The sequence below is a fragment of the Erpetoichthys calabaricus genome, chromosome 18 (assembly GCF_900747795.2).
Source record: "Erpetoichthys calabaricus chromosome 18, fErpCal1.3, whole genome shotgun sequence".
NCBI lineage: Eukaryota > Metazoa > Chordata > Cladistia > Polypteriformes > Polypteridae > Erpetoichthys > Erpetoichthys calabaricus.
Genome location: NC_041411.2, coordinates 5409844 through 5481932, shown reverse-complemented (window position 1 = coordinate 5481932; position 72089 = coordinate 5409844). Strand labels below are relative to the sequence as shown.

At 43.5% G+C, this 72089-nt stretch overlaps 3 protein-coding genes and 1 long non-coding RNA gene across 14 annotated transcripts in view; 1 reads left to right on the top strand and 3 right to left on the bottom strand.

Moving 5' to 3' along the window:
• Nucleotides 1-3386, bottom strand: part of tmem116 (transmembrane protein 116) — a 175960-nt gene extending 172574 nt beyond the window's left edge. For 4 of the 10 annotated variants that reach the window (XM_051921231.1, XM_051921228.1, XM_051921229.1 and 1 more), the window contains exon 1: nt 3069-3386. In XM_051921231.1, the coding sequence (XP_051777191.1) occupies nt 3069-3143 (75 nt within the window). In that variant the 5' untranslated portion in view covers nt 3144-3386. The remainder of the gene's footprint in view (nt 1-3068) is intronic. The other 6 variants (XM_051921224.1, XM_051921222.1, XM_051921225.1 and 3 more) reach the window with 4 other exon arrangements.
• Nucleotides 3387-16764: 13378 nt separating this feature from the next.
• On the bottom strand, nt 16765-37620 carry LOC114669155 (uncharacterized). 2 transcript variants are annotated; one of them, XR_007933880.1, is made up of 4 exons: nt 34910-37620; nt 30390-30557; nt 27561-27710; nt 16765-19747 (listed from the first exon to the last, which is right to left on the bottom strand). It is a non-coding gene; the product is annotated as an uncharacterized LOC114669155 (long non-coding RNA). The 2 variants fall into 2 exon arrangements; XR_007933879.1 differs by lacking the exon at nt 16765-19747 and adding an exon at nt 25371-25679.
• Nucleotides 37621-37719: 99 nt separating this feature from the next.
• Nucleotides 37720-54632, top strand: LOC114669154 (endoplasmic reticulum resident protein 29-like). The gene is made up of 3 exons (XM_028825294.2): nt 37720-37944; nt 47194-47332; nt 53706-54632. Exons 1-3 carry the CDS (start codon nt 37810-37812, stop codon nt 54206-54208), a joined length of 777 nt encoding a protein of 258 aa, XP_028681127.2. The 5' UTR covers nt 37720-37809; the 3' UTR covers nt 54209-54632.
• A 4674-nt stretch (nt 54633-59306) lies between these two features.
• Nucleotides 59307-72089, bottom strand: part of naa25 (N-alpha-acetyltransferase 25, NatB auxiliary subunit) — a 61088-nt gene continuing 48305 nt past the window's right edge. Inside the window, exons 22-24 of the mRNA XM_028825279.2 lie at nt 71877-71987; nt 69071-69217; nt 59307-61016 (exon numbers count right to left, since the gene is read on the bottom strand). Coding sequence (XP_028681112.1) covers nt 60894-61016; nt 69071-69217; nt 71877-71987 — 381 coding nt within the window. The 3' untranslated portion in view covers nt 59307-60893. The remainder of the gene's footprint in view (nt 61017-69070; nt 69218-71876; nt 71988-72089) is intronic.

Below are 72089 nucleotides of genomic sequence, written 5' to 3'. Positions count from 1 at the left end.
CTCGCTCTCTCACAAGTGGCCTTGGATAAAAGGCGTCGGACAAATAATCCGCGACAATAATGTGGACAACACGGAAATCTTTAATTGTGTAGTGCAGGACACCAAGAGACCTGAGCCGGGGTTACTCGCTTTTTAGAATCTTGGGCCCTTTTGAATTTTACAAATTAATTATCATCTATGTATTTATTGTTATGATTATACATAGTAATTAATATTACTCATTATTATTAATCATGTTTACAATAATTTGTTTTGTTACAAATGTCCCCCTGGATACAAAAAAAAGTTCTATCTAAACTCATAATAAACTATTTGGTGCGTTCAATTTATGTATTAAATTTAAGTTACCTGAACTCTCTAGTTCCCTTGCCTTAAATGTGCAGGCCGTCACCCTAACACAATCCACTTATGGTTAAGAAAACAATTTGATTAGTTGATCTCAATAGACGCATAATCCATCTCCGGGACTGCTGTCATTGCACACTCATTTTATGTTCATCTGACTCAAAATTCGTACTTTTCTATTCTTCAAAATGAGTTACTTTAATAAAAAAAAAATACCGCGGCCCTATTCAGGACTAAGAGAGTTGGAAGAAGACTGAAAACTTAAAATTAATCAGGTTTGATGTGCAGGACCATCCCAGATTTACATAAAGCCCCGCCCCTTTAATTGAAGCTTGGCGGGCTCTCCGCACGTTAGAATATCTGGATAGAAAGTTAAAGACTTTTAGTTCTTTCGTTTGTTTTCCCCCGAATGCCATAGATTTTGCGTGGCTATGATAACCGATTTAGGAGACTTTTTTGGACACACATTGCCCACCCTACCACCTTTTTCTTTTTTCCAAGTACAATATAATTAATGGTTGGCACCCTGCCCAGGATTGTTTCCTGCCTTGTGCCCTGTGTTGGCTGGGATTGGCTCCAGCAGACCCCCGTGACCCTGTGTTCGGATTCTGCGGGTTGGAAAATGGATGGATGGATTACATGCAAACCGCAATCAGCCGAAACTGAATTTAATAATAATAATTATAATAATGATAAACTACAAGCTTATGAAGCCTTTTGTGTTCTGTGTATTTATTAAATCGCACCACTGTCGACAAGTTTTATGCTTATGTAGTGAAATAAGGTTTCACTCGATTGGGTCGATTTGGATCGACTTTAGAAAAATATGAATCCTCAACTAAAAAAAAAAAATTAATAATCGTATGGAATTTAAGGTTAATCCCTGCAACCCTAACGCTACTTTAATTGTATTTAAAGACATTCATTTAATGTACCCTCACTGTGTTATGTATTCTGAAAACAAAGCGAACGCGTCAGCTTAAAAAGAACCGTTTATTTTCAGATTAAAAATAATAATACATTTATATAGCGCCTTTCCCATAGTCCGAAAAACTATTAATCTCAAGGGAATTTAAATGCATACAGCATCTTAAAAACATAAAAAGATACAGACTCACAGGACAACTAATACAGCCAAAAAGAAAGAAAGAATTGAGTTAACTTCATGGATTTTTTTTTGTTTGAGTGTATCTAAAGGTCTTTTGTGAAATCTGCCCGTGGATGGGTCTTTAAAACGGTGCACCCCCCCCCCATCATGTTTCACATTAGACCACCGCTTCAAATTGTTTTAGCAAAAGTTTTACAGGAAGACAAAAATTTTTCGATTTTTCTCGACATTATAACCGTCATGTTAGATACTGTGTTTATTATCGCCGCCCGCACAGTTTTTGTTAAGCAGATTTTCATGTCGCATAACGCGTAAAACTCAAAAGAAAACTGATTATTCAGTGAAGGTGTGAATATCTGAGAGTGAGACCTGCTCCTTTAGCTGTCAGGCTCGTATTACTTTATGCTTACTTAACATTTAATAAAATCAACCTTTTTTTTTTTTTATAATCGAGCATCCTATTGAGCTACGGGGACAACTACCACATCTGACCTGGCAGACCCGAACACAAACGGGAAAGCGATCATTTGAAAGGCGCTATATGTAAAATTCACCAACCGTGAAGGCACTTGGGTCGCTATGTCGAATTCTAAAAGCGTCCTTCATCCTCCAGTAGAAGGCTAAATCCGGGCAGATTATTATAGATTGTTTGGTTAGACAAAGCTGAACCATCGTACTGCTGCCTAGCGAATCGCAAATGTATAATCCCGAAAAAGAGTTATTTTTAACACGGTCTGAAATCTCAGTTATGCAGATAAAATGAACACCCCAGGCTAGCTAAACATGAAGTTAAATTAATACAGATGTTCTGTTTGTATCGCCCCCGGTGTTTTTCAAGGTAAAAGGAGCTCGCAGGTACGCCATGCCGGCTTCGCGACACTCCTGTCTAATCTCCGCATCGGCAGAAGCTCTGACGTCTGGCGTGGAATTACAAACAACAGGCAGGGCACGCGATGGGCACATTCGCTTATAGAAATATATGCATAAAAAAAATATTGGCATGCACGAGGAAAGCACTAGAAAGAGTCTGGTAAGCAGGGCGGCTCAGTCGATCTGTCCAGAATGTCCGTTCACTAAACGGTCAGCCGTCCTGCTGCTGCTTTACACACCGACCTCCTTTTTTAACATCGAAAGTAACAAACAGGTAACAAGCGGTAAAGAAGCACAGATAAATCCGCCCGTTTCTGTCGTTTATAGTGCCAAGATGGCACAAATGGGGCACCTTTCTCAAGGTTCAATATAGGAAACAGACTTAAATCGTCCATCTTCTCACTCACGAAGTATCGAACAGTGGCGAGAAGCCGATAGGTCATCAAAACCAGGACGGGACACCAGCCTAATGGGGGCTATGCCGTTTGGAGTCCCGCTGCCTTGTAAAAGAGCTGACTGCGGTGTCACGTGCGGGCACTCGACTCGCGAGGGGCAGGCGGGCGACCACATTCGTCCATATTTAGTAAGTGGGTATGAGACGACTAAGTCCAACACTGGACTGCACACACGTCCACGTGTAAGTAAGCAGATGGCTGCGGGTCTTCACATCTGAATATTCACAAAGCTACTAGGCATACAGAATTAAAAAAAAAAAACACCATCGTCACCACATGCAGGTACCTACCTCGGACCAGTCAGATTCCGGACCCGTCAAGTTCTCCATTTGCACGGAGATAAAGTTTTCCATTGAAAACGTCATTCTACCCAAACCGATAATCCGGGGTGTGAGAAAGAAAAATAAAATAAATAAAAGTAGCCTTGTCCCGTTGAACAACGCCGCGACCGTTTGCGCCCTTCGCGCTCCGCTGCGACCCGCTTTGTGACGAGCAAAGCCGCTCGGCCGCCTTCTTTATCTATCGGCGCGCCTCTCCCGCGCCCCCTAGTGGGCTGACCGGACTCAGGTGTGACTCAGCGCGCGCTCGCTCGCCTTCTCCGCCACCTGCCCGCGCTCAGGTGACACTGGGACTTTGGGGACAGGCTTTTTTATCAGGAAGTCGCCGCTTTTATTTATTTTTTTTCTCATAAAAGCTGGGAGGAGTTCGGCCACTTGAAGCCGCTGCTATATTTAGCTTAATGGTGAATTAAGATATTGTGAGGATAATCAGAGTAGGCAAGGAAAACACTCATTAGTGTTAAAAGATCATATCTTATATTAAGATGGTGTATGTTACTTTAAGTAATGCTGCAGTTTGATTATTATGGGATGCTGATATAAGCTATGGAAAAAAAAGATGTCAGAATGGTTTAATTGGCCCTAGTGTGTGCTTGGTGTGTTTGTGTGTGTCCTGCGGTGGGTTGGTACCCTGCCTGGGATTGGTTCCTACCTTGTGCCCTGTGTTGGCTGGGATTGGCTCCAGCAGACCCCCGTGACCTTGTGTTCGGATTCAGCGGGTTGGGAAATGGATGGTTGGATGGAATGGTTTAAGAAGCCACGTGAGTGAGACTGATACAATTCAGAATACCTAATTCATGCATTAAGATAATATCAAACTGATACAAAGAATGTCTGCTATTAAAATAAACGTAAACATGAAAGTGGATTATTGGTATATACAGCTACAGCGGCTACTAAAACAGCAGCAACGATTCTTTTATTACCCGTTTTGCTTTCCTATTAGAAATAATTTAGAAATAGCGGGAAGTTTCGGCAGCTGAATTTCAAACACTTGCTGAACTCAAGCGAAATGAGAAACAAACAAACACGCAGGCTGCAGGTTCAAGTTCAAGAACATCGCCACGCGCACAGATTACAGTGAGGGGTCTGCATTGGGGGGAGACCCGCCGCTACTCGTGGAGGATCATGGGCCTAGGGAGCCCCCCAACTCAACCCAAACGCAGCTGGCATGCATGTAGCAGGACCTGGCCCGGCACACCAGTGCGGCACACGACCGGGGGGAGGAAACCCGCGCCCTGAGATACAAAGCCGCGGGAGTACCGGACGCGCAGAGGCGGCTCGGGCGGCCCCGTGAAACAAAAACAAAAATAATGAAAAAAAAAAATCCAACGGCTATAATTTTAAGGGAATATAAAACATTACGTTTTCAGAATCAGGCGTGTCAGTATTAACATTCTCCAACTGACGGGGACTGCAGTCGGTGTCATGAAACAGATTCATGACTACACACTTTGGTGGCTGTTGGATTAATTTGGCTATTAGGAAAAAACTTAATTCATAAGGAATGACAAGTATCAGCTCTTCTGTATTATCAGCAATTTAGAAACCGAGTAACAGCATTAACACTGTGAAAAAAATTAAATCTTGGAACGCCTTGGGATTCTTGGGAGCTAGAAGAAGTGGCCGGGGAGAGGGAAGTCTGGGCATCTCTGCTGAAGCTGCTGCCCCCCGCGACCCGATCTCAGATAAGCGGAAGAGGAGGATGGAAAATAAATCTAGCATGTGTGAGAAATAATAACAAAAAATAGCTAACTATACACAAAATAATCATTACTTTGATTAATAAAAACGGGTTTTACCCTCTGCGTTGGGCTGGCGCCCTGCCCGTGGTTTGTTTCCTGCCTTGCGCCCTGTGTTGGCTGGGATTGGCTCCAGCAGACCCCCGTGACCATGTAGTTAGGATATAGCGGGTTGGATGATGGGTCTTACCCTTTTTATTGATTATTTAATTCTAATTCAATATACATAATTAAGAATAATGTTAACTTATTATTTTTCTTACAATGTAAACATTTTTTATAACTTATTCTAAGTAAAAAAAAACTATACTGTGAATTGAACACATTTAAGTTAAGTTAAATTTAATGACGCTGCACTTTCTTCATCCATCCATCCGCTGAATCCGAACACAGGGTCACGGGGGTCTGCTGGAGCCAATCCCAGCCAACACAGGGCACAAGGCAGGAACCAATCCCGGGCAGGGTGCCAACCCACACACAAACACACCAAGCACACACCAGGGCCAATTTAGAATCGCCAATCCACTTAACCAGCATGTCTTTGGACTGTGGGAGGAAACCCACGCAGACACGGGGAGAACATGCAAACTCCACGCAGGGAGGACCCGGGAAGCGAACCTCAGGTACCCAGGTCTCCCAACTGCGAGGCAGCAGCACTACCCACTGTGCCACCGTGCCGCCCCACTGCACTTTCTCTCACATCGATTACTTGGTCTTTACAACAACGCATTCAGCTGTAAGAGCTGTTTTACTACGACTGTGTAAGTATAAAGCATATTAATCACGTAATGAATAACTAGTATTTCATTTCGTTAAGTTACAGACGTAAGCAGTTGTTGTTTTCACGAAACCTTTCCCTTCATATGGGAAACACGCGCTTTTTAACAGCCTCCCTTGTTGGTTTGCTTTATAAAGCAATCACATTTCTCGGATAGTTACGTGTGTTCATACTTTTTTTATCATTTAAAACTTTAATTTTCCACAGAAAAAGAAAATGACACTTTGAGACAAGTTTGAGAACGCTATGGCGTTTGTCCTAAACTACGACTTGTACACAACATAAAGATATTTGCCTAACCGTCACATTATTATTTGACCTCTTATTTAATTAGTGTTCTGCATAGGTAATGAATTTTCTGGTTAATTTTTAACACTGTGATTTATTTAGCGATGCAATAAAAAAAAACTTGTGATTTCCTACGTCCTCTTTGACTTGAGGATTTTCGCTGTCGCATACTGAGAAGTAATGGAAAAGGCGGCCATTCATTTAACGGGATATGTTGGCGTAAATGCAGGACGTGTCTGAAGAGCGGCATCTGCCTCAGGACTTCACTCTTTCACTCTCTACGTTTCCTTCCCGTTTACCTCTCATTCCTGGGACTTTACTTGTTTGAGATTTACTTTTTGTGTAAGTTTAAAAAAAAATTGCATTGACATTTGAATGTCAGTAATTCCGTAAAAATTATCCTCAGACATTTAATTCAATTTTCCTTTGAAAATACAACTCCCTTGTTGTCTCTGTGTATGTCCAAATAAATAAAGATCTATGGAATTTTAGCATTTATTTGTTATACAATCATTACTATCCAGCGTTGCACTATTACTCATTTTTTTGAATGTAGAGAAAAGCCAAGCAAAATGACACCTTTTATTGGCTAACTAGAAAGATAGATAGATAGATAGATAGATAGATAGATAGATAGATAGATAGATAGATAGATAGATAGATAGATAGATAGATACTTTATTAATCCCAATGGGAAATTTACAATATGCAAGCTTTCGAGGCAACTCAGGCCCCTTCTTCAGGCAAGATGTAAACAAATGAAAATCGGAGTAAAGTAAAACCATTTTTACCACTGCCTATATTTAATCAAACTCATTTATTTTTGGTAAATTTGAGTAAATTAATAAATGAAGTTTACTCAATAGTGCAGTATATTAAATCTACTCAAAAATATTGCTTGTAATTTGTTGCCTTATTTTTTTTTTTAATACTGTACTTTTAACACATTATTTTTTACAGTGCATATTAAGACCCCTGCGGTGGGTTGGCACCCTGCCCAGGATTGGCTCCTGCCTTGCGCCCTGTGTTGGCTGGGATTGGCTTCGGCAGACCCCCGTGACCCTGTGTTCGGATTCAGCGGGTTGGAAAATGGATGGATGGATATTAAGACCCCCACAGGGTGTCACAAGCATATTATTTACACTCTATGAACATCACATATAAAAATAAAACAAGCCAGGGTGGTGGTCTCTCTCTCTCTCTTTCTTTCTTGAAGGTTTAGGCCCGCTGTCACTCCGTCACCTCGGGGGGCGTCGATATGACATACATCGCATAAGCGTGACAAGTGCTTGGAAAAGCGCAACGTCCGGCTGACACAGAAAACTGGCGGCATTCCGTTTCTTTTTCTCTCGATTCTCGCCAAACCCCCCAAGGCGCTCACCCAGATGGCAGACGGAGTTACAGAGACAGACACTTATGTTTCATATACTTAGGATTACCTTTCTTCGCCGTAACTTTTTCCGCATGGGAATTCGTTGGCCTTTTCAGACTCTCGAAGTGAAAAACATTTACAGTAACGGCAGCGACACTCACTTCCATCGGTCTGTTTCTATACTTCTTTTTAAAACCAATTAACATGAGATCGTATACGTCGTTTCGCTATGCTCCGTACCTTTAAACTGAGAGGAATGCGCAGCTGTAAGTCGTTAATTGCCGGCATTTAGACCGGAGGGTCGTCTCCTATTGATCCTTATTATCTCGGGCACACCGTAAGGGACCGTATTTGTCCCCGGGGTGGGATTGCACTTTTTTACAGAAGCTATTTAAATAAATAAATACTTAGATAAATTCAAACATATAGAAACACGCTATAGTCTGAGCTCACACCAGAATGACTAAAAAGGAAAGATTCTGATTGGGTAGTCCCAGTTAAGCCCCACCCCCAGTCGCGTTTCTTGACACACGTCAGTCCTCACTTTTAGTGTGTGATGGAGAGGATGCGCAGCCCTGTTCAGAATGGCGCAGTTTTGTCTTCATTCTCTCCTACCAGTGTGTCCTAAAACCGAGCCTGCCCCTTTACTTTTTACCCTTTTTATAACATTATACATAGTTATTGTCTGTTTTTCACCTGCATTATTATCATTCTTTAATTTAATATTATTTATTGTATCAGTATGCTGCTGCTGAAGAATGTGAATTTCCCATTGGGATTAATAAAGTATCTATCTATCTATCTACTTTGCCCGTGAATTCGGTGGGATGGTCGGTCTCGAAGTGAGTGCAGCACATTGGCCACCAGTGACTTGTAAAATGTGTGAAGGATTTCAATACCACATGACAGTAACTCAGTCTCCTATGAAACGAGCCTGCTGTGCCCTGGCTTCTTATGAGACCAGTCCAACCTGTCACTGGTGCGGACCCCCTGCTTCTTATAACAGTCGACCACCTCGACGCACAATCCATGCAGTGACCGGCTTCTCACATTTGATGTGTCTTTGTCTTATTCAAAGAGCTCCCCATGTAACCTTGAAGCAAGTATGTCCAGTTAAACGTCCAGCTGTCTTATCGGGTTTTATACGTTTGTGCCTTTGACTGATCCTGGAACTTCTGCATCCGACAGCCGAGGCCCAAACACGGACATTTTGCCAATATCTTTCAACATTAAATGGCAGCTTTGAAAAACATCTGAGTCACATCATGTGCATTCCACCTGCACGCCTTATAGAACAAACACTTTCCCCACATACTGTATCTAAGAATGTAAAAGTACACACAGTTTGACGTTTGTGATCATTTTACATAAAGAGAAGAAATCAGCCAATGACGGGGAAAACAAAAAAGCAAATACTGTAAAAAAATATATATATATCAACCAGTGTTTTGATTTTTATTGCCATGATCAGCAGCTACTTCCATTAGTCCAGCTGACCACCAACTTTAGGACTCAGTTTCACATTTTTGCCTACAGGTTATTCAACCTGACTTACTGGAGCATCCAGTCCTGTGTGTTATCATCATGTCATGTGCTTTTCTGTCTTATCACACTGCTGTCATCAACCAGTTAGCACATTTAAACACCTCTCAATAAGCCAATTATAAACAACGCCATCTGTTGGAATGACAAAAGCAATGCATATGTCTTTGTTATATGCCATTTAGTATGGGATTTGTAAAAAGCAGTCTTAATGTTTATGATGCCCCATCTGTTGCAATGACAAATACAATGCATTTTATTAGTAAATATTTTTATGATACGTCATCTGTCGGAAAAATAAATGAAATTAATGTCTATACTATACTATATGCCATTTGCTATGGGATCTATAAGCAGTGTTAATGTTTGTGATGTGCCATCTGTTGGAATGTCAATTGCAAAGCATTTTATTATTTCAGATGTTTGTGATGCACCATCTGTTGGATTGATAAATGCATTGCTTATGTTTGTGTTCTGTGTCTTTTAGTATGTGATTTGTAAAAAGCTGTCTTAATGTTTGTGATGCCCATCTATTAGAATGACCAAATGCTAAGCATTTTATTACTAGAAGTGTTTGTAATGCGTCATCTGTCAGAATGACAAATTAAATGAATGTCTCTGCTATATGCCTTTTGGTATGGGATCTGTAATAGCAGTGTTAATGTTTATAATCCACCATCTGTTGGAAAGACAAATGAAAGGCATACATTGCTGTTATATGCCATTTAGGGATTTGTAAAAGTAGAGCTAATGTCTGTGTTGTGCCATCTGTTGGAGTGACAAATTCGTCTCTGTTCTGTGCCATTTAGTATGGGATTTGGAAGAAGCAGTCTTAATGTCTGTGATACCCCATCTGTTGGAATTTCAAATGCAGAGGATTTTATTATTATAAATGTTTGTGATGCGCCATCTGTTGGAATGACAAAAGCAATGCATAGTGTCTCTTTTATATGCCATTTTGGATGGGAACCATAAGAGCAGTATTAATGTTTGTGATGCCCCATCTGTTGGAATTTCAAATGCAAAGGATTTTATTATTATAAATGTTTGTGATGCACCATCTGTTGGAATGACAAATGAAAAGCATATATTTTTGTTACATGCCATTTGGTATGGGATTTGTAAAAGCAGTGCCAATGTTTGTGATGCGCCATCTGTTTGAATGACAGGGATGCGGCAACCAGACAGACCCAGAGACAATTGTCCTTTTATTAGGGTGGATTATGGTTTATATTATTTTTGTTTCAGTAACGTCTTACTAGTACCTCTTTTTATCAACGAGGGATATTCAAAACATTTCTGCACTTTTATTTAACTCTATTTATTAAGAATTTCAAAAACAAATGACATCACTTTTCTACACAGTCACCTTCGTTTGCGATGAAACGTTCCCAGCGTGATACTAACATTTTAATACCCAATTACTACTCTACCCGTGTACACCGTTCCCAATGAAAATATGAAAGTGCGGAAACTTTTTGAACGTCCCTTGTATATTCATATAAAAACGGTAAATGCTACAGTAATTTTGTTATATGAAACACACTGAGCTAATTTCAATGTACAAACTGTGCTATGTAACATCATTTGTTATTACTGCGTAGTAAACGGAGTATGACAGAGCCTGTGCTGCCTTTGCTACTCACCTCCATGTGAAGAATACTCCGTCAGTGGGGCCACCATCAACCGAAGGGTTCTACAGATTATTCACGGGTTTTAAATCACACGAGCAAGGCTGTGTCTGGGAAGAAAGAAATGATGTCCATGTCCTTGCACGCTTGCCACAATCCTGACATTTACTCTTCAAACATTTAATGAAGACGCAGTGCAAGTAAATGAGCGTTCACAGTAAGCTGAAGAAACAGCAGACTAGTGTTGGTTCAAACTAATTGGGGTCCGCCCTCAAGTGGGCGGGGCATGCAACATGTCTCATTAAGGCGGCTCCCGAGAAAGGCGCAGATGTCTTCTTCACTACGGGCTGTGCTGTGGAGTCCGTCCGTCCTCAAGTGAAGTTTGACAGCCTGTCTTGGTAGCCCTAAAATGGCTACCGGCACGCAGCTACCTAGCAGACACGGCCTCGGAGCGGCAGAACGTATCCAGAAGGACTCCAACTATCCTGCAGCGGGCCACCTGTAGAGCCACAACAAGCCTCACAGACACCTTTAATCTGCTGAGAATAAGAGTGCTGAAGATGACTGGAATGGCGGTACTGAGGCTATCAGCCAACAAAGCACACTTTACTAAACTGTAGAATTCATCCGCTGCACCAATTATCCGACTCTGCCGTGATGCGTCTATTCAGGTCACGTTATTGTGTCAGAACTTGTTAAATTTAGTACTTCAACATCCCGTTTTTTGCACTGCGTTATCTTTCAATGTCACTTAGTGGACCGCCAATCCAAGAGCTGTCCGTTATCTGGCGCAGTTTACTGAACGCTCTTCTTTTAGTTCACGTGCTCGGCCCTTTATTGTCATCCCTGACGCTCAGAAGTGTCACTTTAGGGCTCGACTCTACACTGCTGCACGGATTACAACACCTCATTTGCCAACACCGGTCACTTTATCCTATCGCCTCACTCTGCCAGGTGGGTAAAGCCCCCCGAAACAAGCAGGAGCCAAAGGAGGCTGCAGGAGAGGCCTGGCAGAGAAGATCCTCAGCACCCGGTGAAGTCTCTGAATCACGGACCTCATGTGACCAAGTGCTAAATATGGCGGCTTCAACAGACCTGCCATTACTGTGGTGCCCTGGAATGTGGGGGGCCGACTCAAAAAAGTGTTGTGTGACCAAAACGTATGCAAATCCCTTTCAATGAAAGTCTGCAATGCGCCCTTTAACCGCGTCTGAACTGTTTGATTTCTAATGTTAAATTGAGGAGCTGAGGGGGAAATCAAAGAGAAATGCGTCTTTGTCACCAACAATATGGAGGGCATCGTGCGTATGACAATAAAGCTTTGATTGGACGTCTTTTGACGGCCAAAGGTTAGAGACGGCGTGAATTACAGCCTTTTACACCATCCCTGCAAACCTTGGCATCTACAGTAGGGTTGCTGGCTCCCACAGCACTTGTGCTGGGTTTGTGTGTTTATGAGATACATCAGAAAAGAGGTAGAAGAAGAAGAAGAATAGAAGAAGATCTCAAAATTGTAGCAAGTGAATACAACTAAAACTTTGCTGAACAAGAGAACAGCCAAACCAGTGAATCGTCATGTCTCTCTGACAAAGCAGAATGGCTTTTATTTTGGAAGAACAGAGCAGAGGACACGAGACGGGTCCAGCAGCAGACCTCTGTGCGTCAGCAGCCAATCAGATTGCAGGTTTTTGTCACGTGGTCGGGTACCTACCGACCTTAATCTTCGAAACCAGGTGATATCACCGACACGTATAACATAAAGAGACAACCTCCTCAATGGAGTGGAGCTCTGGAGGTCCGCAGCTAGACTCTACTGGAGTACACACTGGGGTCGGAAACCAAAGAGACAAACTGAAATGTCACCAAGCCAGAAATGTGAGACAGGAATGATCATCGTAAACCGGAACTGAAGTCAGAAAACCATCAACAATGCGCTCGTGAAGTCTTTTAGTTTTATCCAAAAGCATGGAGACCCCAAAGGAAACAGAAATGACCTCTTCAAAGGGTCGTGCTGATGATGTCACGCAAGCACAATCGGGGGGAGGTGGAGGCGGGGCACCTGGGAGGTTGCCTTGGCGACAGCCGATGCCCATCAATATTCAACATGGCGCCGCAACAAGACACTGAAACTTAGTCACGAATCATGATGGCATAAAATAAAAGCCTTCATCAAATTCCTCGACCTCAGAACAGCCCTAAAGAAGTCACAAAAACTCCTCAATAAACGGGAATAAAACGAATAACACGTACGGAAATGAAATTACATTATTTTATGCTTCTTACTGCTTTTGTTTAGTTGCAGATGTCACATCTTTGTTATTTTTTATCGATTTCATACAGTATGTGGTTAGCTGTCTCTTAAACTGCTCCATGTTCTTTGTGAGTGGGGCATCTTGTCAATCTCAGGTTGGGATCCGCCCCCAGCCCTATAAAGGCGATGGACACAGGCAGGGAATCATTGTGACTGATGCTGAGAGGATTTCTGTTTATGGCCGGGTTGTCTGGTGTGTTTTGGTGGGATTACATCAGGGATCGGCTCTGAGCCCTTTGTTATTTGCAATGGTGATGGACAGGTGGACAGACGAGATAAGACAGGAGTCCCCGTGGACTGTGATGTTTGCTGATGACTTTGTGATCTGCAGGTTGAGGAGACCCTGGAGAGGTGGAGATATGAGAGGAGAGGAATGAAGGTCAGTAGGACCACCAAGACAGAATACATGTGTGTGAATGAGAGGGAGGCCAGTAGAATGGTGAGGATGAGGAGAGTTGGCAAAGGTGGAGGAGTTTAAATACTTGGGATCAACAGTACAGAGTAATGGGGATTGTGCAAGAGAGGTGAAAAGAAGAGTGCAGGCAGGGTGGAATGAGTGGAGAAGAGTGTCAGGAGTGATTTGTGACAGACGGATATCAGCAAGAGTGAAAGGGAGGGTCTACAGGACAATAGTGAGTCCAGCTATGTTATATGGGTTGGAGACGGTGAGAGGAGCTGTGGTATTGTATGAAGAAATTGGGAGTGGCAGAGAAGTACATAAGAGTTGTACAGGATATGTACGAGGGAAGTGTGACCGTGGTGAGGTCTGCGGTAGGAGTGGCGAAGGGTGGGATTACATCAGGGATCGGCTCTGAGGCCTTTCTTATTGTCAATGGTGATGAACAGGTTGACAGATGAGATCAGACAGAAGTCCACGCGCACTGTAATATTTGCTGATGACATTGTGATCTGTAGCGAGAATAGAGAGCAGGTTGAGGAGACCCTGGAGAGGTGGAGATATGAGACAAGAGGAGAGGAATGAAGGTCAGTAGGACCACCACGACAGAATACATGTGTGTAAATGAGAGGGAGGTCAGTGGAATGGTGAGGATGAGGGAGTAGAGTTGGTGAAGGTGGATAAGTTTAAATACTTGGGATCAACAGTACAGAGTAATGGGGATTGTGGAAGAGAAGTGAAGAAGAGAGTGCAGGCAGGGTGGAGAAGAGTGTCAGGAGTGATTTGTGACAGACGGGTATCAGCAAGAGTGAAAGGGAAGGTCTACAGGACAGTAGTGAGACCAGTGATGTTATACGGGCTGGAGACGGTGGCACAGGAGACAGAGCTGGAGGTGGCAGAGTTAATGATGCTAAGGATGAGGATGGACAGGATTAGAAATGAGGACATTAGAGGGTCAGCTCAAGTTGGACGGTTGGGAGAGAGAGATAAGATTGCGTTGGTTTGGACATGTGCAGAGGAGAGATGAGGGGTATAAAGAGTGAAGGGTACTAAGGATAGAGCTGATAGGCAAGAGGAGGAGAGGAAGGCCTAAGAGAAGGTTTATGGATGTGGTGAGAGAGGACATGCAGGTGATGGGTGTAACAGAACAAGATGACAACAACAACAACAACAACATTTATTTATATAGCACATTTTCATACAAAAAGTAGCTCAAAGTGCTTTACATAATGAAGAAAAGAAGAATAAAAGACAAATAAGAAATTAAAATAAGACAACCTTAGTTAACATAAGAAGGAGTAAGGTCCGATGGCCAGAGTGGACAGAAAAAACAAAAAAAAAACTCCAGAAGGCTGGAGAAAAAAATAAAATCTGTAGGGGTTCCAGGCCACGAGACCGCCCAGTCCCCTTTGGGCATTCTACCTAACATAAATGAAATAGTCCTCTTTGTAGTTAGGGTTCTCACGGAGTCACTTGATGCTGATGGTTATACAGACTTCTGGCTTTTAATCCATCCATCATTGTTGGAACATCATGGTGCTTTGGGTAGATGGTGGTGGCACAAGCCACCACCAATAGGACACCGGAAAAGGAAACAGAAGAGAGAGTAGGGGTTAGTACAGATTTTGAATGGTTATTATAATGAATTGGATATACAGAGTGTCAGGATTAAATTACAGTGAAGTTATGAGAAGGCCATGTTAAAGTAATGTGTTTTCAGTAGTTTTTTAAAGTGCTCCACTGTATTAGCCTGGCGAATTCCTACTGGCAGGCTATTCCAGATTTTAGGTGCATAACAGCAGAAGGCCGCCTCACCACTTCTTTTAAGTTTTGCTCTTGGAATTCTAAGGAGACACTCAGTTGAGGATCTGAGGTTGCGATTTGGAATATAAGGTGTCAGACATTCCGATATATAAGACGGGGCGAGATTATTTAAAGCTTTAAAAACCATAAGCAGAATTTTAAAGTCAATTCTGAATGACACAGGTAACCAGTGTAGTGACATCAAAACTGGAGAAATGTGTTCGGATTTTCTTTTCCTGGTAAGGATTCTAGCAGCTGCATTCTGCACTAACTGCAAACGATTGATGTCTTTTTTGGGTAGTCCTGAGAGGAGTGCATTACAGTAATCTAGTCGACTAAAGACAAACGCATGAACTAATTTCTCTGCATCTTTCGATGATATAAGAGGTCTAACTTTTGCTATGTTCCTTAGGTGAAAAAATGCTGTCCTAGTGATTTTATTAATATGCGATTTAAAATTCAGATTACAATCAACGGTTACCCCTAAGCTTTTTACCTCCGATTTGACTTTTAATCCTAATGCATCCAGTTTATTTCTAATAGCCTCACTGTATCCATTATTGCCAATCACTAAGATTTCGGTTTTTTTCTTTATTTAATTTGAGAAAGTTACTATTCATCCATTCTGAGATACAGGTTAGACATTGTGTTAGCGAATCAAGAGATTTAGGGTCATCAGGTGCTATTGATACATACAGCTGTGTGTCATCAGCATAGCTGTGGTAGCTCACGTTATGTCCCGAGATAATCTGACCTAATGGAAGCATGTAGATTGAGAAGAGCAGCGGACCCAGGATAGAGCCTTGTGGAACACCATATAGAATATCATGTGTCTTTGAGTTATAATTACCACAACTAACAAAGAATTTTCTCCCTGCCAGGTAGGATTCAAACCAGTTTAAGACACTGCCAGAGAGGCCCACCCATTGACTAAGGCGATTCTTAAGAATATTATGATCAATAGTGTCAAATGCGGCACTCAAATCTAAGAGGATGAGAACAGATAAATGGCCTCTGTCTGCATTTACCCGCAAGTCATTTACTACTTTAACGAGTGCAGTTTCTGTGCTGTGATTTGTTCTAAAACCTGACTGAAATTTATCAAGAATAGCATGTTTATTGAGGTGCTCATTTAACTGCATAATGACTGCCTTCTCTAGAATTTTACTTAAGAAAGGCAGGTTAGAGATGGGTCTATAATTTTCAAGAGAAGAGGGGTCGAGATTATTTTTCTTAAGTAGGGGTTTAACTACCGCAGTCTTAAGACAGTCTGGGAAGACCCCCGTATCTAATGACGAATTTACTATGTCAAGAACATTATCAATAAGCACACCCGATACTTCTTTGAAAAAATTTGTTGGTATTGGGTCAAGGGCACAGGTGGATGGTTTCATTTGAGAAATTATTTTATGCAAATCAGGTAAATCTATCCTAGTGAAAGACTCTAATTTATTTATTATGGAGTACTGGGGTTTCGGGGGATCCTTAGTGTTGGGGAGATATACTATGTTATTTCTAATATCATTAATTTTTTGATTGAAAAATACAGCGATAGCCTCACAGGTTTTACTGGAAGTACTTAGGAGGCATTCCTTTGAGTTACCTGGGTTTAACAGATGATCAATTGTCGAAAATAAGACTCTGGGATTACTAGCATTGTTATTTATAAGCTTAGAGAAATAGCAGCGCCTCTCAAGACGGACTGTGTTATTGTATTCTGTTATTTTAACTTTTAATATCTCATAGTCAATAGTTAGTTTAGTCTTCCTCCATTTACGCTCAGCTCTACGGCATGTTCTCTTTAAATCAGACACTCTTTGGGTCTTCCAAGGTATAACAATGCTAGAAGATTTTTTAACTGTCTTTTCAGGTGCAACTATGTCAACAGCAGCCCTCACTTTAGTATTAAATCTTTCCACCTTACTATTTACATTCTCCTCGCTATTATAGTTGGCACTATAAACGGACTGATTGGTTAGAATGTTTGTAAGTTTTAAAGTTGCTGATGAGTCAAAGAAGCGTTTTTTAACAATATGCTTCTCATGAGTGTTTTCTATCATTATTTCTATATTAAAAAGTAGAAGAAAATGGTCTGAAAGACCCGTATCAATGACCTGCTTTATATCAACTTTTAGTCCTTTAGTAATTACTAAGTCTAACGTATGACCTGCTTTATGTGTAGGCTGATTAACGAGCTGTCTCAAATCAAAAGAGTCCAGGAGGTTCATAAATTCTTTTACTTTTTGGTCACATTGATTATCTACATGAAAATTAAAGTCGCCGACTATTAAGAGTGCGTCATAGTTCGTAATTAAGATTGACATCAAGTCAGAGAATTCCTCAAAGAAAGACGCGTTGAATGACGAGGACAGAAAGGTATGGAAGAAGATGATCCGCTGTGGCAACCCCTAATGGGAGCAGCCAAAAGAAGAAGATTGCTCTTGCAATAATAATAGGGTTTAGATTTACTACATTGTGCTCACTGTGGATTCCCTTTACAGAAACTCCTTTTAATGCCTTCCTCTTTGCTCTGTGGAACATTTTGGGTGTTTTGAAAATCAATCTTTTTTTTTTTTTCCTCATAATGATAATTTTACTGCTCCCTGTCCACACAAACCCGAGGTTTAAGGTGACCCCTCCCTTGGTGGGATATTCAAGACATTAAAGGATGTCTCTTTTAGGCTCTCACAGCCTAAGCCCATTTTGAGTAGGGAATTGGCCCAACAGGGTGAGGTTTATTCCAGGCTGGCATTGGCCTGGCCTGGCCTCGTCAGTGAAGCCTTTCTGGCACATTAATGAGGACTCAAACCCTTTTTGTATTTGCTGAGGCTGCAGAATATGGAGAGGAACACAACCTTAAAAGCACGTCGAGACCTCAGACAAAGCAGTTCTCCTTACCTGCGGACACATTCACGTTGTCTTCTCTGCCAGCCAGGGTCCTTCATCCCAAACACTAAGCACAACATGAATATCTGTGTTAAAGGATGCAAATGGCAGGTGGCCACCTGGAAGCTTCGTTGACAGCTGCAGGCGATCTGGCCTCTAAGAAGTCAAAATAAAATACGGACAACTATATTTAACAAGATGAGGGCACTTGAACTGAGTATTTCTCAACATAAGTAATAAAAAGTAACACTTGGAAGTATTTTATTACACAAATCGGCAATAAGGAGCACATTTTCAACTCCAGTCACTCTTGTACAGTGCGTTTTCAGTTAGAACTGCAGTCATCAAACAGTTAGGACGGCTCTGACATATCGTCAGGCTAGAATTGTTGACGGCGTGAGGAAGGGTGGCTACAGGTGACATTAAAGGTGACAACGAGGACTTCAGGACTAGTAAGAACACACCGTCTGCCAGAACTCGGCCCCCGACTTTCAAAGCGGATTGCGCCCGCAAGCTACTGGCAGAACACAACCCGCTTCAGCGGCCGACAAGGCCCAAGTCCCGAATAAGAGAGAAGGCCGCACTTCAATGTCTTATCTGCTGCCAACTCAACCACTTCAAGTAAACTCTGACTGATGGGGTGAAGATAAGGGAGTAAAACCACACCATTTAATAAACAAACCAACAGTGTAAGCCTAATATGAATATGTGATTTAAATCACAAGCCTCCGCATTCAAAACATAAAAATACGTGCACAGGAAACGGACTCCATTGATGCAGGGCCGGTCACAATCCGTTTTCACCCTCCAACTAAGATATGCAAGCACTTTAAATAATAATGAAATGATTAACAATAATGACGTAATAATCTAATAAATTACATTCAGAATGTGATGAGGTGGGCGCAGAATTAACTCATGAATCCACTCACAGCAGGCCCCACTCAAATGAAGGAAAGCACAAAAGGAAAAATGAAATGACGTACTCTGCCACTGCCGGATATAAACCCGCATCATGGCGACTGCTGTGGGGAAAACACATTTTAAAATCTTTAAACACAGGCCCCATTGTTTTGTTCCAAACAATAATGCAATTTTTAACAATAACAAGATAAAAATCATTCATTTCCTTGCATACCCCAACAGCACGGTGCAGTGTTCTTGTTTCTTCCTGTAATAATTGCTTTCTTGAACTTCCTGATTCAGTTTCATGAAATATGACTGACAGACTATTATCTGGTAATTGAGGGGGCTGTTTCACCTTTCAAATGACACCACCACTTTCTATGTTACCCAATTTGTGTATTTCAGATTTACATATTGATTTTTTGTCCGGCTTACTTGCCTGAACTTACCATGACTTTCAAACCTGAACGTACGTTAAGATCAAGATGCCGGTCTGCTTATAACTCTAAAAAGATTAATAAAATAACAATGGGAGGTCGAGCTTTTAGGTACCGGACCCCTAAACTGTGGACTGATCTGCCTGCCACTATAAGAGATGCTCCTTCGGTCTCAGCTTTCAAAGACTCACCACTTCAGTTTAGCACACCCTGACTAGAGCTGCTGATTCACTGTGCAGACTGCATCTCTGTTGTCAGTCATCAGCACTAAAACAGAAGTAACATGAGAGTTATAACTTGTTACTCACCCTCCCCTATTCGGTTTCTCTTCTCGGTACTCAAATGTGCCACTTGGTGCCACGGCCCACCTGCCAGGTTGTTCTGCCTGCCTAAGGTAAAGTCATCCCTGATGGAGGATCGCAGGAATCGTCCGGTAGAGGGGTCCTTTCATCGGATTGGCTGTTTCAGCTGTGGAATGGCCAATAGGGGGAGGCAGCTTGATGGCCGACGTCTCCAGGACTCTGAACAAATCCAATTCCTATTATGGGATATCATCTCCTGTTAACGTCTGCTCTGTACTTGTAATATTTCTATTGTATTGAGGATGACTTGTGTTCTCTTCTGTGTATTGTGTTGTATTGACCCCCTTTTTTTAACACCAAACCTACTTGGAAAGGGGTCTCTCATTGAACTGACTTTCTCAAGGCCTCTTCCATTTTTTATCCCTAAAAGGGTTTTTCCTTTGTCTTCTTAGAGAGTCGAGGCTGGGGGTCTGTCAAGAGGCTGGGCCTGATAAAGCCGATTGTGGCACAGATAGATAGATAGATAGATAGATAGATAGATAGATAGATAGATAGATAGATAGATAGATAGATAGATAGATAGATAGATAGATAGATAGATAGATAGATAGATAGATAGATAGATAGATAGATAGATAGATAGATAGATAGATAGATAGATAGATAGATAGATAGATAGATAGATAGATAGATAGATAGATAGATAGATACTTTATTAAATTCACATACTCAAGCAGCAGCATACTGATAATAACAATATTAAATTAAAGAGTGATAACAATGCAGGTATACAGACAGACACTAACTTTGTATAATGTTAATGTTTACCCCCCCCCCGGGTGGAATTGAAGAGTCGCATAGTGTGGTGGAGGAACGATCTCCTCAGTCTGTCAGTGGAGCAGGACAGTGACAGCAGTCTGTCGCTGAAGCTGCTCCTCTGTCTGGAGATGATCCTGTTTAGTGGATGCAGTGGATTCTCCATGATTGACAGGAGTCTGCTCAGCGCCCGTCGCTCTGCCATGGATGTTAAACTGTCCAGCTCCATGCCTACAATAGAGACGGCCTTCCTCACCAGTTTGTCCAGGCGTGAGGCGTCCCTCTTCTTTATGCTGCCTCCCCAGCACACCACCACGTAGAAGAGGGCGCTCACCACAACCGTCTGATAGAACATCCCAGATGGGAGACCCCCGGCACCTGGAAAGACTTCCTAACCAGATATGCTTTGAGGATCCTCCCTGGCCGGTATAAAAGAAGAGGACAGGGAATGACCGTCTCTGAGGGGTGTTTATTCCCCGCAGGCGTTAGACGGCAACAGCCTTCCACATCGGCGCCCATTCAGGAGTTGTAGTCCGGCAGCCCAACCCTGCTGGGCTCCGTGAGTGCCGCTAGGGCAGGGGTCACCAACTCCAGTCCTGGAGGACCACCGTGGCTACAGGTTTTCATTATAATCCTTTTATGAGACTCAGAATCAGAATATCTTTATTGTCATTGTAACAAATACAACGAAATTAGGTGCAGTCCCTGCGGCGCCAAAATATAAATAAATATAATTACAAAAGGATAAGAAAAAATAAGGTAGAACACAAACATTCAACATAAGGAGTGCCCTGTTTGTACTGCTAATTAACTTCTTGTGAATTCACTTAAATTGAAATCCTTTTATAAGATTTCTTCCTCGTTCCTCTGAATTGCTTTATTCCTTTCCTTAAATGGCACCCAAACAGAAATGAAATGTGAAGTGAGGGAGAACTCAACAGAAGACCAGCTAAGTCAGGGCCTCAAACTCCAACAGGCTGCTTAATGAGCTGCTGAGTCTTGACATTAATTAAACTTATTCTTTAAAGTTCCATAGAGCAGAGCGTAAATGGAGGAAAACTAAACTAACTATCCACTATGAAATATTAAAGGTTAAAATAACAGAATACAATAACATAGTCCGTCTTGAGAGGCGCTGCTATTTCTCTAAGATTATAAATAACAATGCTAGTAATCCCAGAGTCTTATTCTCGACGATTGATCGTCTGCTAAACCCAGGTAACTCAACGGAATGCCTCCAAAGTACTTCCAGTAAAACCTGTGAGACTATTGCTGTATTTTTCAATCAAAAAATTAGAAATAACATAGTATATCTGGGGCTGCACGGTGGCGCAGTGGGTAGCGCTGCTGCCTCGCAGTTGGGAGATCTGGGGACCTGGGTTCGATTCCCGGGTCCTCCCTGCGTGGAGTTTGCATGTTCTCCCCGTGTCTGCGTGGGTTTCCTCCGGGCGCTCCGGTTTCTTCCCACAGTCCAAAGACATGCAGGTTAGGTGGATTGGCGATTCTAGATTGGCCCTAGTGTGTGCTTGGTGTGTTTGTGTGTGTCCTGCGGTGGGTTGGCACCCTGCCCAGGATTGTTTCCTGCCTTGTGCCCTGTGTTGGCTGGTATTGGCTCCAGCAGACCCCCGTGACCCTGTGTTCGGATTCAGCGGGTTGGAAAATGGATGGATGGATAGTATATCTGCCCAACACTGAGGATCCTCTTAAACCCCAGTACTCTGTTACAAACAAATTAAATTCTTTCACCAGGATAGATTTACCTGATTTACATAAAATAATTTCTCAACTGAAACCCTCCACCTGCGTCCTTGACCCAATACCAACAAGTTTTTTCAAAGAAGTATCAGGCGTGCTAATTGATAATATTCTTGACATAGTAAATTCGTCATTAGATACGGGGGTCTTCCCAGACTTTAAGACTGCTGTAGTTAAACCCCTGCTGAAGAAAAATAATCTCGACCCCTCTGTTTTTGAAAATTTTAGACCCATCTCTAACCTGCCTTTCTTAAGTAAAATTCTAGAGAAGGCAGTCGTTATGCAGCTAAATGACCACCTCAATAAGCATGCTATTCTCGATAAATTTCAGTCAGGTTTTAGAACAAATCACAGCACAGAAACTGCACTCGTTAAAGTAGTAAATAACTTGCGGGTAAATGCAGACAGAGGCCATTTATCTGTTCTCATCCTTCTAGATCTGAGTGCCGCATTTGACACCATTGATCACAATATTCTTAGAAATCACCTTAGTCAATGGGTGGGCCTCTCTGGCAGTGTCTTAAATTGGTTTGAATCCTACCTGGCAGGGAGAAAATTCTTTGTTAGTTGTGGTAATTATAACTCAAAGACACATGATATCCTATATGGTGTTCCACAAGGCTCTATCCTGGGTCCGCTGCTCTTCTCAATCTACATGCTTCTGTTAGGTCAGATTATCTCAGGGCACAACGTGAGTTACCACAGCTATGCTGATGACACACAGCTGTATTTATCAATAGCACCGGATGACCCCGATTCTCTTGATTCACTAACACAATGTCTTACTTGTATTTCTGAATGGACAAATAGTAATTTTCTCAAGCTAAATAAAGAGAAAACTGAAATTTTAGTGATTGGCAATAATGGATACAATAAGGTTATCAGAAATAAACTCAATGCATTAGGATTAAAAGTCAAAACGGAGGTAAAAAGCTTAGGGGTAACCGTTGACTGTAATCTGAATTTTAAATCGCATATTCATCAGACCACTAGGACAGCATTTTTTTACTTAAGAAACCTAGCAAAAGTTATACCTCTTATATCACTGAAAGATGCTGAGAAATTAGTTCACGTGTTTGTTTTCAGTCGACTAGATTACTGTAACGCACTCCTCTCAGGGCCACCCAAAAAAGACATCAATCGTTTGCAACGAGTGCAGAATGCAGCTGCTAGAATCCTAACCAGGAAAAGAAAATCCGAACACATTTCTCCAGTTTTGATGTCACTACACTGGTTACCTGTGTCATTCAGGATTGACTTTACAATTCTGCTTATGGTTTATAAAGCCTTAAATAATCTCGCCCCATCTTATATATTGGAATATCTGACACCTTATATTCCAAATCGTAACATCAGATCCTCAACTGAGTGTCTCCTTAGAATTCCAAGAGCAAAACTTAAAAGAAGTGATGAGGTGGCCTTCTGCTGTTATGCACCTAAGATCTGGAATAGCCTGCCAGTAGGAATTCGCCAGGCTGATACAGTGGAGCACTTTAAAAAACTGCTGAAAACACATTACTGTAACATGGCCTTCTCATAACTCCACTGTAATTTAATCCTGATACTCTGTACTGTATATCCAATTCACTATAATAACTATTCATGGTGGCTCTAAAATCTGTACTAACTCTTACTCTCTCTTCTGTTTCTTTTTCCGGTTTCTTTGTGGTGGTGGCTTGCACCACCACCATCTACTCAAAGCACCATGATGTTCCTACAGTGATGGATTAAAACCCAGAAGTCTGCATGACCATCAGCATCAGGTTCTTCCGTGAGAACCTTAAATACAAAGAGGACTATTTCATTTTTGTTAGGTAGAATGCCCAGAGGGGACTGGGTGGTCTCATGGCCTGGAACCCCTGCAGATTTTATTTTTTTCTCCAGCTTTCTGGAGTTTTTTTTTGGTTTTTTCTGTCCACCCTGGCCATCGGACCTTACTCCTTTTCTATGTTAACTGATGTTGTCTTATTTTAATTTCTTATTTTGTCTTTTATTTTTCTTTTCTTCATTATGTAAACACTTTGAGCTACTTTTTTTGTATGAAAATGTTCTATATAAATAAATATTGTTGTTTAATTTCATGGCTTGTTCCTACTCTCGTGCTGCATTAGCAGACATTTCCAAAATTGTCGATTTTCTCTTTTCTAAGAGCAGGTCATCATTCCTGAGACAGTCATCTTTCTTCATTTTCAGATATTGTATGATGGACGCCAGTTGTTTTTGGCTCATTTTGTATCTCATTATTGTTTGGCTGCTAATTAAGGAAAAAGAAACAATGAAGGGGTCTGAGTCTTCAAGAGCGAGTCAATGAAAATGAGTTCAAAAGAAGTTAATTAGCAGCAAAAACAAGTCACTGATTAAGAAAAGGGTTTGAATGAAAACCTGCAGCCACGGTGGTCCACCAGGCCCGGAGTTGGCGACCCCTGCGCTAGGGGGTGCTGAAGGGATTTGTGCGCCCCAATTTATGGGACTGCCATATGACCTGTAAGTGCTTCTATCGGGGCAGTAGCCCTGGCACCAGAAGTACTCCTGGGTCCTCAAGGGACTGCACCCCCTTATCCGGATGACTTGGAGCTGGGAGGAAGGCAGGCAACACTCGACTGGAGGAGGGCAGTGCGGTGGTGAGAGGAGAGGGTAATTGGTGAAGAGAGAGAACCTGTGCTTGTGTCACTTTTGGAGGTATTGTGCTGAATAAACCATCCATTATTTGAACCCGGGACCGTGTTCGTGTGATTGTGTTTGGGGCTCGCTGATCCATCACAATGCTTATCTGAATACAGTAAAACCAAAAAAAAAAATTGAAATCTTGTTTTCTGTATTCACTGTACAACTGGATACAGTTGTAAATATTTCCTACCATTTTTGTTCTGGCTGTTCCTGAGCGACTGGAAGCTTATCCTATGGAAATGAGAATAACATTCAAAGTGCAATTTTGGGGTAAAAAAAAACGTTACTGAATTCTGCAGCTTCCTTTGCTCCAACATATTTGTACAACGTAACTAATTCTGATGTAAAAATTCTGATAGAGAAATGTCTGACCTTTACTTTGAGGGCTAGAACATGAATTCTAACAGAACAAAACAGCAAAGTTGTGTCCACGGCCATCAAAGTAGCAGAAAACAAACACAACTGAGGCCGGAGTTTAAAGGGTTAATAAAAGGGACCACAAAACAAACTCCTTCCAAACAGGAAGTGGCAGGAAATCGTAACAAAAAGAAAACGAAGAACACCAATCACAACTCGCGTATGGAAATGCAGTCGTGTGTATCGCACATGTCCTGTGGGCTTTTGTTTTTCACGTCTTGACGTTGTTTTGTCATTCATTTCATATGTGGTTACATTATTTGTGCCCGGTCTCTTTAAAGGCTTAGCCAGCAGAATCCCCCAAGCCTGACCTCACAATCTCCACTCAGGCAGTGTTTACTTGAACAACATTGTTCTTTAGCTGCGACTCACTTGCCGTATCTTTGGGGTTTCAGGCTTGGAGTGAAGCTGCAGCTGTCAGCTGTGAGATGGCTGATAAGGTGCAGTGCCGCTCCCCTCCACCAGATGTGCTCCGATCAAGTATCCGACTGCTTTATGATATTCACAGTGGACCTGAAATATCAAAGCCCTCCCATTAGACACAACAGACTGTGTATGAACATTCAGTGCTTGTGTGCGCCAAAACACCAAAGCCCTACGTCAGACAAAAATGAATTGCTTGGATTCAAGGTCTGTTCACGCCAGCTTTAGCAGTGATGACTGCAAGCCAATGTGTCAGTCGGTCAGGGGTCTGTGAAGAAATGAAGACCGGAACCCCCCCACCCCAATTCTTCATCACAGTCACATTTGAGGGTTTTCAAGTGTCAGGCTCCTGATCTAAATGAGATCTGAACTAGGCCATTGTCCATCACACATCCAGTCAAGAGACACCAGTGGGGCCGCCACAGCTATACAACTTCACGGTGCCGCACTGGGGCTTTAGCCAGGGGACAGCTTTCTTCGTGTTTTTTACCGATTTTGTGTTCGTGTGAGTGGGGTTACTGTAATGTGAATGAAAAAAAATGGTGCCATTTACAGCTTGATAAATACAACTTACAATCTGTGTGTTTAACTTTGGGGGTGTTTTACTTCTGATTATTTCGCTAGATGTATCTTTACGTGAATAAACTGTGTGCCATCGGACCTTACTTTTATTCTATGTTAATTAGTGTTCCCTAATTCTATTTTCTGTCTCTGCGGTGGGTTGGCACCCTGCCCGGGATTGGTTCCTGCCTTGTGCCCTGTGTTGGTTGGGATTGGCTCCAGCAGACCCCCGTGACCCTGTGTTCGGATTCAGTGGGTTGGAAAATGGATGGATGGATAATTCTATTTTCTTATTTATTTTGTCTTTTTTTTCTTTCTTCATTATGTAAAGTACTTTGAGCTCCATCACTTGTATGAAAATGTGCTCTAGAAAGAAATGTTGTTGTGTGCCCAGAGCTCATACAGGTGAGCTCACATTACCTCTTCTATATACTGTATATATATCTATATCTCTCTCTCTCGAGAGAGAGAAATATCTATATCTATATATAATATACATGTGTGGCATGCAACTGGGGGTGGCACCCAGCTGGGATGCCCAGGAAGACAGGAAGAGGGCTCGTGCCTCCTCCAGACCACGAGGGGGCGACCGCCCGGGTTCCTTTGGGGGCCATGGGTACAGAGCTGGGAAGTTCAACCCTGTAGGGGCCCGTGGTCACCACCAGGGGGCGCCCCAGTGCCTGGCGAGCCCCTGGACCTCAGCACTTCCGCCACACCCAGAAGTGCTGTGTGGAAGAAGGCTTCCGGGAGCACAGCTGGCACTTCCGCCACACAGGGGACTGTCCGCGGAGGAGTGTCGGGAAGCACTTGGAGCCCATCCGGACGTGTATAAAAGGGGCTGCCTCCCTACAAAGGATGACTGGAGTCGGGTGGAAGTGGACAAGAGTCGTGTTGGAGAGGAGTGGAGGCGGCCTGAAGGAAGCAGGCACTGGAAGAAGAGGCCTGGACTTTGGGGGATTTTGTGCTGGAGGCACTGGGTTCGTGCATTAAGAACTATAAATATTGGATAGAATAAACGTGTGTTGAGAGAAAATATGATGTCCGTCTGTCTGTGTCCGGGCTGCTTCTCACAACATGTTACGGCCAAAACCCGAAATCGGTCAAAGCGAGAAGTGGCCATCTAAATCAGGAAATGGCCAATGTTGCTGTAAATTGACTGGCCAATGTCCAATCTTTTCCTCGATTTCGGGATTTGGCCGGACAGTTTGCAAAATGGCATGGGATGATTGACCAAAGTCAGAAGAAAAAAGGCATGAGCAGCGATTTTGTTGCGCACTTAGTAGTGCAATTGCATCGAGTGTAGCCTTGGCGGCTCTTGTTCAGAAAGCGGACGCCACTTGGTTGTTTCACAATACTTAAGAAAAGAAAATAAACAAAAGTAATGATTGGAATAAGGAGTCTGGGTGTTACCTTGCTTACGATGTCCTGTTGTTGACTGACATTTAGCAATGACTGATGAGAGTGGCAAAGAGGGTAAGGCTTTGGACTTCAAAACCAGCGATCAGGGGTTTAAATCCTGCTGCTGACACTTGGCGGCTGTGAGCAAATCACTTCACCTGCCTGTTAAACAAAAGAAATGACAGCAATTGTATGTTTAATCTTGTAAGTCACCTTGGGTAGAGACATCGGTCAAGCAAGAATAAAAATGGTGAGCTGCACTCAGTCAGGCTAAGTTCTTTCAGGGGTATGAACGTGAGAGCACACAGCCATATCCAGAAGTCAGCAAAGGCTTGGCCACTGTTAGAATATTTGTGCAGCCCTTTTTAACTATTTGAGGGCTGAATATTTTTTCCAAAAATCAATGGTTCCACTCAGAAATCAACATAATACATCTGTTGCTGCATGCTTTGGCTGCCAGTTTGCCAAGACTGTGCGGCAGGCTTGCTACCAGGCTCTCTTCACGTGGCTGGGACAGCAGCATCGGTCACGGTTGCAGTGCATTACAATCTGGTTTCTACCTCTTTTCATTGTTAGTACCACGACTAGCTGGGGACCGATCAGCTGAAGCTGGAACCTCACATTCGTTTTCGATTACTTGTATCAAATACTGAGTCCGACAAGAAATAGTCCAGTTCAGAGATAATAGGCAAGACATCGTCCACAGAGTATTTTGCTTTACGCATTCGCTTTGCTCTCTCGCCATTATGTCAGTGCCATTTTTGCCGTTGTGTGTACCTTTCTACTCACGAGAGTGCAAGGAATCTCGGTGAAGCCAATGAATCTAACTTTTCTTCTAGCAACGAGAGTCCAACTAAAACGTAATGGTTGGTTTTGTCACAGTTTACAGTTGATTACCATCGTCAACTCCTCCTTTTGACAAAAGTCGACATCAGACCTGAAAGAGTTCAGGCAGCTGACCTTGGGAGCGGAGCAGCACATGTGCTAGAAATTAACATACTGATTAAAGAAATAAGCTCATCCTCTACTAGGACAAGTTTGATAAAACGTCTTTGAGTTGGTGATCAGGCAGGGGGAAGCTACTACATCTGTGTCTGTAATTATCTGTACAGCAAATTCTTGAAGAGGGAGCATACATCACAGCAGTCTGTCACAGAATGGTCAGAATAATGAGGGCAGACTGAATTTACATAGCAGTGTCAATCAATGCATACATTCACTCTGATTGGCTGTTTGTTGGTTTACACCCAAATGACTTACTCAAGTCTGTTCTACCACACTCTTGCTCTTCTCATACCTCTTAGGTTCAGTTATTAGCCTTGAAATCTCCGTGTATGTGACAACTGTCCAGTTTTATTGTTTACAGGACATCTGTATCTATCTATCTATCTATCTATCTGCTGATCTCCTAGTCATACTTTTGGTGTACTACATCGAGCTTCTCCTGCTTCATCCTCGTCTTCGTTGTTCATTTGACCTTTACCTGGTGTCCTGTTACGTCAGAACAGGTTTATACTTCTAAGGTAGATGTATGAAAGCGTACCAAAATGCTTAACTATTGTTACGTCGAAATTATTTTCCAGCGCATGTCCGTGAATCCACGGCAGGAGTGCAGCTCTTGAAGCGAAGGAATTCTGATGTGTATGCGGCCCTTTCCGGGGGAGTGAATCCCGATTTGAGAATGGCACGACCGCTGGCCCCTGCTAAGGTTACTCCTCTCTGTGAAGTCAATGTGCAGAGTGTTGGGTTTGGCGCACTGTGGACCTGTAAACTGAGGCGAATAATTTTAGCATGTCCAGAATTAACTTGTTCACCCATATAAAATGAATGAAAAGTGCCTCACTTCAACACCTTTCCACCATTAAAGTTTGTCACACATATATGCGCCTCGGAGAATGTGTTTCCCTGCCAAGCCAGAGGTTGGCGCTGTCCTCTCTCTTTTCTCCTGCTGCAGACCAGCAGAAGAACCTAATGATGCAATTTCCGCATCACCAGACGTCGCAGACCGATGAAGTCATTTCCAGTTCCATCCTCCTCTTCCCGTTTTTCAGCTATATATATGCCCGCCATGTTTCATAACCTAGTCAGTTCTGTTTTGGACTCCTGTGTGTAAAGACCCTTGCTTGCAATTTTACCAAACTCTTCCAAGTATGCGAGGACCATTTCCCCAAACTTTTCTGTATGTTTCTGCCTCTCTAAAGGTTCTGTAAGAGCCTAATCAAGTCCTATCTATCACTCTTGCTGACTCCGTCATGTCAGGGTCTTGCTGTTCTTCACCTATGACACACGTATTGGCAGACGTAGCCTGACGTGACTCTACAGAATCACCTGGCGCTCACTGCGGATTTCTCTGAAGCAAACCATTTGGACTCGGGTGAAGCAAAGCTTTCCCAAATGAAGACATCACCGCCGCTCAACATTGGCCCACGGCGGTCATGATGTTTGTTATGACGGAGATTCTGTAGAAACCCTGAGATTTACTCAGATGAACTACAAGTATATCCCTTGTGCTCTAATTAGGGGTTTCTGCTTTGCTACTCCACCGCAGAGGCCATTTTTACAGGGTCCTTAATGTCACGGGTACATTTCTTACTTGCATGTGCTCATCAACACGTCACACGTTGCCACTTTTTAGCACCATAATTATATTAATTGTAAGAACAGGTTTTTGAAATGGCCAACTCAACCTTACCATGAGATCAAAAGACTAAAACGTTGTCTGAAGTTAAGGTGTAGTAGAATTACTGAAAGATTATGGTAAGACGTAACGTTCACGTAAGTATTCGGTTTATGATTCAACATTATTACTTCTTTCTTGCTCCTAAGTCGAAGTGTGCTTACCATGAAGAGCTGGGATTAAATTAGCTGCAGTGGCAAAGGTCTTCAGAGGTACACAGATGCTCTTCGCCGGTTCTTTGAGACTTACAGCCATTATTCTTGAGGGGATTTCACCGGAGAGGTTTCTCATTAGAAGAGTGACTCCATCTGGTAAACATGGCCTGGATTGCCCTGTGGAGAGTGGCCAGAATGTTACATACTGTATGACTCTGTGATCTTTTCAAGATGGAGAGACAGCTTGAATTCATCCTCTTCCCGAGGATTTTCCGGTAAGACTCCCGTGCCGACATCTGAATGTGGCTGGAAAGGGCGCAAGTTAGCCAGATTTATAAGGGTCAGGGCTTCACGACGTCAAGCTTTATTTTAAACCACGGAAATTAAGCAGGCATTTCATGCCTGCCTTTAGCGGGAGTGAGTTGACTGTGGGGAAACAAAGCAATGCAAAACAAATAAATGAAAGCCGACACTCAGCACTGGTGTCATTTTTTATTCCTTACTCAGACACTCCTCTATGTGCAACTAAAAATTGAGCAAATCCATAAAGCAAACAGTCTGTGTGGTGTTACAGCGTCCAGGGAAGGTACTTTAACCTCTGAGGCTCTTTTTATATTGGTGGCCATGTTAATGCTGGAAATGCCTAAACTGTTAGGTTTGATTTGCAAATACGTCCTGCAAAACTTACCTATTCAATATCCACTCAGCACAGATAAGCTCAAATGCAAAGCAAGAACAGCTCGACACTGGCCAAGGCTAGCTACCTCAACTTCTATACCTTACCAGGGGCTAGAAGCCGCTCCACTCACATAGCATCACTGTGAGGATTTTCTTACATGTCGGTATGTCTTCAGATTTCTTTCCCTGAAAGGGCTACACTGCAGAATACTCTACTAAAAGCCAGGAACCACTACTCCTGTTGGGTTTGTGTATCCCAGTGGCTACCCAAACACACAGAAGCCAAGGGTTAAGTGCAGTTAGTTTCATTAACAGTCGCTGCTAAATGTCAGTAAACAACAGGACAGCGTTAGCAAAGCAACACGCAAACTGCTTCAATCACTGCTGAAACCAGGAGCACGTTAGGTGTGAAAACATACGACCTGAGCGACTCAAATCAGGGTCACACCGCAGGCTTCACATCAGGGTTGCTGCCGTTTCTTGTGTTCTTGTGAGATGTGAAGCTTGGGAGCGGAGGGCCAGCCTGTCAGTAGGACCAAGTGCTCTTCTGTTCGGCTGTTTCCTTCTCTCCTCCTCAAGCTTCTTTTATACTGTCATGCTGACTGCCTTAAGCAAGATCAAAAAAACAAAAATGGGAAAAGTGGTATGTTCCCAAGTGCAGCATGGAGGCGCAGTGGGTAACGCTTCCACGTTAGGAGACGTGGGTTTCGCTTCCTGGGTCCTCCCTAGCGTGGAGTTTGCATGTTCTCCCCGTGTCTGCGTGGGTTTCCTCCCACAGTCCAAAGACATGCAGGTTAGGTGCATTGGCCATCCTAAATTGTGCTTGGTGTGTTTGTGTGTGCCCTGCGGTGGGCTGGCGCCCTGTGCTGGCTGGGATTGGCTCCAGCAGACCCCCCGTGACCCTGTAGTTAGGATATAGCAGGTTGGATAATGGATGGATGGATATGTTCCCATGGTCTGGGTGAGTGTTAACTAAGTTACTTTCAAAATATGTTCAGTTTAGAGTCACAAACCTCCATTTCACACATTCTTACAAGCATACACACACTGGTTAGTTTATCTAAGCTTAAACATATTAATTCTAACAAACAACGCCACTCTTTTCATAATTTTAAACTTATTTTCCCAGAATTCCTGTCAGTGTCTATTTTGCCTACGCCCCAGAATCTTATCTGGTTCTAATTTTGACACTCTTGGAAAAATGACCTCATGAATATTAAGGAGCTCATTTGTACCTCTCTGCTATTTCAGCCACAGGACAGTTCCCATATGAGTCTGAGTGTGATAGATAGATAGATAGATAGATAGATAGATAGATAGATAGATAGATAGATAGATAGATAGATAGATAGATAGATAGATAGATAGATAGATAGATAGATAGATAGATAGATAGAATATAATTCTAAAATAAAACACACAAATAAAATCTTAGAAGTTGCGTTCAGCATACTGCTAAAGCCCAATTCTCCAACAGCACTCCACCATTGCTATTTCACACATCTGGATTGAATTCACTACGAAGAAACAATGCAATGCACAACAAACAAATGAAAGAAGCACTCAACGCTGATATCATTTGTTTCTGCTCAGACTCACCCCTCTGCGTTTGAGCAAATTCATTAAAGAAGCAGGCCGCACGTGAGGAAGGTGTTTTTGTTCGTCACTGCATACTTGGCGGCCTACTAGATTCCTGTGCAGTACTAAGCCCCACACTGACTGTGACTGAGTTACAGAGAAACACAAAAGTTAATTCAGGACAGCAAGGCCATTTGTACCGTTGGCTGACTCTGCATTGGACTCCAAGTGTTCAGTTAATAAATACACAGAAGTGGTCAAAAGCAGTTGTTAGGTTTTCTGAGTGCTAAGAAATCTCTAACTGAAGAGGCGTGTGAGGACGTCAAGATGATGTCCACTCTGACAAGAAAACTTCATGTGGAGGTAAAATGGCATGCTGGGAAAGTGAAAAGACAGCAAGGCACAAATGTCAAATGGTTAAAAAACGATTGGTTCAGGTGATATTTAGCGGGTGGTCAATGTTGTCCTGCCTGGTAAGGACGTCCATTAATGTAAAGCCAATGCTATAAAAGAGAAGTGGACACCGAATGGTGATTCCTGCTCACAGCAGACACACAGCATAAACCTGTGAATTAATCAAAGCCAATGCTCGCCCGTAGCACACTATCGACACACAGTGTCATGTGACAGTTTGAGTGACATCAACACGGACCTCATTTCACACTTTGAGTTATATTTGTTTAAAAACTGTGAGGCAATTTAAAGACAATCTTTAAAAATTGACCTGACTGACTGTGTGGGGTTCTACCCCAAGTGCTGTCTGTAGGCCCCCCCCACATATATAAATATATATACTGTGACAGATAGGGGGCACTATCGCTCCCTTAAACCCTCGGATCAGACTTTATTATAATAAATAAGTGCACAAAGCACCCTCCTCTCCACAATACTCATACACAATAACAATAATCCAACACTAAACAATCCTCCAATCTCCCAGACGCTTAGCCACCCTGCCTCCCAACTCAGCTCGTCCGTCTGGGATTTCCCACAGTCTTTTATAGTCCTCGACCCGGAAGTGCTTCTGAGCCCTCAGTCCATGTGATTATCCAGCACTTCCAGGTCAGGTAAAAACTTCTCTTTTCTTCTTCAGCCCGGAAGTATATCATTTCTTCTGTTCCCGTGACTTGGAAATACTTCTGGGCTATATGGAAAATATAAATCCCTGGGCCTCCCTGCAGCGACTCCTGGCGGCCCCCATGGTATCCAGCAGGGCTGTGCATTAAAACTCCACTGTCCATGAGGTCCTGCTGGAATTCAGGGGGACAACCTCCATGTTGCAGGGAGGGCTCCATCTGGCGGCCTGGGGGTACTGGCCGGGATGAATGGCCGGCCAAATCCCACAATACACACGGTAAATATTCATGTTGATATATTTCCATAGTACCTGCTATGGAAAATGAAGGGGGACAACCGTCCAGCTCTACCCAGGGCACCTAAAGAGCTTTGACCAGCAAGGCCCACTAGGAAAAGTCCAAAACATTTAGAGCTTCCTGGATTCCTCAATCCTGGGTCGTTCTCCATGTGGAGTTTGCACGTTCTACTAGTGTCGTGTCTGGTATTTCCTACCACATCCCCAAAATGTGTAAGTTAGGCTCACTTGGCAACTCTAAATGAATGCTGTGTGCACGAGGGGCGACTCCTGCTTGGCACCAAGAACTGCTGAGACAGGCGCCGGCCGTCCGCAAGTCTGAATCGGAGGAGATGTGTTTGACAACGGCACCGCATGGATAAAATCTCCTATCTGTAAATGTCGACATCCAACATCTTTTTATAGCGGCCTTCCACTTTCTAAATGCCTACGAGTACTGGCAGATGAAGTGACTGAATCTGGAGCCCTGCAAGTCACTGCCTGAATGCCTTATTCATGGGGTCCTTCCATCCATCTCCTAACCTGTGCATGCACTTTTGGGCAGCAAGACACCGGTGCCCCAATACTCAAACTGATATAAGCTGTTAGGTTCTGTAGGCGAGGAACTGTAAAGCTCTTCACTTGTGATGATCAATTTTGGACCCCTTGTCCTGCTAACACTCAAAAACTGTGCCCCTCAGACTGACGTTTACTCACTTTAGGGGAAAAAGTGTCTGCTACACTGGCGGACCTTCATTTTTGAGGCCCTTAAGCTTGAAATGCGTCACACACACATGGCAGCCAACAAGCCCAGAGGTGAGAGAAACTTCACGAGACAACGGATTTCTATCGGGTTTTAACGCCTCTCTCCTTCCCCCCCCCCCATCAGAAATCACGAAGAAAAACAAACAAACTCACTCACCGAGTCTTCCGGATTCCCACATTGGCTCCTCTTCCGATTCATCATGTCCGCCTCCGAGTCCCAAAGACGACGTCATTTCCACATACGGCACATCCGGTCGCACCCTGATGACATCACTTCCGGTCTCACAGTTATGACGTCATTTCCACCAACACTTCCGTCCGGTTGCCATTTTGTACAAATTCCACCTTCCACTGTCATTTACTACTAAATGTTATGCTTTTGATCGTTTTTTTTTTTTGCAACTTTTTCATTGAAGATCGCTGGACATTATACGGGGACTGCTCCCTAACTTTTATTATTATCTTACAACGGTTACATTGGGGTTGTTCCTCAACAGATGACCATAAATTAAAAAAAAATTAACTTCTACATCGCAGATTTTGTTTAAAGCTTCTGTATTGGATTATCTCTCATGTCAAAGTTAAAGATGTGAATGAAACTTCACTACACCCAGGACTTCTTTTGTGACGGTGTGCCAGCCCCTTGTGGCATCGACTAGTACATATTAAATGATTGTATAATTAATTGTTAACCGTCCCTGTGTGTTTTATGTTAACTGGTTCTGGTACGCCCAACATTCATCTCTATTGCTTAATGGTGTTGTATGAGCCAAGTTCTGTTATTAACGTTTCTATGTTCAGTTAAGGGTGGCACGGTGGCGCAGTGGGTAGCGCTGCTGTCTCGCAGTTAGGAGACCTGGGTTCGCTTCCCGGGTCCTCCCTGCGTGGAGTTTGCATGTTCTCCCCGTGTCTGCGTGGGTTTCCTCTGGGTGCTCCGGTTTCCTCCCACAGTCCAAAGACATGCAGGTTAGGTGAATTGGCGATTCTAAATTGGCCCTTGTGTGTGCTTGGTGTGTGTGTGTGTGTGTGTCCTGCGGTGGGTTGGCACCCTGCCCGGGATTGGTTCCCTGCCTTGTGCCCTGTGTTGGCTGGGATTGGCTCCAGCAGACCCCCGTGACCCTGTGTTCGGATTCAGCGGGTTGGAAAATGGATGGATGGATGGTTCTGGTACGCCCAACTTTCATCTCTATTGCTTAATGGTGTTGTATGAGCCAAGTTCTGTTATTAACGTTTCTATGTTCAGTTAAGGGTGGCACGGTGGTGCAGTGGGTAGCGCTGCTGCCTCGCAGTAAGGAGACCCGTCGAGGTTCGCTTCCCGGGTTCTCCCCGTGGGTTTCCTCCCACGGTCCAGACATGCAGGTTAGGCGCATTGGCGATTCTAAACTGGCCCTAGTGTGTGCTTGGTGTGTGTGTCCTGCGGTGGGTTGGCGCCCTGCCCGGGATTGGTTCCTGCCTTGTGCCCTGTGTTGGCTGGGATTGGCTCCAGCAGACCCCCGTGACCCTGTGTTCGGATTCAGCAGGTTGGAAAATGGATGGATGGATGTTCAGTTAATTTTGAAATTATGTTAAATTTATTTTTGTAGCTCAAAATTACTTTATATATAAAGAATAGGGCTTGATAATTAGTCAATTATAATGGAGTATTGCAACTTTAAGAAGGGGTGCTGGGTAGTGGGAGTTATAGCAAGTTATTGTAAGTTTATGCGTGGATTAAAAGGACGGTGGAAACAAACTAGTTTTCTTACCATGTCTGTCTTGAGTTTCATTTTGACTGAGGAAATAGAACGTGGAAAATAATGGAGTGGATTAATGTGAAATGCCAAGGCCTGGACTCGCGCAAGTTCCTGCTGAAGCCACGCGTTGTTTCGCACCTTCACGCCTTGTTGGGTCTTATTTTGGTTTTATTAAACCGCTATCCCTGCTTAATAATAAGGTGACCAGAATTTTTTTTGAGCCAATCCGGGGACATGATGGGCTAGAATCTACAGATCACGAGTAGGGACTCTAAACTCTACAGAGTACAAAGCGAAAGCTTATCACGTGATTTCTCGCCAACGTTACAGGACGCGGTAAAGCATAACCTCCGTCAAAACACCGCGCACGCGCGCCGAGTTCACATTATCGCGGTGATGAGGTACATTCAAAAAAGTGAACCAGCTGAAACCGGGGACATGTTTCTGAGTGGGGACAGTTGTCCGAAAAAGGGGACGGATGGTCTCCTTATTAATAATTCCTTGGTGACATTACTGTTGTTTATGTTACAGTGCTGCCACAGTCGAAGTGTAACAGAAACTTTATTTTAAAAGCAATGTGAATTTCCCATTGGGATTAATAAAGTATCTATCTATCTATCTCTATGCCTTATAGCTTTCACGTTAAGAGGAGGGGGCTTTGAATCCTCCGGGATTAGGGGTCCCAATTAAGCTCCATCGTTTCATTGTTGAACAAGTACATGTAAATACACATCTCAAAGGCTGCACTGGGTGCAAGACGAGAACCACCGTCCGGCCACCCGCATGGCACACAGTTACACCGGCCATCTTAGCATTGCCAGCCCATCGGTTTTGGGATGTACATGGAAGACTGGAACATCCACCGTAGCCTTACGACGTAGAGAAGCTTAAGCTTGTGCTCAACTTGGTCATAAAAAGGTTACATTTACAAAACACGCACGCGAGAAAAGCGAAATGTGCGTTATGTTGACTCTGTGGGACGAACATCTTCACCCAGGCATTTACATTTATTTTTTTTTAATAAGTCGTTTGAAAATTGCACTTTAGAGATACTTAAACATTAAAAGACACACACTTACAACTACTGCAACAAAGCATTATCATATTTTTAACTCGTTTAGTTGACCTGTTACCTCTAAAAACACGCCAATCGCTCAAGGCACAACGTCCACTTCGAGAAGCGTCTGCCTGACTGTGGTCGGCCACGCGCATTACCCACAGTTCTCCGGGCGGCGGCCGCCAATGCTTCCGAGCTCGCGCAAGAACCTCGCGCCAAGTCGCGCATCCTCTTCGATGTGACAGCCAGTCTGCTCCACGCACAAACATGAATGCCGCACGCGTCCTCTCCTTCGGGATTTACGGTGTAATCGCCGTAGTCATCGCTTTCATCTCCTTGCCTCACACCTGTGCCCTGCACACTAAAGGTGCCCTCCCTCTGGACTCAATAACTTTCCAAAAGGTAACGGTGCTTTTTGCTACTTTTGTAGGTTGTGAGACGGTAACCGTTAAGTCAGCAGCTGTCATCCGCACTACTAGGAAGAGCCCCGGCAGACACAATCGTTTGAAGATGTGTAGCGTGATCCGCTTTTGTTATTCGTTTTGCTGGCGTTGTGCTAGATGTTTATATTATTATATACTTTCACGTAATCCGCGTTGATTTTTTAATGTGTTTTGTGATTCCAGTATCATGTTACTGTGTTTTATCGACGCCTTCCTTATTTTCCTCTAAATAACGTTTCAGAACCCCGTCAAGAGCCCGCGGTTTACAAAGCGTTGATCGTCACAGTGAAATCAGAAAATAAAGGGCAAAAACGTTAAAGTCCTACAGTGAATATGCAACTTGGTAATAGATTTTAAGGCTTGTGGTTTTTAACATTTCTTATTTCCTTTATTGCTTTCCGACTTTCCGCCTCAACCAATAATACGACGAAGCGTATTTACGGAGTGTGGACTAGCCAATCGCGCGAGACCATGTGGCGCTGGAAGGCGCCAGTGCGCAGACTCGACTTTCATTCATTGCACCTGCCGCCCGTTCGCTCGCGGTTTCAGAATCGGATAAAGTGGCTGCTCACACTTAAAATCGTTCATTGAGCTTTGTACTTCGGTGTCGTTTAATAATCTAATCCCGAGGTACTCACATTCAGACCCAGAGACCCCATATAAACTAACTCGTTATGTAGTTTAGATAAATTTGAGTAATCGCAAGGAGAAATATAAAGCAACAGAAACATGAAAAAATAAAGATACAGACTCATAGTATAAATAATACAATCAATCACTAAATAAGTATTAAACAGAAAAAATATAAAGCAACAGAAACATGAAAAAATAAAGATACAGACTCACAGTATAAATAATACAATCAATCACTAAATAAGTATTAAACAGAAATAGCAAAATTATACAAGTGAGCTTTAAGAGTATAAAGCATTTAGTCTGGGCATATAAATAATACAATCAATCACTAAATAAGTATTAAACAGAAATAGCAAAATTATACAAGTGAGCTTTAAGAGTATAAAGCATTTAGTCTGGGCATATAAATAATACAATCAATCACTAAATAAGTATTAAACAGAAATAGCAAAATTATACAAGTGAGCTTTAAGAGTATAAAGCATTTAGTCTGGGCCATCACAAGGAAGCCATTATAATTACTGTACATGAAAGCAGCGGTCAGAAAAGGCCCTACGATGCACTTTTTAAACATACCATGGTGGAATGAGCCTGTGGATAAAAGTGGTCCAGGGCAGCAGGTACTGGAGGAAATTTTTGATAGTGGTGCTCAATTTCACTACTATCCCCTTTTTCCAAAACCCCTTCCAGTGTGTCCATGGTTGGCCTAATAATGGAGCAGATATTCCTGGTAAGGTGGTTGAGGTCATTTTACGTCTTTTGAACTCCAGTTGCATCCCCAGCAGACCACAGCATAAAACAACACATTGGTTACTATGGACGGGTAAAGCATTTCTAGAAGCTGGCTGCGCATTAAGCTCTGGCCCCTCTTGTGCGACATGGCTGTGTTGTGTCACTCCCCAGGTAGCCGTTGCTCCGCACCACACTCTTCTCTCTGCCTAAATGGCGACTGGTTGCAGAGGCCCTGTGGCACATTGGACGTCCTCTACCAGCTCTATGGTTTTGCTGACGTTGAGCCTTAAATGTTTCGCCTTGCCCAACATGCCCCTCCTGTACTCCATTATTAATGCAGCCTGCGATGGAGGACTCATCTTGATATTCACCTGAGGTGGCAAGCGCTGGTATGATACTGGAAGTCCTTTGTGTGGAAAGTGAACAGGCAGGAAGACAGAAGAATTCCCTGAGGTGCGGCACCCAAGCGACACACACCCTAAATTTCTTACCCTGTTTTCTGGTAGCTGGGTAGTCCATGATTTAGAAGAGCATGGGGGGGCTTCTAGATACCCAGCCTTGAGCTTTTTACCCAGACAATGAGACAAAATGGCATTAAAGACACTGGGAAAATCCCACTTTCTCTGGTTTTGTATCCAACCAGACATTACAAACTGGTTATGCTCTTATTTTTTTTTTTGAATGGAGCAAGAATTTGTGTTTTTTCCTTTTAAATATTTTAAAGTTATGCTTATATAGACAATAAACGTACTAATAACGAACACACAAGTGAAGTAGTTGCATCTTTCAGAGCCATTTGCTCCGGCGTCTGCTCTGCTCATCTATCTGTGCTCAGATACCATTAAGAAAGCAAACTTCACAGAAAAAATGATTTAAAACAATAACAATAAAGATGTAGAAAATATACAAGTATGTCTTCTTATGCCACTACAAAGAAAAACAAAAACACAATGAAGGTTATGTCCATGATAAAAAAAAGAGAGCAACTGCGTCTTTTGCCTTCTTTCCATTCCAGCGTGGTGATAATTTAATATCTGCAGATGTCCACTAATGCAGCCCTGCTACACTCACTCCTATCTGGTGCTGCTCAACTGATAAGCTAATTAAACATGGAGATGAATTAAAGGTAACAACGCCTGACCGCTTGAGAAACTGGTTGGTATAAAAACCCGCAGCCACGGGGGTCTCCCAGCACTGACCTTATCAAACGAGACATCATTTCAGTCTCTCGCGTCTAGAGGTCTGATTTCCGCAGCAGTTGGCATTGATGGTCACCGTGTGCCACTGCTCTAGTAGTACATGGTCTGCTGTGTTTTGAAATTCTAGCTGGCAACAAACTCGTGAAGGTGGCACAGTGAGGAGCCCAGCACGGGATCTGCCCATGCAGAGTATGCGCCTCTGGTCTCCCTCTTCGGGTAAGTCAGTGAATGAGGCCTGTGGTGGACTAGCACCTTCTCCAGGGGTTGGTCCTCCATGACCCTCTTCCTGCCTCGTGCCCAATTTTTTCTAAGATACACCCCAGTCCCTGCAAGGGATCAATAAGGTTTACAAAAGAAAAGTGACAAAGTTGATTAAAAACCGACAACCCACCACCGTAAAACTCATTATTTCAGTCTTAACACCACAGGAGGACACAAAGCAGCAATCCCATAAATGGCTGCTGCCTGGGTTTGAATTTCCATCCATTGATACCTGAGTAGCCCTATGGGGAAGAGGAGTTGTTCACACATTCCAACATTGGGTGGGAGCTGGAGCGGTTTTATTTTTTAACTAGTTCCGGAGAGGGGGTGGCACGGTGGTACAGGGTAATGCTGCGGCCTCACAGTAAGGACAAAAGGGTTCACATCTCAGGTCCTCATTGCATGCATGGAGTCTGAACGTTCTGGGCTTCCTCCCCCAATCCAAAGACATGCAGGTTTGGTAGACTGGCGCTGCTAAACTGGCCCCTCCGGTGTGACTGGTTATGTGTGTTTATGAGAGTTTGTCCTCTGATGGGCTGTCGTCCTGTCCTATCCAGGATTGGTTTCTGCTTTACTCCCTGTGCCAGCTGAGATAGACCCCCCCCACCACCCTGTTCAGGATGAAGTGCACTACAAAATGACTGATTATCATAAGGTTGAATCCCCATAACAGTTTTAACTGGAAAATATCAGAAGCATTTGTTGAATGTCCCTTGCAAAAATAAAGTGAGAGACCACACTTCCCATTCAACTGTATGCATCCTAGAGGCTGTGGATTGAAGGGGTCTCAGGTGTGTCTGGCATTGACCGTATAGCTTGACTTGCTGCTGTCAGAAAATTTCAGAAAGCAACACACCACTGCACTTCAAAACAGGTCATCCACCTGCAGCTACGCGTGGTCAGGCCCGGCAGGCCACCTAAAGTTCTCACTTAATCCATCTATGAAAAGCTCAGGTTGCTCCTCGAAGAGATGTTGGGGAGACCAATAGCGGGCACCTACTCTGTGGTGTAGTGACAGGGACACTGTGTCGTAAAAATGAGTCCGTCCTTGAAATGAGATGTAAAACCGAGGTCCTGATTCTTCTGTGGTCATAGAAGATCATCAGGTGTTGGGCGAGTCCCCATGTCCTGACCAAATTGCCCATCATGGCCCCCTAATCATCCCCTGTCTCAAATTGGCTAAAGTTCACCAGCTAATAGCTCTAACTGACCATCTGTCTCTCACCACCTAACTGTTAATGTGTGGTGAGCATACTGGAGCAAAAAATGGCTGCCATCTCATCATCCAGTTGGATGCTGCTGGACGAAGTGTCCCCCTCTGTCTATGTATAGCGCCTTGAGTGGCTAAACAACCGCTACCGGCAATGTATAGAATGCCTGTTGTTTTTGGGCAAAGTATGAAATATCAGAATTATTTTAATATTATATATACTTTCCCTAGGCATTATATAGAATGACAAATGCTATTTAGGCAAAGTCATGAAAAGGCTTTTATTGAAAAGACGTATATGAAAATGAAAGAAATACTCATTAAGGTATAGGAAAACGAGAAAATAAAATATGGGCCTACTTGTTGCAACAAGGAATGAGTTTTATTTTAAATTGCACTTGTCTCTCTCACAAAAAAGAAAAACTTGAAGAGAGTCATGAAAAGGCCTTCATTAAAAATACATAAATGAAAAGAAAATACAGAACTTTATTACTGAAAAAAAAAAAAATAATAATGCCTTGCCACATGACATTAGAAACGTCGTCATTAGCGGGAGTATTTTATACTTCGCTGGTTTGTCTTTTGGCATTGCATAGAATGCAGGGCCGGATTTTCCTATAGGCTAACTAGGCTTCAGCCTAGGGCCTCAAGATCAAGAGGGGCCTACATTCAAATTGTTAGCAAAATTAAAATTACACTATTCTAAAAACAGTGAACACTAAAACACTGAACCGAAAATAAGGAGAAATTCTACGCATATGACTAATAAACAAACATAAAAAATGTATTGGTTAAGATCAACGCGTATTACGTATTTTATTATCTCTCATGTAATTTACAAACTTAAAAATGGAAGGTGAAAGGGCCTCATAAGTGGAATAGCCTAGGGCCTCTTTTCATATAAATCCGGCCCTGATAGAATGCCTAGGAAATGTGTGCCATATTAATCGTTTCATACATTGACGTCCAATTTTCGCCATTCTATACAACGTGCGCTCGTCTGTCTGTCCGTTTTTCACGAAAGAACTACTTAAACGGATTTAGATAGGTAGATAGAGATACTTTATTAATCACAAGGGCAAATTCACATTCGATTTTAGATTCAGGATTTAGATCGGGTTTTATTTTTCTTTAATTTGCTGGAACAGTCCGGATGATTTTGCGACTTCTGTCATCGCGCTAAATTTCATAGTCCGCTTGCGGTGTCGATTTTTTCGCGCGAATCCGAGGCAGGAGGAAGTGGGCGGGGCCCTCCTCACTCCCGCGCGCGCCACCGTTCGAGCCGCTCTGATGTGGCATTGGCCAGAGGGGTTTTTAACCCTCGCATTCCTCTAATCGCGACAATTCAGGAGTTTACAGCTCCCGGTGAAGTTTTACATCGCTTTCTCCCGAGTTAGTTCCCCAGGAAGCCTATATGTGCTCGCCACTGATAGCAAAACCCAAAATATTGTATATCAACAGGCGCTCGTATATATGCGAAATTGTTCTGAATACAAATTACCTTTTTTATTAATTTTTAACGTTTGTCCTGTTTCACAATTACACAGGCGGAGCGGCGGGGGACAGCTAGTAATTATTAAAAACAAACAAACACGAAAGCAACTAGAGCACTGTGCATTACAAATGGGGCAGCACACCTTTGTAAATTGCTAGAACACAAACTACACGCAAAGAGGATGTCGGATTCCACGAATGGAGAGTTGCAGTAGTTGGAGTTAAATTAATGTCAGAAAGTGCTTTAAAAGTCACCAGTTATCAGCTCTGGGCAAAATGCGAGGAGCACTACTGTGGTGAACTAATCCAGCCCATCACACAATACAAAAGACTTCTCTTCTAATTAGATGTGAACTACCGAGTTGGGGGGCAAAGCTTCTGTCCTTCTGCTTCACTAGTCGGCCATCTGACCTTTGTGTTTGAATTGTTAGTATAAACCGATTGCAATCTGGGCGTCCTGCTGCCTCTAAATATACAAACTCCACTCCAGCACACCAGCCGCTGTCTCCCGTCTTGTGTAAACGTCTCCCATTTTCAAACATCCTAGCGATACGATTAGAAAAAGCAGGATGGGGAAGCAGCGGCCTCAAATTGTATTCATACCGACTGGGGTGTCATGTTCAACAGCAGAACGTTGCTGTGGTTTGGCCACGTCTGCCTGTTCTTTCCTTGACAATGCCGTCATTAGTTTTTCACACTTTGCTCAGTGGCATTGCATTTTTTTTTTGTCATAAATCGCATTTTTTCCTTTACACTGAGCTCATCCTACCAGTAACACATCTCAGACCTACCAGAAGCTGAAACGCGATTATTCACCCTAAATGGCATCAAACTAAAGCCAAAGATATTGCACAATAAGGACGAGATGTTGGCAGGCACGTCTTGCGCTTGAGGTTAGTTTGGGCTGGCTGCATTCTAGTTCAGGACAGGCCCATTAAGCGCTGGCAGTCGTCACATTTGCCTGTTTAATGATCGGTCTCTGCAAGGCGCTGCTGCCCTACTGGCATTGCAACCAAATCGGGAATACATAAGGGGGGGGGGGGGGGGGGGGATTGGCTATGCCACCTTATTTAATGTTTATTTGCAGTGCTTGGTAGAGGAAGAGCATGTTGTACTACGTGGCATGGGTGATGCAATAATCTTCAAATTAAAGACTCCTTTTGTTTCCACGTAATTCTAATTATTTTATCCAAATGCTTACTTTAAAGACAAAGTATACATGTTAATAAATCTGCAAGTGAATTGTATTATAAATTGCTACTGGCTTCTAAATTATAAGCTGCAGTGTAGGTGTTATTCCGCTCATACTCCATACTCCGAACCTGCTGTTAAATGAAGTGTTGGGATTGAGGAGACGTGTACACGAGACCACACAACGAGATTTGACTTTCATATAACAAATAAAAATCAGCTGCTCCCCTAAATCCTTAGAATTAGCAAATCACTTTTGGTTTGTTTCCTTTGCTGGCAATCTGACAGTATCACTAAACGCACCGTGTTTATTCTGCACGGAGTGAAAGCCCAAGTCCTCTTTTCTGTTTTGTAAAATTAAAATTTGTTTGTTTCAGGCCCGTCGGTAAATGAGCAACTGGGCCTGCTGAGCCAAGTAACCGCTCCCTCTTTCGCTTTTCTCCAGTTGAGGATTAAACAGATCGATTACTTATTACACAGATTACAAACAAGCCTGGCTCACCGATAAAAATAAGACTCCTCAGCTCCTCAAGGCGCCAACCCGCAAAAGCAACTTTGCTAACATGGATGAACCGGCTCTTCACCTCGCAGAATAACCACCTCCACTTTCAGCAAGGTGTCTAGACTAGCATTCAAGAAGCGTCACCTTTGAGGCACCTGCAAACCGGGCACCTTGGAATGTTCCGGAATCTTCACCACACTTCCTCCCAGTTCCAAGTTCACTATAAGCCAACATGGCTGGGCACCTACGTACCTGCCCTGGTAAAGGTTCAGCACTCTCAGTCCTCCAGTTTGGGCCGCCACACATACCATAGCACACTCACCTGACCTGGCACCTCCATTTTAAACTCTCCCGTGTCACTTCAGTGCTCATCTGCTGTCATACACCCTGGAAACAAATCGTCAATCATCAAGCTTCTAACCTGACAGCGCAGCCTCAGAAAGGGGACTGGGCACATCTGCAGTGTAGAAAAAGGATATGTGTCTGTGTGTCCGTCTAGTTGCTGTGTCTCAGTCATTGCCAAAGACGGCCCATCACAAGTATTTTTAGTAATAAAATGAATTGCATTTGTCATTCCAACAGATGGCACATCAACAGATTTTGCAATAAAGCACATTTGTCATTCCAACAGATGGCACATCAACAGATTTTGCAATAAAACGCATTTGTCATTCCAACAGATGGCACATCAACAGATTTTGCAATAACACGCATTTGTCATTCCAACAGATGGCCCATCACAAGTATTTTTAGTAATAAAATGAATTGCATTTGTCATTCCAACAGATGGCACATCAACAGTTTTTGCAATAAAACGCATGTCATTCCAACAGATGGCACATCAACAGATTTTGCAATAACACGCATTTGTCATTCCAACAGATGGCACATCAACAGATTTTGCAATAAAGCGCATTTTTCATTCCAACAGATGGCACATCAACAGATTTTGCAATAACACGCATTTGTCATTCCAACAGATGGCACATCAACAGATTTTGCAATAACACGCATTTGTCATTCCAACAGATGGCCCATCACAAGTATTTTTAGTAATAAAATGAATTGCATTTGTCATTCCAACAGATGGCACATTAACAGTTTTTGCAATAAAACGCATGTCATTCCAACAGATGGCACATCAACAGTTTTTGCAATAAAATGCATTTGTCATTCCATTAGGTGGCGCATCACAAGCATTAGTAGTGCTTTTACAGATTCGATGATGACATTTAACAGAGACATATGCATTGCACTGGTGACGTTAACACTGAGGTCTACGCTGAATACTTAACACTTCAACCCATCTTAGAAAGGTAGCACAGATATTAAAAGGTAAAGTGTCCATGTTGCTGTGTGTCCATCCAGTTGCTATCTTTCTTACAGATAGTGCCTCACACACATTAACACTGTTTTTACAAAGCCCACACCAAATGGCATATAACAGAGACATACACATTGCACACACATTTGTAGTAATGCATTTTATTACTACAGATGTTTGTGATGCACCACCTGTTGCAATGACAAATGCAATTCATTTTAATACAGCATGCAGTAATACTGTACATTTTAATGGATGTTGCACTGTAAATATTATCGCTGAGGTCTGTGTAGATTACTTAGATTTCAACTCATCTGACGGGTGGCACAGCTACTCCATACTAATAAAAGGTTAAGTGTCTGTAACTACAAAAGAAGGCACATCATAATGCATTAACACTGCTGTTATGAATCTCATACCAAATTGTATAGAACATAGACATTACATAGATAGATAGATAGATAGATAGATAGATAGATAGATAGATAGATAGATAGATAGACGCCATAGAGATGTGCCCATAAACCATTTCTATTTAAATATTGCCCACAGACAACAACTTGCTTCCAATTTCTGGTTTAGGAAATTAATGAAAAGCGTGCAAATTAGCAGTATTTTAAAATGCTAATGCTATCTTAATTTGTCTTTTTATTTCAAAGGTCATTTCCAATCAGAAATTTGTGCTGGTGAGATTCGATACTCAGTATCCATACGGAGAAAAGCACGACGAGTTTAAGACGCTTGCGGCCAGTTCGGCCTCTGGCCCAGATTTTGTTTTGGCAGAAGTTGGCATATCAGGTAAGGTTCTTCTATTTTATATGAGCCATCCCCGCTGCCCCGCCCACATAGTAATGAGACAGGACAGTGAGGAGGGTCCCACCCGACTCCTCACTCCTGACGTCACACTTCCCCCTCCCCTCGGGCCCACAGCCTTTCTCTCGGATAAGCGCGAATACATTTGTACCACAACCGAACTCTGATACATAGCGCGATGAGAGAAGTCGTGAAATCAACCGGAATGTTTAAGAAAATTCTAGAAAAAAACTCAATCTAAATCCGTGAAGTAGTTATCTTGTGAAAAGCGGACAGACATACAGGCAGATGTTAGATTTTATATATTAGTAAACCTTCAAACTAATGTGCAGTTAGTGTCTCAACAGCATTTCTGGAGCTTAGTAGAGCGAGATAACTAGAAGAACCTTCACCAATGGGCTCTGAAAATGTCTGCTTTGTTTGGGTCTCCATACCTCTGTGAGTCTGACATGACTGTCATGAAGTCAAAGTTCAGAACAAGACTGACAGACCAACACTGAAATGACTCCAGAAGAGTGAACCTCAGTGGCTCCACTCCACCGTACACCTCAGTGCCAGCCATCTGACTAACTACAAAAACACATCACACATGTGACTGGACCTGTGAATAAAGTGACACAGTGACATGTGACAAAATGACAAATGAAGAAGTCAGATCTGTGGATTTGGAATTGCATTGTTTTGTTTTAGTGCACTTGCAGGTGAACTAAATATTTTTTGTGATGTTTTAATGCAAGAGTTCCCAAACTTTTTTCAGCCGCAGACCCCTTTACCAAAAACTTTTAAAACCGTCGACCCCCTAATTACATGCAATGGTTTTTCATATCCGCACTTGCTTTGATATGTTCGATAAGACAATGAACAGACATGTTTGTGCTACATGTATTTTCATGCATTCTTACGTGTGACTCTTTTAATGACACATTTTACCTTTTCGTTTGCATATTTGGTATGTAATGTGTTTTTTTTAAACGATTTTACTTCTTAATTAGGTACCTATTGGAATCATAGATATTTTGAAGTAACAAACAAATAGCAGTAGTAAGGGGGTCTATTTTTGCTGTTGTTGACTCCCAAATTTTTTCATTGAAACTATCGACCCCTAGAAAGTTCAAATCGACCCCAGGGGGTCAATATCGACCACTTTGGGAACTCTTGTTTTAATGCATAATGTGAGTTGTGGACACCGACATTTTGTAAATGTTCAGGCAAAACGAGCTTATTCAGTTTGTTTGGGTTGAAATGAGCGATGAGAAGAAACGATAGAAAACTGGAGGAGCTCTCGGCCATTTTCATTTTGTAAAAGTAGCTCTCGGGGGGGGGGGGAAAGGCTTGGAGACCCCTGCTGTATTAAGTAGGTTTAGGAGTGTTCAATATTACAGTCCTTTTTTTAACTTTACGGTTAGAGTCTAGATTGGTGATTTGTAACCCCAACTATTTTATCTGTCCACCCCCAGTTGTTGGGGATTCCCTGAACTTTCAAAATTACTTTCTCATTGTTATAACTGTGGCCACAATTGTCTGCTTTCCAAAACTTCTGCAGCTTCTGCTTTCTAAAAGGGGTCCGGGAAAAGGAGCGTGACTCGTGGACACGTATGCAGAGGATTCTAGAGTTCAGATGTCTATTTTAACAGTTTGAGTGAAAATCCAAAGCAAGACGGTTTACACAAAAATAAAGAGATTGATAACACAGAAGGGAAGACGTTTCTTTCTTGTTCGGTTTCTTTGAGTTTCTAAGTTCTCTATGTAACGTACTCTCATATGATGTCATTTTAAAATGTACGCCATTTCCGTTTTAAGTCTTTCAGGTGTAAAAGTCTCCACTATGCCAGCTCCTTCCTTTACCATTATGGAGTTCAAACACTCAGTGAAACAAAGTCAGTAAGTAAGCTTGGACATCTCTCAAGTATAAAGCCAAATGAAAGCACGTCCGCCACACGTAATCCTATTTGTGACCAGTTTTTTTTGTTTTTGTTCTTTATTTCGCCTTATACAATTTCTTGTATTAGGAATTTGGTAGTTTTCGCATACCCCTTGGGGTCAGAGCACAGGGTCAGCCATTGTACAGCGCCCCTGGAGCAATTACAGGTTAAGGGCCTTGCTCAAGGGCCCAGCAGAGCAGTGGCCTTTTTGGCATTGACGGGGATTCAAACTGGCAACCTTCGGGATACCAGCGCAGCTCCTTAGCCTCAGAGCCACCACTCCGCCATAGTGGAGCACAGCCCTTTGCTTTTAAAACACACAAGACCCCCAACCCTAATTAACAAGCCGTGTGCATCTGAAGACAAGACAGAAACCTGGCAGCTTCCTCACAGAAGGGGGCCGAGTAATCTCATTTTCTCTGCTCGCTTCTTTCATGGAGGATGGCCTGGGAAGGATTCACCAAGGCCCACACTTCACTTGTCCAGCTCCAGAATGCTAACAATTAAAAATACTAACGTGGGTTTGTCCAATTTTTTTTTTCTTTCTTACCTCAAGTCTTTAAATATTAGTGACAGTCACAGATCTGCCCTGCCTACTAAACATGACGTTCCTCCGTGCGTCTCTTTATTCTTCTTGCTGATCACACTGGCCTTTAAGGGATTGAAAAGGAATTAACAATCAGCAAACAACACTGGTGGAAAATAATAATAATAATAATAATAAATTTTATTTATATTGCACTTTATATTTTAGCAATCCCAAAGTGGCCCATTACAAATACAAACTGTACATCCGCATGGTTACAAATACTAAATGGCATCTAATTTGGCTTTTCCGGAATATAAGAGAGCTTGGGGACACTGTTTAGATAAATCTTGTCACACACAGAGAGAGAACACGTCCTCCTGAGTGGGCCTCAGATCCACAGAAAGTGAGAGACGACTTTGTTTTATGATCTTTTCGCGTCTGCACTCTTATCTCTAGATTAAAAAGAGGAAGAGAACGTTTTACTGTAGTGACTGCTATGGCACAGTTCTCTTTTTTTTTTGTTTATTATTATCATCTCCTTGTCATAAACAGGGAACAGGGAGAAAGTGTCAGCTGTTCTGTACTCAGAATAATTAATTGTTCCTTCATTTTGTTTTTATTTTCCTAGGCTGAGACTTTGCCCTGCAGCTCTTTATCAAGTAACGACCGCTCATTCACACACACATTCTCAAAGCCGCTTAATCCAATTCAAGGGCACAGGGCAGCCAAATGCAGCTGACGGTCCCAGACAGGAGGACCCACATCTGCAGACACATGGCCAACCCGTGCGATCTTTGGGGACATGGGAGGAAAAACTAAGACAGACAAGACTGAATAGATAAGGACAGCTGCTGGATCCAAGATGTTGGACCCACGTGAGAGCAGCACTAGCCATATAAAAATATAAATAGTTAGAAACAAATGGGCAGGTCGGGTTGGGGGGGGGGCATGTACTGGTACAGCGTGTTGCTGCACCCACCACACGACTAAACAGGTTGGGATCCTGGTTGGCAACATATGCAGATGCACAGTCCAGTCCCACCCATCCACCAGCCGCTGCCAGGTGTTAGGTGGGCGTCCCCTTAGCCTCAACAATAAGCCGGATCACCCTCGGGTAATGGCGCCACATGGCCGTAGTGCCGTAACCGATGCCCCCTCACAATGCAGGTCATGTGCCTCATTCGGGACTCCATGAGCAACACAAAGTCAAACCAGTGGGACCCAAGGATTCTTCAAAAAGACGCACATGAAGGAGTCCAGTCTTCATCTGAAACAAAAGCACAGAAAACGTAACCAGGCGCCCCAGAGCCGTTGAATCAGCTCTCCCAGAATGACTCAGTGGAAATGTCTAAACAGCCGCAGCGAGCGCTCCAGACGTCTCCATTTCATTGTCACCGACTTTGCTTTGTGCAGATAATTAGAAGATGGACGCGATTCAGGAGCTCCACTGGACAGCCAATCAGATTGCAGGTTTACCTGACTTGAGTCAGATGGCCCCCTAATCTTAACCATAGGTTACCACTGACGTATAACATCAAGTGATGACCTCTCGAGTGGAGCCCTGGAGGTCTGCAGCTGGAGTCTCGACTGAATTAGAAGCCAGCCGTCTTGTTTGACGTGACTGTACGTTTCACTCAGCCACAGCTGCATTAGGCACCAACATGCGTGTTGTGCTGCTGGCTGTCGTGCCAACACACAACACTACATTGTGTACGGAGTTGTAAGAGCCGATACCTCAGTAGCAAGTCAACACCAAAACTTTGAAAACGTTCCAGTACCAGCTTTGTTACACTAATGGCAGTGGAGAGTGAACGTCGGCACCACATTGACGGAGGACTGCAAGGAACCTGGAGAGCGGAGAACAAACAGTACATGTGAAAATGTCTCACAGTGCTGATCAAACAGCACCCACGTTCACACGTGCTGAAAAACACCACACCTGAAAATGCTTTGTATGTGAGGCAGGAGAATTGTGGGAATTGTCCTTCTCTATCTTATACATTAATTGTCTACGCATGGAAGTGTGTGTGTGTGTCTGTCCGGCCCGGAAGTGAGAAGTGGAGACGGGGTAAGGGCTCTGCCTGGGAGGAAACGGAAAACTCGCTTAGCCGATAACACCACAAGCGAGGCGATACTGTCAGCAAAATGAAACCTCAGTAGAAGCTTAGCCGCTAACATCGGCAAAACGGTATCCCTTTTACTTCTCTTCCCGCCGCTAATACACAAGCGATTGTGAACACGTCGGCAAAACAAATCCTCATATGAGAGGGACGCCCAGAGTCGTTCCTTTCAATTACCTGACATCTCTACATTTCAATTTTTTTTCTTGACGATTTCAAAGCCCAGCACAGGCTTACACAGACAGTGCATATATAAAATGTCCGTCTGTCTGCCCGCTTTTCACTACTTAACAGATTTAGATCGGGTTTTTTTCTATAATTAGCTTGAACATTCCGGTTGATTTTGCAACTTCTCTCAGCTCGCTATTTATCAAGAGTTCTCTTGCAGTGGCGATATATTAACGCTAATCAGAGACAGAGGATGTGGCCCGAGGGGAGGGGGATGTGTGATGTCAGGAGTGGGGAGCCGGGCACTCACGCGCCAGCCTCTGTCGAAGTTGCTCTACCATTCGCCACATGTTGGAGTGTACCTTGCCTCCGCTTAGTCAGTGGTACCCGTTTATTGATTTTTAAAGTTGTCCTGTTTCACTACAACGTGGATGGGGCTGTGGGGGATGGCTAGTATTATAATAAAAATAAAAAAGCAGAAACACGCGAGCGCGCGCACACACACACACACACACAGATTTTCATTATTGCTACTGGCATCCTATTATGGGCTTAGTTCAGAAATAGCTTTGTGCCTGCTGTGAGTATACAATGCATTTTTATGACGACAAATGTTTGTGATGCACCCTCTGTTGGAATGACAGATCTAATGCATTTTATTCCTTCACACATTACAAGATACATTTCCAGTTAGCGGTACACTGCACATGTTAACGCTGAGGTCTACGTGGGCTACTTAGATTTCAGCCCGTCTTAGATGGCTAGCACAGCTGGCCCTTTATAAACCCTATGATGAAACCCCCAAGATTATTCAATTCCCCCCATTTGGAAGAATCCCAGTGTCTGTCACGCACCCAAGTTCAAGCCCTGCATTGTATTTTGATTTTTATGAACGCCAGTACTTGTTCATGTAAATGATAGTTGGGTTCCTATTTTTAAAGCTGCAGCTACTTTTAGTGTTTATATATTTTGTATTCTATTACAGAATAAGGCACAGTATTATCCACTTGAATTATGGAGGCACTTAAAATAAAGTTAAATGGGGTATCAAATAGAGAATAAAATTCTGCTAGTGTGCCATCCCTACAATGTTATACAAACTTAGTTTAGTGATCACATGTAAAATGTAGTATTTTATAAACTAAGAGCACAATCTAATAGAGGAACACTTCGGCCGTGTCGAGTCCCATGTGCCCACAGTGCATCCAAACAAACACACAGACGACATGCAAGGGGCTCACAAGCCTGCCCGCCCGTCTGACTTTCTGTCATGCTGAAGAGCTGCTCTAGCTGATAAGTGCTATCTGAACACCGCAGAGGCGGGGGGTTTCTACCAGTGACGAGCCCCAGCTTGGTGCCATCCTAAGGGTCTCGCTGGTCACTCTCTTCTTCTTCAGGCTGTCCTGTCTTCCTTTGGGACATGTCCATCCAATTCACACAAATCCTTACTGGGATGAGACTTCACGTTATTGTTGAATTCTTGTTTTTGCAGAAGGTAAGGCGGCCCTGAATATCCCAAGGGGTTGGTGACTGTCATTCTTTTGACACTCAAAGACAAGTTTGGAGGTCACAACCTTTGCCACTCCACTTGAATGATTTTTGTGCTTTTTCTGTTCCAGAGTACGGCGAAAAGGAGAACTTTGATCTGGGAGAGAAGTACAATGTGGACAAAGACAACTATCCCATATTCCTGCTGTTCAGTAATGGTGACCTGGAGCACCCCGTGCCCTACACAGGCCCGGTCAAAGTGGACAGCATCCAGAGGTGGCTTCGGCAGCAGGGAGTGTGGATTGGCCTGGCCGGCTGCTTACAGGCTTTTGATCAGCTGGCCGCTGCCATGTTGACCTCCTCTAACCCGGAGGACAAGCAAGCTGTGCTGGCAAGAGCCCAGGCGGAGCTGACCCAGGTGACAGGCGACCAGCGGTCATCGGCAGAGCAGTACGTGAAAATCATGAGCAGAATAGTGGATCAGGGTGACGGCTTCCCCGGCAAAGAAACAGAGAGGATCGGCCGTCTGCTCGAGAACGAGAAGATGAGCCCTGCCAAGAAAGAGGAGCTGGAAAAACGACTCAATATCCTCAGCTCGTTCCAGGTGGCAGACACCAAGAAAGATGAGCTCTAGCAGCAAAGACGGTGGGCACCGTGCGCTGACTGAACGTCTTACAGCCAAACTGTGAAGCCGGTGGGCCCCTGCGCGGGCTTTGGGGTGGGCACAATACCAAAATGAAAACCATTCTCAACCAAAATGAAACATTAGCCCCCCAGCTAATGTCAATCTTGATGGCACACGTCCACCCGCTCTGCCCCAACTCTCTCATGGTTGCCTACAGCATTTCAATAATCTTATTTTACAAGTGAATGTTGTCAATGACAGTTCAACGTTCAGATGCTTTGTTACAAAAATGCCTTTGGGGGATATGGGGGGGGGGCTTTGATCTCGAGGCACCAAATATTTTCAGAGTGTTCAAATAAATTACAATGCTTTAAAAAAATAAATAAATGACTGAACTTTACACCCCAAAATAACAAATGCATGTTCCGTATGTCACAGCACCGCAAATTCTAACAGTTACGTTGATGACTGAACCAAAGCCACCGAGCTCAACGGTTTTCACGTTTGTCTCTGGTGAGCTCGGGCCCAATGGAGTCGAGTCACTTCAGGCGTTTACGGGATTCAAACTGGCAACCTTCCGATTGGCACGCTGATCCCTAAGCCTCGGAGCAACCACTCTGCCCAAAAGGGAACTAAACTGCGTTCTGTACATCGTATTTGCTTCTTTACAACAACCGCTCGGTGATGCGAACTGTTATGTGTGTGAGATGTCACTTAGCTGGTTTGGCCGCATCTCCTACTCGATCGAGGGCGTCCTCAGTTTCCAGTTTCTCTAAAATGTTGTCTGTAAAAATACGCACGTTTCATCACCAACGTCTCAGCGTCTGTGAGGTTCATCACCAACGTCTCAGCGTCTGTGAGGTATGGTGCGTATGCACGTTTCAAGCCTCTTTGGGTGCTTTCTATACTCATGCATTATAAGCTTCTGAACAGCAAGACTTAACTCTTAACTGAGCAGCCAAAGAAGAAAACAAAGAACCACCTCACAGGTTCAGCTGGATAGTTGTTTGCAAACACAAATACCCTTCAAGGTAAATATAAAACCTTTACTCTACCTAGCGTTTTTATGTGGTGTACAAATTGTCAACAACTGCAGGAAAATTTCAGTATGGTCCAGACATATCTAGAATGTAAGCATACAATGATGGTCAGTTTGTATCCGGAGTAGCCTGGGGCCTCTCAATCTGGCACTCCTCAGATCCTGGAGACTAACTGACCAGCTCCGTCAACCCAGATTCTTGCATTTTTTTTTTTTTTTTTTTGGTGGTCACTTGACAAGGATGAGGGTCTGCAATCCCACCACTATACCGACTTCAAATCTTAACAGTCAGCCGAGTTGAGCTCAAACAGGCGAGTGAAGGACGACAATGGAGTGCATGTAACCTCAACACTAAGTCACTTTTAAAAGAAGCAACTAAAAACACTGACTGAACTCGAGAGAGGAGGAAGAGGCAGTCGGTTCAAATCCCATTACTGCAAGAACGGCTCCGACTCTGTTTTTGCACTTAACTTGAACATTGCTCCAGGTCTGCTGACCTAATTATCGGGGATAATTATTAACAACAGCGTACCAAATATCAACATGATGAGAAATAAAATAAACCAACCCTGGTATTCAAACCTGTCATCCAACGACCACAACCTTTCTCGGATTACGAACACCACAACTGGCTGGACCCTTTGGAGACAACAGCACACAAAGAACCTTTTACCACAGCAGGCTCTGGGCTTCAGTATTTGTTATTTAAAAAGTACCCCTAAAAGAAGGCTGCCCTCTAGCTTCACCTACTCTTCCTCCTGCTGCCATCGTTCCCCTTATCCGAGTGTCCAGACTAAGGAGAGCAGACCACTGAGCACATTAAAGCCCCTTCCCTCCTGACACTGGAGCGCGGACTGGCTGAGGGTAGACATCTCTCCTCTTTTCAGCTGCCAGCTCAGACCAACAGTTTTTAATGTCCGCCTGCTGGGTCCAGTCACGCCGCACAGCACATGGTGGTCTTTTTAACTTGGCTTCACCAGATCAATTCATAGGATTTGATACCTGGGTGTTGCCGGACATGATGGACTTTGTATGGCTGCCAACTTCTCCTTAACATCACTGTGAAGGAAGCTGGCTCAAAACAATGTTCCCCAAAGTTCCGTTAACACCACTGCCGTTGGGGGTCTTGGGCTGACATTTCACAAAGCCAGCGGGCCACACCCTTCAAAGAGGACATTAAAATGACCCAACCTTCTCCTTTTTGACTTTTCAGAATCCAAATAGAAATGGAAGGTCCCTGCACTGTGGTCCATTGCGGGAGCAATTTGAACTAAACTGGATTTTAATTTCCCCGAAGCTGCACAATAACAACCACAAAACACCACAGAATGGATGACGTATCCCTAAATCTGCTTCACTCAGTGTTTTTGGTTTTCCTCCTATACGCTTGTGCAACTCCAAAGAACTGGAGCTGGTCCTGCAGAACTCACAGGAGAAAGACAGTGGTGTCCATGTAAGCGTGCAGTGGGGTGACCAACGTACACACGGTGAAGGCATACCAACTTCTAGAAGGTGGTACTGAAATGAAACCCACAAAGCTAGCAAGAAGCAGAAGAATGACACACGGTAAAGCAATCGCAAGTGACGAGAGGCTTTGGCGTCTTCTGCCTCTCATTAGGATCATCTCTCTGAAGCCCGGATCAGCGTTAAGCCATCTGCTTTCAGAGTTAAGCTCTTGACAGATTAACAATTTAAGCTTGCTAAATCCAAAGCACCAATCTGGACCCAATGCCAGCTTCTTGACCTCCTGGTGCTGGGAAGCGGCATCTTAGAAAACTGTGACCGAGGAGGCGGAGCGGGGACACCATCCACGGCACACGTTCAAACGTCACAACTCAATCGTCTGAGGCACCATCTGCTCGCTTGGTGCTTGTGACAGACAATCCTGATACCCCTCAATTGTAGCTGTGAACCAGATGTGGCCACCGGTGGATTTGTTCACAATGGTGAGGCGTTGTCTTTTCCTCCAAATACAACTGCTCTAAAAAATGAAGGGCACACTTCATCATCACAGTTTAACACCAAGTCGGTGAAGCTTCAGGGATATCCATCTGTCTAGTTAGGAAGCACAAGCAAGTGGGAATCATCGTCACCTGCTGTGGTACAAATGACTGTGACAACAGGTGACCTGGAGGGGCAACAGCAAGACACCCCCCAAAAAGGGAATGGTGACCACACCATTTATCCTTCCTGACTGTTTCACCTACAGCCCATTGAGGTTGCACAGGTAGTCCAGCTCCTCCACATGTGCCCTCGCAAAAAGGTCTCGAGGAGATACCAGGAGAGGGGCCGTTACATGAGGAGAGCTGGATAGGGCCATGGAAGGGTATCCTTTGTGCGAGGAGGAACAGGAGGAGCCCTGCCAGAGCTCTACAAAATGACCTGGTGTCTATATTTCTGACCAAACTGTCAAGAGTTCATGAGAGTGGCATGATGACTCAGACGCTCTCTTGGCCCTGTGCTTGCAGCTCAGGGCAGCTCTGCCATCGGCGCACCGTTCTCTTGAAAGATGAGAGCAGGTTCACACTGAGCACATGTGACAGACATGTTGAATGTTATGCAGCCTACCACCCACATCATCCAGCATGACTGGTTTGGCGGTAGGTCAGTGATGGTCTGGGGAGGAATACGTTGGAGGGCCACACAGACCTCCCTGTGCTAGACAACAGTATCCTGATGAAATCCTCAGAGCCACTGTCAGACCTCATGGTGGTGCAGTGGGCCCTGGGTTCCTCCTGGCTCAAGACGATTCCCAGCTTCATGTGATCAGAGTGTGTAGGCATGGGTGACAAAGTCATTGACTGGCCCACAACTGCCCCAGTTCTCCTGCTATCTCCTCCACACTCTTGAGACCTTCTTGTGATGGCACATATGGATGTGCCATCCTGGAGGAGCTGATCTACCTGTGCTACCTGAATGGGTTGCAGGTTGTGCCTCATGCTACCAGTAGTGACAAGGATACTAGCAAAACACTAAACTGGAGAAGAATCCATCAGGAAGGATAAGGAGAGAGCAACTGTCTGTGGTCACCATTCCCACTGCTGTTGCCTCTCCAGGTCACCTGTTGTCACTGCCATTTGCACCACAGCAGGTGGAGTTGATTCACAATCGCTTGTGCTTCCAAACTGGACAGTTGAATATCTCTGAGGCTTCATGGACTTGGTGTTGGACTGTGACGGTTAGGTGTTCCCCTCATTTTTTTTTTTTGAGCGGTGTATATCCAGCCTTTGTTAAAATACACTGGAGTTCAATGTGCACCAAGCACACCATCATTCAATTCAAAACTATTTAATCAATCACATACAGCTTGTCTAACAAGAGGAGTGTCACAGAGTCTCACGTTCTAGGAATGGCCTGCATTGAAACCATCGGAGGCAAACATATTTACCTCTTTTGACTCTTCTGGTGCTTCGGCCTATACATTTTTTTCAAACATGGTGGGCTATGAAAAACTGCTCAGCAGATCCTCAACTATACAATTTTGCTCTACTGGAAGAATCCCACTGCACTGTCTACAAGTCGGTGGCAAAGTGAGATTCCACCTTCAGTGTTCCTCGCCATTTCTTGTGTCGTGACCCACTTTTCCCCCTTTTTATCATCTTCAAGACCCCATCATTGGTCCTGCAAGCAGTAACTGTATTTAGACTTTGAAGGCTCAGACATGCCTTACCTCAATTGATCAAGTGGTGCCGGCTCATTCGGGGGTCTCCGTCCAGGACGTGTTCTTGCCGTGCACTTCATGTTGCTGCTGCCGGTCACCCTGTACTGGATAAAACAAGCTCAGAAAAGTGACAGCGTTGAACTTCAGAATTTAATGGTTTGTTAGCATCTGCTAAATAAAGAATATTAATATTTAAATGGATATAGGAGTACATACTGTGCACACATACGTACCTGCATACACACCAACATACGCTGTCCAAAAAACTTCTCAGCCTGCACATTTCAAACCACCAGCATATACGGTTAACGCGATTTGTTTTATACGGTCATACATATCATAGACACACACACACGCAATACACATAGGACAGAACTGCATATTTCATGTTTCCACTTTATTTAAAAAAAAAAAAAATTCCTCAACAACATTCCAGTGTTTCTAACAAAATGTATTCGGAGCAGATGACAGCATTACAAAGATTGTCTGCCTTTTCTTACTGGCCGTTCAGCGGGCGCGGATACGGTTACGGGACTGACAGTGCTCTCCTTGCTCCTCCCTCCGGTGGATGCCCGATGCCTTTTGCCCAATTTTTTTTAAATCCAAGTCCATAAACCAAATGCAGTTCCGCTTTATCCGAATTGGCGCAGAGCAGAGAACAGGAAAACCAAGAAAGACACCGCCACACTTGGGCCATCGGTCTTCTGAACAAGTACAACCGGGCAGGCCCTGAATTTTCCTGCTTGACAGATTGCAACTGACAGACACATACAGGAGGAGTAGGAGGAAGGGAGAGCTACACACATTCTGCCTTCACTCAAAGGAAGGGATTGTGGTCCAAACAAGTCGTCCTCAAAGCACAACAAATGGCTGAAAGAAGCCAACACCTCGTTAACCGATGGAAACACCGCAGGTTCATCAATCAATTCTTCAATAAGCACAAGACAAAATTCAAAATTGTCACCGTTTCCGCATCCCGCCTGGCCCACATCTAAAACTTCCTAAATAACTTAACTTACTGTTTTATCTTGTGCACGTTAATATCGTTCTTTAAAAGAAGTCTTTATACATATTCACAAACATCTCGGGTCTCGGCCAAGATAATACCACCTTTCAGCTATACAACCTCTACTCCCATCTTTAGCTACGGGACACCCGATAAGACTGCAGCACACCCCTGGGTGCACCCACCCTAGCTTGCATATTAAGTAACTGGCAAGAGGCCGGAGAGAATTTGGGAAGGTGGGGGACAAAAATAAAAATATGTGAAAACAAAACACTAAAGTTTTACATTGCCACTGCGTCCTCACTTATCTCGTCATCTTCCAGTTGGTCAGAACTTCTTCACTCAATGGTTCACTCCGTCTGCTTCTTGCGCTTTTTTCTTTTTCTTTTTTTTTTTTTAAGAAATAAGTTACATATTAAAAAAAAAAAAAAACAAACAACAAAATAAAAATTTGCCAACGTCGGCTCTCCGCAGTGTGTTTTTCTGTTACACGCTGGATGCCGCTGCTGTGGCCTGCCCAGCTGTACATTGCAAAATTTTCAAAAAGTTTAAAAAGAAAACAAAAAAGTAGCCAAAAGCTACAGAATACGAATTTTGTCTTGCAGGCTGGCTGTATGAAATGAAATGCTTCACAGTGCCGGATGGCCGATTGAGCTTTTTCGTTTTTATTATCTGAGAGTTGCACTACAGACAGGTTTTTGTGGTTAAGAGCAGCTGCTTACCGTTCCCTCCCTGAAGTTCCTTCCAGGTAAAACAAGTGGATGCCAAATTATGGATGATGAATATGCAAAAAGAAAAAAAAAAAAAAAATAGTAGTAACCCCAAGATAAGGAGCGTTTCTTGTCCTGAAGACGTTATGTACAATAATTTAATTGAGTAGTTATTCTAAAATGCATTTTCTCTTATTTTCTGAGGACGCGTCCTTCATGCGCGAGAGAGGAGGAAGTTCTGGATTTCACAGGCCGCCCCGAAGAGCGACGGCCGGCAATCAAATTTTCAAGCCTTTCACTGTGTCCAGTCTCTTCTTGAGCAGCTCGGCCACCTCCTGTAACGACCGCTGGTAACTGCTCTGCACTTTCTCTCTCACCATCTTCTTGAACTTCTTCTCCGCCTGGGTAAGTAAGACAGACAGACAGACAGAGAGACAAGAGATGACTAAAAAAACCCAAAGAGGTCATTTTTAGCTTCACAAGTAGGTCAAGTCAACCAATTAACCTGTCGGCACATCAAGATGACAACCAAAAACAGAAGAAATGTGACAAACCAGAGGAGACCATTCAGTCCATCAGGCTTGAGCTAATATCTCATCAAGATCCTTCTTAAATGTTGTCAAGGTTTCGGATTCAAAGTCTCGTGTCTCGGTAGTTTGTCGAAGAGTCCCCACAACTCTTTGAATAAAGAAGTGCTTCCTAAACTAACATGGTTAGTTGATGAGGGTCAGAGGTATACTGGGAAGAGCAAATTGTAAAAGCCCAGCAAGACTAGCTAAGCTGCTGGATTTCCTCACTTCCCCTCTTTGGCCCGTTTCAGCCATTTTGTTTATTTGTCACAACTGATTCAAGTTTGTCCAAAAAGCTCCACCAGCTAGTCTAGTTCCTTGGACGTCTTGAGGGCAGCTTGCCCTTGGTTACTGCAACGGTCTCGCATTCAACGTCAACAGGTGCTCATTATCTCGGCCTTCTGCTGTGCCATGCACTGGAGTCAATTTGCCCTGCTTCTCTCTGATCCACATCCACAAACACGGGCGTCATAGTGGGGGTGGGGGGGTTTCGAAGGTAATGATTACCCAAGGTGCACGGGTGGTTGGGCCCTCGAAGCCTGTAATGAAAAGTACATGTGACAGACAAGGATCGAGAGGAAGGGGCCCAAACAGGCTGCTTATGTATAGGGCCCAGAGTTCTGTGCTACACCTGACGAATGAGTGATTCCGGTTTTTGTTTAATAAATTTACAGACCTTACTTAAAAACATGTTTTCACTGTAATTATGGGTTAGGGAGTGTAGATTGATATTGATTTGTATATACATTGTTAATCACGGAGGGGATTAACGCCAGTCGGAGCCATTTGGTGGCAGTGAAGACGATCGACTAAAGCGACAAAACAAATGAGCGAGATAACTAGTCTGCAACTGGCTACGATAAAATTACACGGGTTGGAGGGGCTGGTTGTGTATGCAGGAGGGCTCACAGCCAAACAAGCATGCACTCTTGTGAAACCGATCGTCTAATGTGACTCGTGTTACGACGGAGACCAAAAAGTCTGCGATCAGCTAGGATTAAATCGAACATGTCTGATTTTCTCATTAGTCTGCAGGCTGAGTATGCAGGGGGGGCTCACAACCAAATGAAACCAATGAACAGGCAAAGGATATGACGACGAGGAACAAGTCAGACGCTTGCCGTGAACCTTACAAACAGAACAGAAGCTCTCCTGTCCAACGTTTCTTTTTATTACATACCATAACTGAACAGGGAAAAAGGAATGAAATGGCCGCAATTGCTGCTCATCTCTCTGCAGCTGCTAATCCAAATTAAGAGGCATTTAAATAAAATATAAAATGAGGGTCAATAAAGCCCCCTAATGGCTTAACGTGAGAGGGAGCGCAAATTCTGTGGTGACGGATAAGCAGTGCAAAATGGGAAACAGGAAAACCAAAAAAAAGACGCAGCCACACTTGGGCCATCGATCTTCTGAACAAGTACAACCGGGCAGGCCCCAAATTTTCCTGCTTCATACAATGCAACCGACAGACACATCAAGAAAGAGGAGGAGGAAGGGAGAGCTACACACGTTCAGCCTTTACTCAAAGGAAGGGATTGTGGTCCAAACAAGTCGTCCTCAAAGCACAACAAATGGCTGAAAGAAGCCAACACCTCGTTAACCAATGGAACCACGGCAGGTTCATCGATCAATTCTTCAATTGGCAAAGGCCAAAATTAAAAAATGTCACAGTTTCCACATCCTGCCTGGCCCACCAGGACAGTGTTTTATTAATGGTATGAGGAAGCAATGGACGGATACGACCAGAGTGGAACATACGATATTTATAGCGCCCTCCATAACATGTGGGACAATGACACTTGATTTACCTCCACAGTTTGAAATTACAAATCAAACAATTCAGATGTGATTGAAGTGACTTTCATTGAATGGTACTGGTGTACATTTCAGTCATACAACATTTTTTTCTACAAATGGTGGTGGTGGTGGGGGGGGGGGGGAGGGGGGGGGGGAACCATAATGTTTGGGACACAGCAATGACAGGTCCGTTAAAGGCGTTGTCAGATTTAGGACTTTGTGGTTTATCCTTTGCATGCAGTGATCACTTGAAGTCTGAGATTCATAGACATCACCAGGCTCTGAGGGTCTTCTCTGGTGATGCTCCAATGCAGCCATCTTCAGCTCCTGCTTGCTTCGGGGGGCTTGTCTCCTTCAGTTTTCTCCTCAGCATATTGAAGCCCTGCTCAGTTGGATTGGAATCGGGCGACTGGCTCGGCCATTCAAGAATTTTTTCATTTTTTAGCTTGGTTGTGCTGCCCCAGCAGTATGTTTGGCTCATTATCTTGGTGGATGAAGCGCCATGCAGAGAGCTTGGAGGCATCTACTGGAACTTGAGCGAGATATTAAGGCACAAACTCTCGTTTGGCATTTGAAGTCTGCCAAGTCAGCAGCAGAATCCGTAAATTGCACCTCCACAATACTTAAAAGGACCCTCAGACAAGGTAAATCCCAGCACTCTGAGAAGCAAGGCAGGTAGAGTAGGGGATCTCCCTTGGGAAATTCAAGTAATGCGGTAACTAAGCTAGTGGGCGGCGCCACAGCTGCTGAACAATAGGCAAGAGGTCGAAGCGAGAGAGACGAGATCAAGTTCAACAAAAGGAAGCCAAGTGCCTCCCATGCCGACTTCCAGAAAACGCTGAACGTGTCTGCAGACACACACACAGACATTAAGGGTGGCTCAGGGTAAACGAGAGGTTGGACAAATCCTGAGGTGCCAAAGTGTGATCATTATGGCACTCCCACCGACTGGCTAAGTGGCCATCAAATAATTAGATGAGGGAGATGTTTGAAAACGGGGAGGGGGTCTACAGAACGGTGAGTATGAAACAGAGAGGCTGGTGCAACGGGCATTCAGAAATCAACACAATGGCCGAAGTGACCGTCAAGTGACTAGAACATATAGAGGAGTCTGTCATTAAGTAACGCCTACCTGGTTTGGGGTGGGTTACCCGAGATCAGAAACAGAAGTGGTGTCTTACGGATGCTGATGTTGGTTTCAATGTCCATCCAGAAGCAGCCACGCAGCATTTCTAAAACTAAAACGTTAGGTTTATACTTTATGGCCCATTTGGATAAAGTGATGTCATGGGGCACCAAAGCCTATTTGTGCAAACCCTTTCTGTAGGATGGAAGTGAAATTCAGTAACATGGCATGGATATGTGGAGTGGAGAGGTCCTTGTCAGTACCACACTCTCCTCCTAAAGAGTCAATGCCATTAAAATGAAGTCAAATCCAAAGCAAGTCCACTACCACTGCTGCAAACGTGTGGGATGCCCTAAGAGAGGTTCACGCACTGCACACCCCGGACTCTGCTGGCCGGCTCTCAGAGGCGTCAACAGACCGATTTTGGAATTCATGACGAAACTAAACATCTCCATTCTCATGCATGTACACCGCGTGTTAAGCTTCCCCAAAAAGATTACACCACCCAATAGCTGGTGTTCCCCACAAAGTGGACTCTCCTGTCCCACCACAAACCAGCCCTCCATGAAGCACCTCAGACATCAGTAAGCCTTCTTAGTCATCGTCAAAGCTCAGCCAGCATTATCAAACATCTTGGAGTGTGATTAGATTGTTTAATGTTATAACAATGTGGACCACCATATCCCTTATTTGCTGTATCCAAGAGGCTCAACATTTCAAACCAACACCCACATACCTAGAGGTCCAAGAGGCATATCTAAGGGTGAATGATGTCTAAATTAACTAATGTGACTAGGCCCAATTCTTCCTCCAAATCGTATAAAAATAAGGTAAGGAGCTCACAAAGGGTCTTGACTACCAGAGAAGCAGACAAATGAGGAAGACATGACTCAACAGCAGAAGAATACCTGATAAGAGGGTCACAACGGCAGACATGTGAACGTCTAAACCGTGGTGTGGCTGCTACTAAATTTTATTGCTTTCACACCTGCTGATAAAAGCAGTTATTTTCAAAAAATTGTGCTTAATCACCTCCAGGTTAACCACAAAAGTCGTTTTCTTACTGCAATAAAAAACGTGCAGCCCTATCTACCACCCAAGGCTTGTGGGTGACATTCACCTGACTAGACCTGTGGTCATATCAGTCTGCTTAATCGAGAGACTGGCTGCGGAAAATGGAGATAAGACAGGGCAACCACTAAGTCCAGTAACTTTCTAAATATCCTTCATGATAACATTCTTCACCACTTCTCATTTTAAACTGCGTGTCAATTATCTGAGATTCACCAAAAGAGAGGGGAAAAGGATCAAAGAGAGGTGACCGAGCTCCACTGTTCACCCTGCACATAGCACTTGCACTTTATTTCAAGATGGACATGCAACTCCTCCAAGCAACACACATTTCATTCCAGCTGTGTGGACCCCAGGGACCATAGAGCGAAATTATGAATGGTACACCCCTGATCAGTCAACTTTGGAGTATTGTCATGCGTACAGAGTCCACTGAAATTGTCAACTGCATGCCATACGTCACCCACCCTTCTCCAGCGCTACGATAAACAAGGACTTTGTGTTATTTAGTTGAAAACACCAATCTGTTTACACCATGCACCCCTCATCCCTGTTTCCATACCACTTAGACAGTAAATTAGAGAAAAGAGTTAGGAGAACAGGCTTGAAAATGTATTTTAATTAATTACACCACAGTTCAGTGGAAGTATCACAGTGGCTGGAATTTAGAACATTAAGTTGGCTGCACGGTTCTTCTGTGGCTTACACAGTGCAGACAAAATCAAAACCATGAACTGAGTAATCTTGTGGTATCAGTCCAGAAGCATGCACGTCTGAGTGGTAGCCTGTTGTTTCGGGGCCACAGACGGGTACCAGCAAGAGTGAAAGGGAAGGTCTACAGGACGGTAGTGAGACCAGTTATGTTATATGGGTTGGAGACGGTGCAACTGACCAGAAAGCAGGAGACAGAGCTGGAGGTGGCAGAGATAAAGATGTTAAGATTTGCATTGGGTGTGATGAGGATGGACAGGATTAGAAATGAGGACATTAGAGGGTCAGCTCAAATTGGACGGTTGGGAGACAAAGTCAGAGAGGCGAGATTGTGTTGGTTTGGACATGTGCAGAGGAGAGATGCTGGGTATATTGGGAGAAGGATGCTAAGGATAGAGCTGCCAGGGAAGAGGAAAAGAGGAAGGCCTAAGAGAAGGTTTATGGATGTGGTGAGAGAGGACATGCAGGTGATGGGTGTAACAGAACAAAATGCAGAGGACAGAAAGATATGGAAGAAGATGATCTGCTGTGGCAACCCCTAACGGGAGCAGCCGAAAGAAGAAAATCAAAATATTACAGAAAAAGCTGTCATACACAGAGGCACTCTGGAGCTCAGAGGGCCCAAACATCACAATATCGGTTTTCTTTACATTAAAATGAAGAAAATGTAACGGCATGCAAGATTTAAGGATGCCTTTTGATATAAAAAAGTGCATGTGTGGACGTAGCCTTGGGTTCAGTGGGAATTTGAAGTCTGTCTCCGCTATATAATAAAACCTCTGATGACACACTTGGGGTCATGTAGATGGCAAAAGCATTCTGACTGTGGAAGAATAAATTTAGGGTAGCATAGCATTCCTCTTAAAGAAATAGCATAAAGGGTTAATAAATGTCGGAAACCTTTGCAGGCACATCAGGAAACCAGATAAGGGTCAACTGAACAACAAAAGATGACTAAGAAATCAGCAGATGTCCTGTAAGACAACCAGAATGGACACTTGCTACACTCGTTATATGCACAGAGATTTCAAGGGTGCTGGCTCAACTCAAAGGCATAAGAAGAACCAGAATATAATAGAACAGACGTTTATTTTATAAAAGTCGTTTGGGTGTAAACTAACGAACCTAAATGTATGCATCGTTTGACACTGTATGTAAATTGAACAGTTTATAAAATGAACCTCTAATTCACTGATCATTCTGAGCAGGCTGTAACAGGCTGCTTTGAAGAATGTGTCCTCGAAGGCATTTTGCCGAGGAGTCGTCATTAAAAGATAACCATGAACAGCTCTTCTCCTGCCTGATAACTGATTTGTCCTGTTAGAGAATGTTTCTTTCTTTAATACTTCTATTATTTCGCTTGTGTCCGTTCGTGCTAGTTATAAACAACGGTTGTCACAACTGCTATGTCCCTCCACAACAATATCCAGAAGTCCGTGTTCCTGGCAGAGTTTTGCTCTTTGGCTTCTCTTCAAGTCTTCAATTCTTTTCAATTATTGACTGTTTATTCGGTGCACACTTTGTTACTGACCGAAACTGCATTATGACACCACCATTTTACACCTCCTCTTTCCTTCACTTCAACGTCAGCCTCCCGATAAAATGAAAAGGCACACAGAGCGTAAAGCCAATCAACAAAAACGGCCTCGCCGGCCTACAGACTCGCATCAATGCACTGAAGCGGAAACATCGACATCACGCCAGACCAACCAGCACAGGCGAGACGCCTTAGAACCACAAAGACAACGGATGACAAACCACAGAGTGACATTAGCTGAAGATCAGCGGCAGCGGTGAACGAAAAACGAATTACACACACGACCTTTCGAGCAGACAACGAGAAACATTACGACGGAAAAACTACAGGGATTCCATAACACTGACTCCTCCAAACAAGACATTCACTTTATATTACACCGTATGCAATTCCCCATTCGTTTAGCATATTGTACGACTATCACCAAATCACAACAACTAACATTTAATAACATTGGAGTTTATTTGCCAGGGCCTGTTTTTACCCTTGGACAGTTGTACACGACACTTTCCAGAGTTACATCGAAACATGGGTTAAACGTACAGGTACTGCGGGTCACACACTGGGAAATATTTTTGCTGACAATAAAGTTTATGCAACCAATTGCAATTTCCGACACTTATTATAGACGTCGGTATACCACATGACCTGACGGCCACACTTCACACATACTGACTTACGTGTGCCCTGCACTTCTCTTCTTATCCAGTGTGTTCTGTTAACGTTACACTTTGGATTGTAAATATTCATGTTGTAATAACATCTCATACTAATCATAGGACTATTCTAATAGTCACAAGTCACTACTTATTAAAATAACTAGTCATTTAGCCCGTTACAGTAACAGGCGCTAGAACAGTAGTGCATAAACATTAGTAGGAACAGTCTATATTAAATGGCAAGGGACTTGACCTCATTCTTTTTGTTGGTCGTATTTTTCTTTGTCTTTCAGCCTTTCTTTTGTTGATGTTTACTTGCTGAGCTGACCGTTCTTCGTGGGCTGCCGCCGTGTATTGTGTGTCTTTAATTTTCTGTGACAGTAATACTGTCTTGTACGTCCGTAATATACCTTTAATTTTCTCTGGCGGTAATACAGGCGTGCGCGTCGGTAATATGCCTTTAATCTCCTCTGACAGTAATACTGGCCTGTATGTGGCTGTAATATGACTCACTGTATTGTGTACCTTTAATTTCCTCTCGTAGTAATACTGGTTTGTATTTCCATAAAACGCCTCTAACTTTCTCTGACAGTAATATCGCGCATCGCACCGTCACCAGAAGACACCCACACACGGACACCTGGATGCACACAGGGATTTTATTAAAGAGGATCTCTTTTCTTACTTTAACATGTCATGTTCTTCTCTCCCTCATCATCATTTTGTTAAAGCTTTTATTCTTGCGAAATTTCGCAAGCACAATTTGCTAGTTAACATGTTAAATTTCTACCACACACAGTAACACGATGGAAGGAGTACCGTGTAGCTTTTGCCAAAAGAAGTACATTGAGTGCACAGGATATCCCACAATTCCCTTTTTTAATTCCCTGCTCATCACAGGTGACTCCTTCACAGTGTGAATGGACGCTCACTGGGCGTTTTCCTTTGTGGACATTAAGCAACCTGATATAAAGATACCCACCTCTGATAGTGTGTGGTCCTCCAAAGAAAGGCTATCAAGCTTCAGTGCAGTCAAGTTTGTTTCAAGCCCTTTAATGTGATCTAGAACCTCGGATATCAATAGCTGTAAGGCCGAGATGTACTCCTGGTAATTTGTGAAAACGGCAGGCTGGAAAACAAAAAAAGCAAGAAGGTCACAGGGGTAGCACCTAGGTTCCGTCTTTTCTTACTCTGCAGCCCAACACTATTGCTTTCTTTAACTCTTTTATGCCGGATGTCAACTGAAGTGGACTTTCAGGGGCAGAGGGTCAAAAAAAGCTGTAAACGTCGATAAAACTCACCGTTACGTTATAGGTAGGTCCTCTTTGCTCGGAGTACCGCTACACTTGTTAACTTGTTGCCGAATCCCTGCGTGTGCGCAACTACCATAGAGTGAACAATGTCTAGAATGGCACCGACATCGGGCGAGAGAGCAAATCGAATGCACAAAGCAAAATACTCATGTGTGTTATTTATTTATTTATTTTTTGTGTTTTATTGCAGAATCAAACTCTTGACTCATCGAACTCCGATTTCGATGCAGTTGATCTGGAGATTGAAAACGAGTCAGGTACCTGCATCAGCTGCTCCTACAGCAACATTCACCTGGGAGGCCTACACAGACACTTATCAAACTCTGATTTTGATGCAAATGATCTGATGAGACAAACAGGTATGTCCCAAGTATGTGAATTTACAAACCGTAGAAGACAGGACAATATGGAAGATGATGATCCACTGTGACAAACCCTAACAGGAGCAGCCAAAAGAAGAAGAAGTGGCTCATGGAATGTAAAACAGAGTGAGGTTTGTCATCAATAAGTATTTTATGTTGATTTATGTGTGACACCATTGCTTTGTGTTTTTTGGAAAAATATTCACCCCTTGGACAAAGGAGAAAAAAAAATAATAATAATTAGCCCTAAAAGAGTTAGAGAGATGCCAAGAGCCCCAAACATTACAGGGTGAAATGTAGGCTGGGTAAGTGTTTCGATTCTTCTTAATGTATTAATTTGACAAGTAAGCTTCTCACTGGACGGCTGCAGTAAGATTAACTCTTTCGAGGCTGATGTCGACACAATGACATGTAGTTGCGCCTACCGGCAACTACAAGAACGCATTCAGCACTACGATCAGCCGAGGCCGGTATATCACTTTTGTTTTCGAACTTGAGGTCACTTGCATCAAAATCACAGTCCGACTCAGCAGTAATACACAAAAACGTTGTCCACAGAGTATCTTGCTAAAACGCATTCGCTTCCACTCTCTCGCCAGACCCGCCTTTAGCTCCGGCTGCCGGCAGCTGCGCATTCCTATCGGCAGCTGAAAAAAATATTCAGCCCCTCAAAGAGTTAAAACACTTGTCTTTGATCTACCCGGAAAACACGTTTTCTGCCCAATTTGTACTGGGGACCAATGTTCCCTCTAAGGAGTAGCATATAGTGAGCAAAAAACATTGTTTATGAACGACATTTTGTTTAAGCCAAAAATTTATGAGCACCAACTCCGACGGTCGGAATGAGCGATCGTGCGGGAAGTATGAGCGACGCTCTGAATTCGTGTGAGCGATTGCTCACGCGCTCAGCTTAGAGGGAACATTGCTGGGGACCAGGAGCTGAGCAGGACCTACATTTACATTAGGATGGATACTTGTCCGATCCTTTAGCACAAAAAAAATCATGTTATCCATATTTAGTAGGGAAAAAAACGAAAACGGTGGCAAGGATGTCAAGCCTGCTGGCTAAGTTGCAAGGACAGAGGGAGCTTAACATCATGGCTGCTTGCCTTCAGTCTTCTGTCTTATGTCCACAATGTTGGAAAAGAAATGTTACTCAGTAGTTGGGCTTTGGAATGACCGACGGTTGAGAGATAAACTGCAATGTGCTTCTTTTTGGAATTAGCCAGGCCTCCATTGCTTGCCTACAGCTGGTGCAAAATGCCTCTGCTCAATTTTTAACTGGCACAAGAAAGCATGAGCACATTACCCCAATTTTGGCTTCCCTTTACTGGCTTCCAGTTCATTTTTGAATCCATTTTAAGATCCTTGTATTTGTTTTTAAATCCTTTTAATGGTTGCGCTTCATTTTATTTGTCGGAACTGCCGCACCCTTATGTACTGTCTTGATCTCTCAGGTCAGCAGACCAGACGCTTTTACATGTACCTAAGGCACGATGCAAACTCCGAGGGCTTTTTCAGGTGCAGCTCCAAAACTCAGGAACGATTTGCTGTTGCACATTGCACTCCTTTACTAACTGTCTTTAAATCTTATTTAAAAACACACTTTTACTCTCTGGCCTTTAACCCAGTATGATATGTTGGCTATCTGCATACTTTTTATTATGAATCTCTTCAGCTCTTATGTGTTTGTGTTTCTGTTTCAATTACCCTTTGGTTTTTTGTGTGTCTGATAAGTTGGGTTTTTATTGTACAGCACTTTGGTCAGCCTTTATGTTGTTTTTAAACTGCTTTCTAAACAAACAAACAAACAGGAAGAAGAAACCCTGAGGTTTGTGGGTTCAAATCCTGCTACTGGCACTGTGTGCCCACCAGCAAGTCACTTCACCTGCCTGTGCTCCAAGTGTAAACAGAAATGTAACCAATCGAACCTCAAATGTGGTAAGTTGCTTTGGATAAAGAAGTGAATGTAAATGCTTCAGTAGGCCTGCACATAAGTGTGACACATCACGGGCAAGGAGGGCACTGGCCGGTGGGATAACGTCTGTAACAGAGGTGGCCAGGTGGCTGGAGTTCAACGGGAAGCCATCAGAGAGGATGGGCACTCACTCACCGTAGGAGTGTTGGCATCCTTTTTCTTCTTCTTCTTCTTCTGTAAATTGGATTTAAGAGGCCGAAGGATACAACTACAGTAGCTTGACACCCACAGGATGATACATACAGTCTGCAGAAAGAAGAAGAGAGCCAATGAGTTCAACAGAAACGGCTCCGCTTGTAACGTGACCACACTAATCCTACATTACTGTGGCATTCTTTAAAGCCGGGA

What these genes read in the sequence shown, in the direction of transcription:
- LOC114669154 (XM_028825294.2), top strand. Translation starts at nt 37,810, where the DNA reads ATGAATGCCGCACGCGTCCTCTCCTTCGGGATTTACGGTGTAATCGCC. An exon ending in ACTCAATAACTTTCCAAAAG is followed by an intron (nt 37,945 to 47,193) that starts GTAACGGTGCTT and finishes TTTATTTCAAAG; the next exon opens with GTCATTTCCAATCAGAAATT. An exon ending in GGCAGAAGTTGGCATATCAG is followed by an intron (nt 47,333 to 53,705) that starts GTAAGGTTCTTC and finishes TTTCTGTTCCAG; the next exon opens with AGTACGGCGAAAAGGAGAAC.